The sequence below is a fragment of the Xiphophorus maculatus genome, chromosome 9, assembly GCF_002775205.1.
Source record: "Xiphophorus maculatus strain JP 163 A chromosome 9, X_maculatus-5.0-male, whole genome shotgun sequence".
NCBI classification, from domain to species: Eukaryota; Metazoa; Chordata; class Actinopteri; order Cyprinodontiformes; family Poeciliidae; genus Xiphophorus; species Xiphophorus maculatus.
The window spans coordinates 3324795-3396883 of record NC_036451.1 but is presented as its reverse complement, the minus strand read 5'-3'; the positions used below and the strand labels follow the sequence as shown (position 1 = coordinate 3396883).

General features: G+C 37.3%; 2 protein-coding genes across 5 annotated transcripts; one reads left to right on the top strand and one right to left on the bottom strand.

Annotated features, from left to right (window-relative positions):
- Window positions 1-18353: 18353 nt before the first annotated feature.
- On the top strand, window positions 18354-32502 carry tmem125 (transmembrane protein 125). 4 transcript variants are annotated; one of them, XM_023340135.1, is made up of 4 exons: window positions 18354-18612; window positions 23165-23255; window positions 24229-25473; window positions 30031-32502. In XM_023340135.1, the coding sequence occupies exon 4, from the start codon at window positions 30403-30405 to the stop codon at window positions 31099-31101; it is 699 nt and encodes a 232-aa protein (XP_023195903.1). In that variant the 5' UTR covers window positions 18354-18612; window positions 23165-23255; window positions 24229-25473; window positions 30031-30402; the 3' UTR covers window positions 31102-32502. The 4 variants fall into 4 exon arrangements, with proteins under 4 accessions (XP_023195903.1, XP_023195902.1, XP_023195901.1 ...); XM_023340134.1 differs by having other exon boundaries at window positions 23165-23286; XM_023340133.1 differs by lacking the exon at window positions 23165-23255.
- A 3275-nt stretch (window positions 32503-35777) lies between these two features.
- On the bottom strand, window positions 35778-71362 carry LOC102224842 (AP-1 complex subunit mu-1-like). The gene is made up of 12 exons (XM_023338893.1): window positions 71166-71362; window positions 62593-62749; window positions 61926-61993; window positions 61341-61471; window positions 52545-52692; window positions 51317-51443; window positions 46165-46307; window positions 44400-44471; window positions 43256-43414; window positions 41847-41972; window positions 40463-40538; window positions 35778-37232 (listed from the first exon to the last, which is right to left on the bottom strand). Exons 1-12 carry the CDS (start codon window positions 71205-71207, stop codon window positions 37210-37212), a joined length of 1272 nt encoding a protein of 423 aa, XP_023194661.1. The 5' UTR covers window positions 71208-71362; the 3' UTR covers window positions 35778-37209.
- Between the last annotated feature and the right edge of the window lie 727 nt (window positions 71363-72089).

Here is a 72089-nt window from a genome sequence, read left to right as displayed (position 1 = left end):
ACCAAAACTATATTATTCTAACTTTAAATTACAACGTTATGTTTCCACCAAAGCTTTTATACTTTAAAGCAACAACTGCCATATTATTTTAAGTATGTATCCAGAAGAAATATTTCCAGCAGTTACTTAATGTAATATGTACAGTATGATACAAATAAGATTGACTTTTCTGTTATTTTTTGTTGTTGTTGTTGTTGTGTTTTTTATTGCAGTTCTTGTCCATAATATGAAAACAACAGTGAGGTAAGCACAGAAAACGTAGAGCAGGCAACTATTTGCTATATCACACTAGTATTAAATGAGTTCTGACTGTCAGATTTACTAAAACTGCTGACAACATATGCTGTGATAATTCAGAAATGTAGTTTGGAGTAAAGAAACAATGTGCACTTCTGTGCATTTTAACCAATTACTGGTGTTGTTGCGCAACACCCCCCCCCTCCTTTCTGTCTCTACTGTCTCACTCTCTGCTTCCTCTTCTGAGAGGGGAGATGTGCTACCAGCTCTCCATCTAACGGGTTAATTGAGTTTCCTAAATCTGCCGGGATTTACCCTGTCCAGAACTGAAGTAAACTCTGTTTAAGCTGGTTTCGAGAAACGATTCACCTGATTTTTAACGGCCTACATCCAGGTGTCTCACCCTTCTTCCCTCTGTGAATTAGCCAGACTGAGCAGCCTACAGCCAACTAGTTTCACAGAGCACACCTGTTAACGGTCGCTCGTTCTCTATTTTACAACTTGCATTTGTTATTGAACCAGGTAGGTTTTAGTGACTCGGGCGAGTCCCAAGGATGTTGTTTTAAATTTGGGCTACCAGCAACCTATAAAACATTTTCCACCTCTTCCTCTCCAGAATCAAACATCACAGCTATTTTACAACCATCAAAGAACTTTAAGGTGACTCATTAACTGAATGTCCACAACATCTTTTAGATTTTCTTTATGCTAAATATTTTATTAGTAAGGCATTTTTGCAAGGGTCAGTACAGCTTAATTCAGTAGCAGAAATAATCAAATAAGTAAAATCAATCATCTAGTCTATCTTTCCCTACTGCTGACACTGAGAACTAAAAAAGGAACCTTTGAGAGAGACGGACGGAGCCTGGCGCCTCGAACCCCAGACCTGGCACGATGACGACGAAGAAGGTGCTGCAGCAGGAGGAAGACGCCGATCGATGAAGGCCAGGATCTCCGCAGGTCTGATGATGAAGAAGGTGTTGCAGCAGGAGGAAGACGCCGATCGATGAAGGCCAGGATCTCCGCAGGTCTGATGATGAAGAAGGTGTTGCAGCAGGAGGAAGACGCCGATCGATGAAGGCCAGGATCTCCGCAGGTCTGATGAGCCTCCTCTCCGCATGGATGGCGAGGTCACACAGGACTTGGTGCTGGCAGGAAAAAAGGCACCAGTTCTTCTTCTTTGTCTTTGCCTTTGTCTTCATCTTTGTCTTTGGGGTCTGAACCCAGCCGATGAGAGAAGTGCGATTTGAAGCCACAGGTTGTAGGGCTGACGGGTTGGTCCCCATGGCCGGACAGTCTTCGGCTCCGTGGCCCCGGCTCTTCTTCAGCTGCAGAGTTCTTTGTCCATCTCGATCTTGGCTCGAAGCTGCCCGGAGGATCCAACAAAAGGTTCCTCTTTTGCACCCACCTTATATAGGGTTTATCCACCCTTTCGGTGCGTTTTCATTGGCTGTCTGCTTAGACAGATGATCTCATATCCATCACTGTCTTACAGACATTATGTCCTGATGTCTGTGCTAATGTCTCAGAGTTGCTCAACCTCCTGTCCATTGCCTGCACAACCTTTCACCTACTCTCTAAATAAGGCGTTGATCATCTCTGCTCTCCTGTTAGTTCCTTGCCTTTCACCTTTCACCTACTCTCTACCTCCAACATATCAGTGATGTTTAATTGCAGTTACACCTTTTTACACCATTTCAAGTTCAATGTCAAAATCACATTTATATCACATTTATTTTCTTTAGCTTCTCTGATCTAGCATTCATTTATAATTTTATAACCATAACTTATTAATTATACTTATTATAATCTTAATGTGAGTTATTACAGATGTTTTCTGAAAAGAAACCAAGAATAATCCATGATTCTAATTATTTGATGCCAAAGTTACAGTTACTTGTTTTTCTTGTAAGTGTTCCCACAAATGTAACTGTAAGTATTATTACAAGTAAACCAATATTAATATAAGTATTTTACTTTGAATCTTATCAAATTACTCAAAATGTTTTAGATTTCATTCTTTAAAACTTTCATGCTTTGAAATAAGGAATAGTCTCAGCTATTTTTTATAAATCTGCAGGCTGGAACTTACTTCCTCTTTTTCCAGGAAACCTGCTTTTCTTGCTTCATGACTCTCTCTGACTGACTATGATTTCTTATGATTAAATAGAGAAAAGTAGAATTAAAGCAAAGTTTGCATGAGACAAAAACAACACACACAACTAGATTTATTTTATTGACACTTAAGTCTACTGTTGGGCCTAGATATCACTTGAGTGATTCATTTTAAAGATAACTTTATTTATTATTACTGTTAAACTAACTTTATTGACACTTAAGTCTACTGCTGGGCCCTGATGTCACTTGAGTGATTCATTTTAAAGATAACTTTATTTATTATTACTGTTAAACTAAAATCTCCAGCATGGGGAAGTGGGATGAGCTCGGATTTTCTTGACACTGGAGTAAATAAAATTGTAACAACAAAACTTTGTATCAAGGAAGAGGATGGCAAAGTAGACACTGGCACTGATGTTTTCTCATTGAGATAGAAAGCAATGTCAGATTTCATGTCCCATATAAATTAGATCTATCTGTTGATATAATATATAAAAACTGTGAATGAATATGACATGAATAAAATGTGTCTAAAGGTGACTTTTCCTTATCTGTTTTCATCCTTTGGAGGGAGTTCCCGGTGAATTATCAAAAGGCCCTGATGTGCTCTGTTTATTTCGCTGAACTTTGTATTTTTCTTTTTCTGTGATAAAATAGTGTGCTGACCCAGAAAACAGCTCCACACCCACAGGATGTGTAATGAGAAGGTCAGACCAACCTTAACTATTCATTAAATTTTTCACAACAATCAATAACACTTTATCTGTAACTTCTGTTGATAATTAGTCACAGGTGGTACGCCTATTTTAGTTGAAAGCTTGTTTCTTATTGCTTTCTTATGCTCTTGTCAGTATATATGCAGGAAATTTTTAAGAAGAAAAAAAACTGTCTAAATGTATGTAACATAAAAAAATGCATATATTGTCATGTATGGTTTTCCTCTCTGGAATTAAATGCATGTATGCCCTATAAAATATTTCTGCAGTGTTTATTTTGTCCATACAGCTGCTGATTATGCTCATCTGTAATAAGACTTGTAATATATATATAAAAGCTGGCATGAATCATCAGACTGCTTGGCTTTCTGTCAGGGGAGTGCTCAACCCTCAAACCAATTAGTTTGTGTACTCCCTTATGCTTAGTTATATTGTCTAACTCAGTAACTGCAGCCTATGTCTTTCTTAACTCACCACCTCGTAATCTGCCATATCTTTGTGTAAATAAAATAAAACAAACTTTCTGCTGTTCTGCTAAATAATTAAAATAAAGCTCACTAAAGTTGATATTGTGAGAACGTTATGTTTTCACTCTAAACAACTAAGACTTTTCAACTGAGAGGTAAATCCTTGTAAAAATGATTCTTACCCTTTATTTTTGGCACATTACAACACAAATTTTAATATATTCATTCATTTAATTTATTTCATATAATAGAGCAACATAAATTAATTAATAATTGAAATGTAGAAGAAAAATAGCTTGTTTTTAGCTTTGTTTTTACTAACAAAGAGGCTTACCATTAAACCAAAACGTTACATTTTGGTTTCACTTGAGCAGAACACCTTCTTTCACCTGTTTGCCTTGTCCTGTAAAGGAAAGTGTTTTGATATGTTCAAACCTTGGAATATTTTATAATGGAAATATATAATGTTTCAAACTTTTAATCAACTTTATCTCTGTCCTGCTTGGTTTGTCCCTGGGTGTTTGTTCACTTTCTGAATACAGCTGACCGCATTCAGAAGGCTTTTTTTTATTTAGGAATCTAACAGGAAAGGGGACTAACACTTTTTGCAATTTTATTTTTAGGGAAAATTGTGTTTCCATTTTAGATATTCTCCACCAGATTATTTTGTATTTTCATGCTAAAACTAGGCACAGGGTAACTTCTATGGCGACTTCTCAGATGTGGATTCATTAAAGGTGCAGATCTGGCAGGTTCATACATAAACATGTCCTGAGGTGGTGAGTGAAAAAAAACTGTAGACACTGTTCATTTCTGGTTATTAATACGTAAATTCAATTTCTGGGTTTCATTTCAGTGGTCTGCCAATCGTCTCTAATCAAACACTTAGAGGAACCTTTCTCGCCTTCTTGTTTGCTTTCATTACTTCTAGCCTCCTCCCAGCCGCCCCTTACTCCCTCATTCCTCCACTTCTGGGTTCCTCCTCCATTCTGACACTGATTAGAAGAGAAGAGACAAATTAATCTGGGAGCTCCAGGTTGCCAGTTTTCTCTTACGAAGGACATTCACTGAATTTTTATTGAAGATGCAACGTCAGCTTCTATAACAGCTAAGGGGCTAGATGCGTGTGCGTGTGTGTGTGGGCATGCATGTGCATGTGGGCGTGTGTGTGTGTGCCATACATAATCACCTTATTATATGGCTGTGAATAGAATAGAGAATTGATCTGATTAAAGGTTGAAAAAGAAGAAAATGTGAGGGGAGGGGCCTGCAGTGTGGAGCAGCTCTGAGTTAAACATGATGTCACAAGCAGGAAATTAAAGAAAGAAGAGGGTGATAAAGGATAGGATAGACAGAAGTGGAGAATGGAGGATAAAATGGGTAGAGAACAAATATGAAGTTAGACCAGAAAGAAGAACCTGACAGAAAAGCAGAGATGTAAAGAGAAAAATGTATTTGAGTAAACTTGTTCTGTCAGTGAAGTACTTTTTAAGCAAAATTAAAATGTGTAAAAATTTACAAAACTGTTCTAAAAGTTATATTTTGTCACTTACTTTACATAAATAAATTTTAGCATGTACTTGATATGTATTCCTGTCTTCATAATCAACAGAAGGCAGATGGATGCTTGCACTGAGCCCAGGTCTTGTTCTGTTGGAGGTTCCTGAAAAAAGTCACTCTGTGTCCTGAGGACTTGCATGCCAGTGACTGTGCAGTCAACTGGACTATCTTAACAAGGTAACATCTAACTCTTTTGAAATACAGGGTCAGCCAAATTCAGTTTTTTTTTTTGTTTTTTTTCCATTTTTTTCTCCACAGAGTTTTTGCGGCGCTAGTGGCTCGTATTTTTTTGACAGTAGGCAGACAGGAAGGAGGGTGAGGAGAGGGGGAAGACATGCGGCAAAGGTCGTCGGGACCGGGAGTCGAACCTGCAACGTCCGCGTCGAGGACTAAGGCCTCCAAACTCCCTGCGCCACCACAGCACGCCCCCAAATTCAGTTTTAAAATGGATTTGGATTTGTAATTGGATCAGAATTGGATTGGATATTGGATGTAATGGAATGAATTGGAGCAATATCAGTCTTGTGAAGTATCGTGTGATGGTGTGTGTGTGTGTGTGTGTGGGTGTGTGTGTGTGTGTGTGTGTGTGTGTGTGTGTGTGTGTGGGAGGGGGGGGTCAAGTGAGCCGTTGTACAAGTACCACTGGGGTTCATCAGATATAGTTTAAAAAATGTTTTCTTACTTTATGTAAATTAATAAAGACTATCAGCACAACATTTTGTATTATAATCTTATTCTTACAAGACAACAAAATGTACTTTATGATGAAGTAAGGTAACTAAAGTCCTTTCTCCATTGCCACTCTAGCCAGTTAATGTCTGGATCGGTTCTTTTGGATGTGTCTCCATTGGCAGTGTGTTCCTCACTATGTGGGCATGAACATGGGCAGCAACGTGGCGGGGAATGTGGTCACGTGGGCAGACAGTGAGGACGTAGGAACTGTGGTCGGCGCTCCAAAGATGTCATTTTGTATATGTACCTTGGGCATCCAGTTTCTCCAAAACCTCTCAGTATACTTGTTTGTTGCTGTCCAATTGACAAAAAGGTTTAGATCTGTAGGTTTCACCATCAAATTACTGAAAATGAAAAATGGTCTGGATGTTGTTGATGTAAATCTGCAGGCCAATCAAAGAATGCAGTCTGCTGTCCATCAACCTGGCTAGGTCCGGGTTGTATCACCCTTGAAGTGGTTCCAAAAAGAAGAACCTCTTAGTATCTGTATGTAGAGGAATCTACTGTAGCTGGGGCTGACTGAGGAAGAACAGGTTAAAGCCACACCCACAGAGAAGGGACTAAAGTGATTGCATAATAATATTTCCCAGTATAAAAACAAAGTCACTGCATTATCAGTCTGGAGTGACATTGCTGAGTTACTCCAGATTGATCCACAAAAACAAACTGCTCTTTAGTCGCACAGCTCCTCAATTAAACCATCCCGTTTTCCTACTCAAAAATACTCTGGATTCATCGCACAAATGCTCGAGCTCACAGTCATGCACCACACACATCAGCCAGTCAGCAATTCCCTGGGAGGCTCGGCACTAGATCATAATTAGAGCCAATCAAAAAAGAAGCGTACAGCCTGTTACTTCCTGCCAGCCGGTCAGTTGGTCCATCTGGCCATGCTCAGGCCGTCTGTGCTCCACTAACTCTCTCACAGCAAGCAGATAGATTGTTCTTATTTGGGTGGAATATGTTCAAGTCATGTTCTGACTCAGTTTTAACACACGGTACTACCTGATGCCATTACTAAGCACTTTCAAAATGATTTACAAGTGTGTGTTTGAGCATGTGTTATGTGTCTGAATCTATGTCCCTCTGTCATATCTTTGTGCTCCCAATCTGTACTTTCACTTTACTTCCAACTGTCCTTTTTTCTTTGTTTTAATTTTCTTTTCACCTCTCTTTATCTCTGTCTGTTCGCTTCACTGCCTCCTCTGTCCTGCTTCTCCTCCTTTCAGTATGTTCCTCCCGATACGTAATTGCCTTTCTCACTGACTCATTCTCTCCTCATTTATCTCCTGTCTCCCTGCATCTTTCTGATTACCTCTCTGGAATTCAGGTTTCCTCATCACTTTGCTCCACAAACAACTTTTTGCTCCATCTGTGTTGTGGTTTCATGACCTTCAAGCAGTTTGGCAGATTTATTCTAAAGCTTTTATGTCACAAAATTATTTGTTTTAATGTTCAACAATTGAGTTAGTTATTCCTAATTTATTACTTTGTTGAAGCACCTTTAATTTCATTTCAGTCATTTTTGTTAGGAGTCCAGCAAAAATGACTGACCCCAAGTGAGGATCCCACGTCCTCACTTGCTAATATTTGTCCCATCTGGTTGTCAAAGAATCTATCAGGTTGTCAGGACATCTCTTGTTCAAAGCCCTCTCCAGGAGAATTCACAGATCTTCTTTTGAAAAAAAAAAAAATATATATATATATATATATATATATATATATACAAAACCTTATTTTTTAAATTATGAAGCAAGTCTTTTGTTGATTTGACTGTGTGCTTGGACTCACTTTTATGCTGAAACATAAATTAGTGTTATTCTTCCAGATTCTTCTTGTGAATGTTTAGTCAGTTTTATAGAGAATATAAAAAACATATAGAGAATATAAAAAACCAATGTGACATGAAGCATAGATATGTCATTGTTTAATGTTTCTGCAGCTCTTTCAGTGTCGTTGGCCTACTGGCAGTTTTCCTGAAAAATGTATTTGCTATTCTTCCTATAATTTTGGTGAAACATGTAGTTTGTGTAATGTCCAGGTACCTTTGTTTAACTGATCCTTTAGATTCTCTGCAACCTTCATGCAAACTTATGGCTTTAACTGAAAGCTACAAGTGTGGAACAGTTAAGGAAACCCAACTGGGGCAGCAGAATCTTATTTCAGGCTAATCAGAGTCATAATTAATGGCAGGTGGAAACTCAAGATGACAGAAAGCTGAAAGTCAATCAGAAGGTGCTTCAGCCAAGTGTTTGTTTGCGTAGGCACTTGCATTATAGCAGCTTTCTTAAATATTTTAAATTAAACTTCCAGACAAACATAGTTCAGTTGAATAATGTTTACTTATTACTTATCCAAGTAATTTTTTTTTTGTTTAAAAAATCTGACATTTTTACAGGAATATTTATGGAGCCATGATGAGGGATCTGTGTACGATGGACACCATGGTGGGACTTGCTGGGAGAACCCAGTCAGATGTCTAGCTCATGTCCAGAAAGGCTATGTTTTCATTCTTCCCAGATTCTTTCAAAAAGCAGTTTTGGATTGTGAAAAGTAATTTTAACTACATTATTTGTAAATTTTAACAAATTTATCCTTGCATCCTTTTTTTTCTGAAAAGTGGTGTTTATTTTAGTGTTCAATGAGGCTCCATTTTCAGGCAGCGTGGAGGAGTGATGGTAGGATATACATGCAAGAATGTTGATTACTTGATAAGAACCATGTCATGTTCCGTGTTTTTCTGTGTGTTTATTTTGAGTTTCCTGTGTCTCCGTGTCCCTTTGATTACTCCCAGGTGTTTCTCATTCCCTGATTACCTCCTGTGTATTTAGTGTCACCTGTGTGTCTGTGTCTTTGTCGGGTCCTTGTCTAGCTGTCGTCTCACTTGGCGTCCTGGTCCCTGTCGTCCATGTGCCCAGTCTCTCTCCTATCCTTCGTGTCCCGGTTGCTACCGGCGTCGAGCCCAGGCTTCCACTCGGCCGTGTTGCCCGGCTTTTGGATTTGGTGGACTGAGTACTTGTTGGACATTATTCATTAAAGACATTTATTTCTTCACATCCTGGGTCTCCTGTCTGCTGCCTTCACCAACTCATACTGTTTTATGACAAATCAAGAGTACAAACGTTTAGGACTGTCCATTTTTTTGTCTTTGCTTCTCTTTGCATGACTGTTCTTGTATTAATCTGACCTATAAGTTTGATGTTAATGCTGCAAAAATCCTATTTTTAGTTATAAAACCCTATCCTAAAAGTCGTATTTGCAGAGTTGAAACCTTCTGATATGACTTTAATAGTGAAGACATTGACATACTGGAGGATAATAAGGGTCTGAAGGTTCATTTTAGACCTTTCATCTGTCAGATTATCATTTTCAAAACTCGTGAAATTTACCAATCTGGTTTTGTGTTTTTCTTACTAAAGGAAAGACTTAACATTTTATAGTTATCTTATTTAGTAAAAGACACACATTCACACCTTAGCTGTAATCCTTTATGTAATTAGTTTTCAAGCCCAATGAGGAAGAAACAGATTTGATTGATATTTACTTTGAAAAGTGTCAAAATAAAAAAACTAATTGGATAAGCAAATAAATGTCTCTTTGGCTTTAATGGGAAGATTTAACGTGTGTATTCATATGTGTTTTTTGAGATTCTCCGCCAACTCATGAATAAAGATTTGCTCGGAGTGCAGCAGCTGCTGTTCACGTTGGTCTGCTGTCAGACTGGTTTCCAGCTCTACCTAATTATAATGCGTCTGAAAACAGCTGCTTATATTTTAAGCATCTTTACATAATACAATATCAATGGATTTTTAGCTTTTGTCAGAGGTCTTAATGAGAAATATTAGACAGCAAACATCTCAGCAGAAGCACACATCTGAAAGGAGAGTATCTGTTTAATTTTCTAGGGCTTCGTGTTTGACGGGAGAAAAATGTACTTGAGATTTCAAGGTTTAATGAGAGAACAAAAGGAAGTAAGACCTGAACAAAAAATCTTCTAAAGCCACAAGAGAATCACATTAAAAAAGATCAAACAAGGTACAAATAGAAAATAAAGCCTTTTGGTCTTGCTATTCCTTCTATTCATGGTCATCTAATTCACTTAGCTGAAAGTCAGTTCACTCTCTTACAAACCACATAAAATGAGGTAACAAGGTTATTTTTGATTAATTACCTACTGGCTTTATGCACACAAACCTACATAAATCTTGTTAAGGCTAAAAGCAAAACTCTGATTAACTTGTCAATCCTATTTTCACCCTTTTTTCACCCTAACAGTTTAATTACACTGGAGAAAAGAATGTTTTGTAAAAAATTATTTTCAGCAAAATAAACGTGCTAATTAGTTGATGTGAACCTGAGGAGACTTATTATTGTGTCCTTCTTAGCTAACAGAAAAGATTTGATGGGTTTAAGGATAAACTTTGCCAAAGTTTTGATTTAATGCAGATAAATACTTTATATATTGAGTATCCATATTTACTTTTCACAAACTGAAATCTAAGATTATCAAATGATCAAATTAACTGATTGATTTCTTTAGTTAACCAGACTGTACAGGTTAATGTTTGGGTATATTGTTACTTGTTTTTGAATTTCAGTGTCAATTCATTAGAAAATTAATTAATGTGAAATTCACAAAACTCAAAAAGAAATATTTAAGATATTGATAGTCAACTCAAAGAGGTTATGTAAAGCTTCTAAATTGTTATAATAGTAAGTTCAGCATTATCAAGAACAACAAAGTGTCATACTAAATTATCATCATGTCACATGAACAAAATACATCAGAAAAAAATACATGTGAACAATAAAAAAATAGAATGTTTGTCAAAACATTCAACAGGAATGTCATTATTTGATTACCTCTGAACAGATAAAGCAATTTGGTTGATCACAAGATAGCAACTCCATGCATTTAGACATCTGAAGGCGATGAAGGCAAACTGTTTAAACCAAACATCACAAAAGGGAAGAAAGTGCATTTCAGTGACTTTGTAGTTGACATGGTTGTTGAAGTCAGACAGACAGATCTGAGTATTTCAGAAACTTCTGATCTTCTGTGATTCTTCATGCACAACCATCTGAACATCGCTCAAAAAACAGAAAATATGCAGTGAGCGGTGATTGTGTGGACAAACATGTCTTGCTGATGTCAGAAAAAAATGGGACGACAGATGAGATAATCTTTTGCACCTTAAATTAAGTTTCTGATGTTGTTTTTTGTTGTGAACAAAAACTGTTAATTTAGATGCATGTAAGACAATGTAAAACAGTGGTTGTGCAGAAGTCGGTAAGCTTTTGAAATAACCTATAACCAATTAATGCTTTCCTACTCCTTCAAATTGGGATTAAAGACTTCTTGGGTATTTACTCTTTAAAAGTCTTATACATGAATATGAATCTGCTTTGATTCAACTAGACTAATCATCAAGAGCTATCTATCTATCTATCTATCTATCTATCTATCTATCTATCTATCTATCTATCTATCTATCTATCTATCTATCTATCTATCTATCTATCTATCTATCTATCTATCTATCTATCTATCATAGATAGATAAGTGTTATTGGGTGAATGGACTTTGCAATTTGTACTAAAAGTTCCCCTGTAGTTTATGGTTGACGAGAGTACTTTAGATGTCTTCTTTGTGTCCAATTGTGTTAAAATCTGGTGACCGTGAAGGTGATACAATATGATTCAAACATTAACCTTTATCAAGCAATTCAGTGACCCCCAGTTGTACACAGGAACCAGGCACTGTCATTTTTGGAAAAAAGGACTACCTTCAGACTAAAATGCTTCGTCATGAAGTGCTCCTTATTTCCATAAATGAAAAGTTGACCCAGAACCAGTGAAATGGTTCAGATCATGGGTCTCCTCACATTGGGGACAGCAGCTCGTCTCAAATGTAAACATTTCTCTTGTCCTTGAGTCTGGTTTTTAGATCACCTTATAATCATTTCTAAATATCTTGAACAACAGTGCTGCTTACATTTTCTGTGTAATTAGCATCAAACCAAACCTACTGACCATTTTAGTAATTAGAATTTTACTGTTTCTTTGCTCTGGTGCGTCAGAATCAAGTGTTCACCACAGCCACTGTTTACTGATGACTCTCTCAGCTCTAACTGCAGATGTCACTGTAGTCCCTGTAGTATTAAAGCAGACAGCTGAACAGTCTTGGTGACTACAAATCCTGCCCTCTGTTTCCTAACAATAAACTCTCTTTCAAAGTCACTTAGACCTCTTTCTGTTACTCAGCATTTTTTAAAGACAAAAAGGGAGTCATTGCTGGATATTGATGACCTCATCTCACCGCATATCTCCCTGGTTTGTCTGAATTAGTTGTTTCCCTTCTCATTTATTCACTTGAACTGCTTTTTTAAAATGCCTTCAAACAAAATACAGCATCCTCCTAGCCCACTGGCAGCCCTAGTCAAAAAGCATAAAATACAGATCCTTAGACTACACCATCAGAGTACATTTATATTGTGAGGGATAAAAATCTTCCCTGACAAGAAACAACAACACAGAGTAACTTCTGTGTTGTTTCAGCCATCTGGCTATAATTAATATCCTGCTCACAGGCCCTGAGGCCGTCCAATTTCACTTTTCTGGTAGGTTCCACCAAATTGTTATGTGAAACATCTGGATATTTCATAGATGGATGAACGGATGGGTGGATGTTTTAAAGAGTTCATTTTGCTATGCACTCCACTATATTTTCTTTTGGAAGAGAAAGGCCCACAGCATCACAGATCATGTCCCACATTCGACAGTAGATAAAAAGCATGTTTATAAATATGTATCCTTTGTTTCAGGAAGATTTACCTGAATTGTTTGTTTTCAGAGTGAAATTAGGCTGCTGCAATGAATGACTCATATTTTTCCATATCTTAAGAAGGATTAGCAATAAGTGTCGAGAGCACCACACGTTGCATTTTAAGACAACTTACAAGCTAGACTTGGAAATGAATTTACAGAGTCAGATTTGTGATGCTCATGAGAGTTGAAAGACACAGCCAGATATGAATAATTAGTGCATCCTCATAGTTCTGGTAGAGCTGTGACCCCATAAAAAACAGGAATAAAGGTTACTGTGGGCTTTCTCTCATTATCGGCAGCATGTAGCTATTATCCTACTACTGGTTTGGTGTCTTTAATACATGAGATTAAGATTCATGCCACATGCATTTTAGCTGTTGATTACCCTTATTCGAAGGCCATTTACTTTGATAAGATTAAATCAAAAAAAGACATGAAGAATTTCAGTCTTTATCATAGTAAAATGTAAAGGGATGCAAATGATTGGCCATGTTCAATGGATTGGCAGTAGGTGTTCTAGAAGAAGCAGAATAAACTGAAAGTGGCAGTGATGGTATACACATATTGTGTTCAAAGCCACATTGAAAAGTTACAGGTTTCAGTTGAGAGTCAAAACTGCAGTGCAGAAACATAAAGATGGGGCAACAGCATTTTAACAAACATTGGCCAGATCTATTGCCATTTCTGAATGGATGCAGAAGACAACTGGAGAGGGGCAGATGGAGAAAATCCCAGATTATAAAGCAAAAACTCAAAATCCTAGTGCCAATCCATGTGTCTAAATGCAAAGTCATTAAACAGAATCAAATCCCAAATCAGGTGTAGCTACTGACATCAAGATGAATTAAAAGCAACTTACAGAGGGATCCGACAAAAAGCATGGACAAGAAAACAGGTTTAGGAGAAAATAAAACCACAGGACCAGTTCACTGAACCACTGAGACAAGGACTGCTTCACACAATCTGGCAGAGAGCAGGTGAAACAGAAGGGTAGTTAAGCAGAGTGGAACAGGTGCAGAAATTAAGGCAATTATGAATCTGCAGAGGTGGTGCCTTCATCAGTGAAGACAGGCTCAAACTGTGACAGGTTACTATTCATTGCTGTGGCTTCGCAAATAACTATAATAATGTAGTGGTAATCAGCTTATGAGTGCTGTTTAAGAAAGAATGTCAGGTAGGTTGATTGACGTGTTTGGTCATCCTCTTCTCATTTAGAGTTGTAGTAGACATTTAACAACAATATGGTTCCAATTTTTTTCCCTAAATGTTCTAAAAATGTGCATTTTTAGAATATAACAAAAGCGATCTCATTTGCAAGTAACCTAAATTTTTTTGATATCTTCTTTTAAGTCCATCTTTAGTCACTTTGTTGTTTAAGTATTTAAACTTTTTTTTCCCAGAAGTTGATTAGGGATTTCACTCAAATCATTTAAGTTTGATCAAATGTTTTTTTTCTAGTTTTTCTTTTCTTTTTCTTTTTTTTTTTTTTTTACATCCTCTTTATGCTCTAACTGGGCTGATTTCATTCTAAACGGCATCATCTCAGTTTTTGTCACTAGATTAATCAAAGTCTATATCTTGTATGGATGAGGAGATCATGTTGGAACTTCTTTTGGTAAGAAGCAAAGTTTCTTTTCCCACCATCATTGTTGACAGTTGCAGTATCAGCCTACCAACAAGGTGGCCTTAATTTAAATGGAAATGAGTTATTGGTCCTTTTAGGTCAAGGATCGGGGACCCAATCAGTGCTGGTGTATCTATTGAGCCTTTGCAAAATTCATTCATATGTGTGCATCTTGTGTTGTTCCCTTTTGAGTAGTCACAGTTTGATAGTTCTTAAAATCTTTTCTGAGAATATCCTGGGCATCATGCTGGGTTATTTAATGACCGACTCTAGGTTTCAAAGTTTTGTAAAATTTAAGCAAGGACTGGGTGTGGAAAATTTATCAAATTTAAATAAGAGTTATGTACAAACTCTTTGAGGGGAAACATTAGAAATCAATCTGAAATTAAAATCAGAAAACAAAAGTAGACAAAATGTAGAAATAAAAACAATGTTAATTGATAAACAAGCCAAAAAGTAAAGTTCATAAAAAAGCAGATTTTGAACTTTTAAGTCAGTCAACAAATTATGTTTTATTTTTTATAACATTTGGTATCAGAAATAACTTTCTGATATGTAATTTGTATTAAGAAAATGCTTTTTTCAAATTCAAAAACACCTTAATGATCCCAAAGTGGTGATTTAAGTTTACATATGAATGTGTCTATATTTTAGATATCTCTTTGTTTTGAGTTTAGACAAAATATGGCTAGATTCCAGTAATAGTCATTAGCAAAAATGTGTGTGCAGATGTTATAAATTGCCTAGTGGCTTCCATTAATCATGAACAATGTCCTTCTTTCTTCGCTTGTTACTTCAAATGTTCCTTATATCCTAAGACATTATTTGTCAATATTTTTCAATTTAATGTTGTTTTTCAAAAGTCTTTATTTTTCTACATTACTGTACGGATCTCTGATTTACCTACTCTCAAAATACTGCCAATCTTTTTTGTTAGAAAGGTTGCTGTTTGACTACATAGTCATGCTTCTTCTCGGAGGAAATGTGATGTTTTCTGATGCCAATGTCACTGTTTCTGACAGTCTGTCACAGTTCTGCTCATAAGTCTTCCAGGTGGAGCTCTGCACATGATAGACACAGATGGAGTCTTCCAGCCACGAAGAGCAACTGAAGGAAAACAACTCATTGAGACTCACAGGCTGTCAACCTCTAAGCAGTGAGCAGGCATCAGAGAAAAAGGCCAAATTTGGAGTCAAAATTTGCAACTTGTTTTGCCTTAAAATGTTTATGCGTTCAAATTATTGTAATGTTTTCTACAGAAATAGTGGACTGTGAAGGACTAACTCTTAGGAAGTAATTAAAACCAATTCCAATAAAATATATCAAATTAATCAGTTTTCCATGAAGGAACTTGATTGATAAAATCATTATTTTGTATAAAAAATATCTTGCTGCATTTCAATTGACCATATCATTGCACAATTTGACATTTTGAAAATAAATCCACTAAATGGAAAAACTTGTGTTTTGATAAAAACGTCTGGCGCTAGAATGATTTGGGCTTTTGACTGTATTTAAATGACTTTATTTTACAAAACTGCAATGGAAACACACTAGTCACATGATCAACAACCAGATGTTGGCAATGGCGCAAACCACGAAAAAGAAGACGACAGGAAGTAGTTGAAGGAACGTGGAACGGCATGTTTGTTGATGACTTATCGCATGAACTAACTTATTCACATGTGACTTTGACTGTGTTTCTTATTTAACAGAAACAAGATAATTGCAAATACATCCAGTCCAACACCATAGAGTTAAATCTCCAGGGAATCTGAGAAATGGGAGAGTACACCGGGAAGGATAATGCTAGCAAAATTTATGATAAAAAAGCAAGTGACAATAAATGGGATTAAGTTTAGTAAAGCAGATTTATTCCATCTGGAAATAGTTAGTCTTAGCCATGTTGGTTCACTATACTTTTGTCTTTTTTAAAATGAACTATTATTAAATTTACCCGTAACTCTGAAGAATAGTGTTTTTATATGATTCCAATTATGACACATCTCTGGGCAATACAGCAGCTAAATGGATGTGAGGTAGTCTTGGCCTAACCAAAGAGAATCAATCATTCAGTCTTCGAGTCAGAGACGCTTTGATCAATGTGTTATATCACACACCAAGGTTATTTATCAGCCCAACCAACTGACACAGAAAGTATTTTCTTTCAAATAAAAAAAATGAAACGCTGAGAAGACACAAATTGGTGCTGTGATGCGTGTGATGAACAAACAAAACGGCAAAAGTGTTTCTGCATCCAGATGCAGTCCCACTTTCACACTCCCAGATTCGCTTTCACATTCACAATACTGTAACCAACACAAGTACACTAATCAGCTCCTGCAGCTTTGGTCTATAAATAACATTTTTCTGCCAGCACATGACAATTCTGTGGTAGCACCACAATACGCAAGTGACGAACCATGAATGAGGTACTTGATCTAATTTTGGATCGCAGCCCTGATGAGGATGAAAATATCGAACTTGAAGAACAAGCACTGCAAGAAAGAAACTTGCTGAAATGCTGAATATGATCCACACTGTTACTGCTGTACTGATGAAGAGGCACAAATAATGCCACATATTCAGAGATGAGTTCACACACATGAATGCTTTCTGAACCCTATCTTCTACTTTCCAAAAGCTGTTCTATTATCACATATTATATATGTTGTTTTAATAATTTGAAAAATCCTTCATGTGTGATTATACGCAAATCTTTGAAAGAGACAATAAGTTTGTAATTTTTATTGCCTATGAAAGAGCCTTGCCAAATATCACTTTGTTCCGCAACTTTCAAACTAAACTTTTAGATTATCTGAACTAATAAAAGCTATAAAATCTGAACTAATTAAGGAACACAAACCCAGACCAAACCATGTACTTAAAGAAAATGTCATCTTTGCCCAAATGAAGGTGAACCTGATCAAAAGGGAATATCTTAAATACCAATGAAGATATTAATCAGCACATCTTAATATTAACCATGTGTGAGAAATGATTGTATGCCTTTAATTGGTCATTTCAAGAACTGCTTGGATAAATGCCATTTCGGAATATTCTTTTTATGTAAGAGAAATAGCTTACTTTACTTTCAGACTTACTTTTATATCATATTCACATTGTTAAATGCTTCAGTCCTAAGAAAAAGAAATTTACAATAATTAAAATTTCAGTTAGATTTCAGAGAGAAATTAGCATCTAGATGCTGCCAATTTAATTCACCGAATCACGTGAAAGTGCTACTTCTAAAAAAAAAAAAAAGCAGCTTTTGGCATTTCCTGCTCTGGTGCATGCAGATGTACTAACACAATGCCACTCATTATTGACTTTAGTGAAGCCATTACTGCTGTGCATCAGTGTAGTCTGGTTCATAAGGTTATCTTCAAACAATGATGAAGGCATTATTCTACAATGATAAACTTTATCAGTGTGTAAAATCTCTAAACAACTTCATTCCAAACCACAATGCTAAAAAAACAACAAAAACAAAACAACAAAAAAAAACTAAAGTTAATATTTTAAATGTATAGATAATTTATAGATAACCAAAGCTTTGTCATACAATTTTAATGGCTTGCCCCAAATCATAAGATGTCCGAAATACCTGAAAGCACAACGACTGTAACATATTGATTAATGCAACAACAAAAAATATCTTACTTGCAGTTTTTACTCTTGCACATTATTATATGTCGCCTCTGTATTTGTAATAACGTTTCTAAAAAAAAAAAGGAATACCAGAGCTAATACTAGCTGGAGGTCATGCATATCCAGTCAGTGTCCAGAGATTATTGATTCCACTTTATTATTCCACAGGTGCTGTAACACCTGAGGGGATAATAAAGGATATTTCTATTCCATTCTATTGGCTGACTGATCTATCACAGATGGTCTGGAGTTGTTAAAATGACTTCTGTTCAATAAATCTGTCCCCCCTCGGGGTTTTATATGTTATTGGCTCTCGTCACGTGCGGGGCTCCCCGCTAAGACTCGCGGCGGTGCATCCGTTGATTGGGCGCCTCTTCCTCTCTGTCTCCACCCAGCAGCGTCCCCTGCCGCCGCGCGCTGCCACACCTGCATTAAACGGGGGAAGTCCGTCGATGCGGTGAGCAGGCGAAGGAAAGAAGCTGAGTCTGCGGACGGAGAGCCAACCGAGGCGGCGAGGCGGGCACTACAGCCGCAAGGATCGGAACATCCTGGTCCAAAAGGCTGCAGGTGCTCAGCGAGATACAGCTGTGGGACTTTACGTAGCCCATGGCTGAATATTAAAAAAAGGACCTTCACGGCTCAGAAAGGAAGACATCAGACTGACAAACCAAGTGCGCAGGTAAGACTCGTTTAATAATCCAGCATCCCTAAAGAATGGAGCTGTGCTGTTGGGGTCTAACTTTTTTCCTTTCTAAATCAAACTTATTTAATTTGACTGGTTTAAACTTTAATGTAAGTTTTTTACTATCACATTAGAATGCTTTTTGAATGTTTTAATTTTGCGTGTAGGATTGACTAGTTACCTAATTATTTAGATAATAAACAGCCCTTTCGTCTTTAGTGCGTTTTGTGTATTATCTATCTTTCCTTTTCCCTTTCTTTTTTTTCTTTCTTTTGGAAGGAAATTATTCGTTTCAAATAGAATCTAGTTAGGGCTTATTGTATGATCTTTAAAGTGCTTCAGCGTGCTTAGCTGTGTAAAATAAAACCTCAGCAATAACCATTATGATGTGCCTTCTAATCATGCTTCACAAAACATTAATTTAACATTGTTACATAAAGTTTTTACTTTGTGGGTAATTTTCCTGACAGGAATAAATCTACACAATACAAACTTTTTAGCAATTTCAATAAAAATCTTTCTAATATTTTAGGAATCTGGATGGAGTTCCTCTAAAGCGATATACCTCTGCCTTCTTTTATAAACTGTGCTGTTCTGTTCCATCAAAACAAGGACGTAAAACATGATGTCAGTAATGAAACACACCCTAACCTTTGCACTGGCAAGGCCTGCAGTCTCAAAATGCTTACTGTAACGCTGAAATACACTGTATCTCATCAGTTCATAAGGCTACTGTCATATCAGTTTTGCTGCATTGTGGAAAATCCATAAAAACACACATAAAGGAAGTGTTGTTGAAGCTGTATTCAATATTGCAATTGGAACAGGTCGATACATGGTTGCACGGGCATGACCCCCAATGGGCTGCTATTATAGATCGGTCATAATGTTGATGGGAGATTAATCATGACAGGGCATATGAAGTAGGCTTAACATGCATGCAGTCAACCTCAGCCTTCTGAAAACACTCCTCAGTGCTTCTAAGGTGACGTCTGATGCTTAAAACACAAGTCAGGCCGAAAACAACATGTGATAGTCCTCGTTAAGAAACAGCCTGAAGTCAATAAGAAGAGCAGGATGAAAGAAGCGGAGAAAAAAAACAACAAAGTGAGTCAGTAAATGAGTGTGTGTTGAAGTTACGGGACCAAAATATGTGTATGTGTGTGTAAGAGATGGACATCACATACACTGTGGAAGTAAAGGGTAGATCATAATATGAGATATCCTCCAGGGATTTTTTGCACGTGCACACAGTCTAGCATGTAGGGTGTGGGCAACAGCAGTCGTATTGATTGTGCTCACTTCTGTCCCTGGGCACATTACAAGGCTACTAATAAACATAATCAGTTTCACACAACCCTGCAAAAGACTACAATGACTTCTTTTTTTAAAAGATTTTCTCCTAAATTTGTTCCAACATCACTTAGGTAATGCATTGTTAGCATTTTGTTACCCTTGAATACCCAGAAAATACGTATAGCATAACATTATTTGTTTGGATAAATAAAATAGCTGGCATAGTAATACGACATAGTAGTATTTTAGGCATAGTAAATTATTTCAAAATTGAAGCCTTATCAAGAAAGAACATAAACAACTCACAGTCTGCAATTTGTAAGTTACCCTGCCCCAGGGAAAAGCATGGCCACATGATGAGGATATCACTTTCATTCCAAGGATGGTGTGTTCAGTGTTTTCTTTTATATATATATATATATATATATATATATATATATATATATATACATATATATATATATATATATATATATATATATATATATGTTTTTATTTTTCACTATATACACCATACACTTTGTATTTAAACCACAAAGCTTAACTTTGGTCCCATCTGACAAGAGCCCTTTCTTCCATATGTTTGCACTGCCTCCTGTCTTACTTGTTTCCTTTTCTCAACAATTTTACAAGCTTACAACTTTTCAATAAACATGAGATTTATAAAGTGAATTAATAATAGTTCTGTTATCCAGTTTCTCTCGCCTAGAATTTCACTATTGACTTGGCAATAATGATGACAGAAAGTGATTTCTCTAAAAATAATTCCCATTTTCTCCCTTTTAAAAATCAAAACTGCATGTTAATTAAAGAACATAGTCAGTTTAAATTATATCAGTCCAATTTTGACAGATTTGTATACTGCAGTTATCTTGCTTATATCAGCATAGCTTCATCCAGATGCCAGAAAAAGCTTTAAGTAATCTTTTTGGATTTTAGAACACAAAATGAAATAAGATAAAAGTTCTCAAATTTCAGACTGTGCTGTTTTTGAAGAATATCCGTTAACATTAGAATAATGCAGTTAACAAAGGAGCTCCTGTAGAAGGCTGTATTACAGAGGTATATTAGAAGCCTCTGACTGAAGACACTCAGGTGTTGTATATCATTGTCATGTACAGGCTCATCAGGGTGTTTTGTATTGTTCTTCATTTTATGAAGTAATGTCCAGAGGTTCTACAGCGGTCTCCTGAACAGAAGCAGGATTCTTTATCACCTCATTTACCCTTTTGAAGTCACTGCCTGTGATGCTCTTACACCAACAGATGATGGCAGAAGATTTCACAAGAGAATTATGGAAGATATGCAGCATCTTGCTCTGCGCAAGATCTCTGCGCACTTAAAGATCTAGAAATCTTTAAGCACGCAGTGAATTTTAAAAAGCAATGCTAGGTGAAATTAGGAAAAAAGCAGTCTTTCACCCATAATCAGCAGCAAAGTGGCAGAAGGAGACTTGCATGTTAATTGGTGAATTTATTGCTGTTCTAATATTCACAGCTGTGCATGGCCATAGGGAACAACTGGCTGGCCTGCGTTTTTATCTTTTAGATTTTTCTTTTAAATTGAGAATAACTGAGACATCTATTGGGTCTATGTGCCGCGAGTTATACACATCACTCTGTTTCTTTACTGACGGTTTAAAAAGAGTCTGTTGCGTAATTATATGTCAGTCACATCACCACTGTATCGACCTGCAGCTTCTTCAGTTCAAATATCAAAGACCAACCACTAAATCCAACTTTATGATTATCAGTTGTTTAAGTGTATTTATGGTTAGGGGGATAAAACTCCTGGTCATTTAGTTAATTTGCAAGTTTGTACTTTTACAGTTTTGATCATTTTGTACCCAGAACTGTTCTGGATGCCAAATGAGTTTTTGTACCAGCTGTGCACCAATCTGTACCAGCCTTAAAGATGCTCCATATCAACTTTGATTATCTATAATATAAAGTACTATTTAATAATCTGGTCACATGCTGGTGCTAGGAAATGGGGTTATGTGACCCATATGAATTATATCTGTCTGCAGGAAGTCATCCAAAGTTATTTTGGGTTGATCAGGGCTCCTAATCTCTCATATTTGATAAGAGTCAACTGATCCAAACAGGGATTAAAACCACAGTAAATGGACATTGTGTTTAATATCAAATATTCAGTAAATGATATACAAAAGATTAAATTCTTAACAAGATTAAACCTTTTTAATGATTTTTATAATCTTTTTTTGACACTAGTGTCATTTATTGAATAGTAAATAGAGTGGAGAGAGAGGAGGAACACATGCAGCAAACAGTCTGAGACCAGGAATTGAACTCAGGACATCGACGTCAAGGACTGTAGCCTCTGCACATGGTGCTCATGCTCTACCAACTGAACTGCCCAGTGCCCCTGATTATTTAACTCTTTAATGAATCACCATACCTAACTACCAAGACAAATACCGGTAAACTGATTATGCAATGGTTAAGTACATAGGTACGCATTGACCCAGATACAGGTACAAAATGAAAGGCTGGAAATGTTAATGGATTCATCCACATTGGGTGTATTGTGAAAAGAACAAAAGCACAGTGTTGCTTTTAATTCTTAATAGGCACAATTTGCTGTCATGAGAGCTAAACGTAAAGTTTTGCTTCTGCTATTTTGACAGGAAAATAAAAATGTACATTATGCACTTAACAGCCTCCTGTCTTTGTGCAAAGAAAAATGGGGGAGGATGGTTACCAGGGTGTATCTACACAGATTTCCTCCCTTTGCCTCAAAACATATTTGGCCAGTTTATTGTGAAGTGAGGGTGAGCCTATGAGTGTCTGCCCCTGTGAAAACCTTGTGATTGACTGATCCTTGCTGTACTTTACCTTGTGCCTGATGGCAGCATCTTTGGCCTTGAAAACAATAATATATGTACACAGAATGTATCACATGACCTCCAACCAAAACTGTATTGAATCAGATAGTGTTGGGCTTTATCTTTATCAACAGAAACTGACAGTCTTCTTATGTTAAACTGATAAAAATTTATATAAGCAGTCTTACTTTTTTTAAGACCTAGGCTTTTACTGGTGACATGCATTTCTGTAAGACCTTACTGAGGTGGAATAGATAATGTTGACACAGGAAAACAGTTGTTTATGTTAGCATATATTATTCCACAAGGGCATTTGAGTCAGACAATCTCTTACTTGGATCCAGATGAGGATCTGTGGCAGTGGCAGGCAATCTTACCTCCTCCATCTACTCACCTTGTCTGCAGCACCAAAACTCCAACAGGCAGCACAAACGAGAAACACAGAGTGGCCACTGAGAGGAGGTCTGGTGGTGAGGCAGAGGAGCATAGGAGCAAGGTGCCTAAAGCTGCAGCTTTATGCCAGATAAGTAGGTGTAGGAGGGAAAAAGATGGAGATAAATGTGTGTGTGTGTGTGTGTGGGGGGGGGGGGGGGGGGGGGGGGGGGGGGGGGGGGGGGGAGGGGGGGTGCATGTGATTAGTGTGTCAGTGGGGAAAAGTTGGTAGTTTTCTGGGCTGCCCAGAGGCTGTTTTCAAATGTTTCAAATCTGATTTGATAAAAACATTGTCTTTATGGCCAACTATTTAAATGTAGAAACATAGAATCTAGCTAGAGACATGACATTGCCAGCTGGCAGAATGAGAAATCTTAGTCTAAACAACAGGACAGGTGAAAAACAACATCCATTTGTACTTCAAAATAAGCCTTAAGCCTAGCCACATCAGGATTTCATGGGTAACACATTTCCATGTTCATAGTGAAACCTTAAACCACTAAAGGGACTGGAAGGCACTTTGCTAGACAGACCTGACTTTGTTCAAAAGTATTATATTTTAATAGCCATAGATCTCATGACAAAAAATCCTGTTACATCCCAAATACTCTACTATATATCTTGTATAATATACAATTATTGTCTTGCAAGTTTACAAACATACTTTTAAAGTTTTAATGACCAGTAGTTGTCAAACCTTTTAAGGGTTTTTCCAAGTTTTCTGCAGACTATGCTGAGTTGTCTCCCATGTTCAAACTTTTGTTGGTTCTTTATCAAAGTAGTAGTTTAAGGGCGTTCACACTTATGCAACCAGGTTTTTGAATTCCCAGATGAAGAACTCATGATAGATGTGACATTTAAGACAGAAAACTTTCTAAAATGTTTTGTGTAACACTCAAATACAAAACCCTGTTTGTATCATGTGAGTGTGTACACTTTCTACTGCAGATAAGATGTTAGCGAGAACCTCGGAGACAGTTACAGAACAGAAGGTGCTGTTTTGGTAAAAAGTATTTCTGTCTTTCTGCCTCTCTTAGGTTTTCCTTTGTGATCCCTAACAGAGAGGACAGTGACACTGACTCGGCCATTGTCTCTGCACCGTTTCCGGATAGAGTGAGGCTCCCCAAGGTCCTTGCCTGTCCATTGTATCAGGAGAGAGAGAGAGAGAAAAAAAAGAAAAATCCAGCTTGTCTACATAAAGACCTATTCAGCATCATTCCTCTTGGCTGACAGTAACAGAATCCACCAAGAAAAGCAGTGTCCTTAGCCCCGAGCAATTCCCTTCATCCTTAGCCCCTTCTTCTCAAACCGCTTTACACCTATTCCTCCTCCTCAGCCTCAATCCACTTCCCAGCCTTATCCCCTATTTGAAGTCCCACATGACAGCTCAAAAACATCCGTTACCCTACCAATCCACACGAGCCTGCTCTCCTCTCCCTCCAGCCCCTGTGGCGCTTGGCACCAGTGCCCATCACATAGACAGATGGAGCCAACCCTGACCCCTCTCTTCGCCCATGGGGACGCCAAGATATTCAACGCCTGAGTAAAGGAGAGGGGCGGGGGTTGGAGTGAGAGTGAGCGTGAAGAAAAGGAACAGGAAGAGCAGAAGGAGAGCATCACACTGTCACCACGGCAACACATCACACAATCTCCTGTGGACTCCCCATCAGCTGTAGTCGATGCTCTCGGATAAAATCACGCCCAACGGGAAGTTCAGCACATGTTTTCCCATTGGCATGTTTTTACTTTGGGTGTTTGACAGAACAATCTTCCTCTAGCTTCTTTTTGTCTGGGCAAGGTGTCATTAAAAGGAAACCAAAGATATAGGAGGAAAACCATTTTTCTATGACATACAGACTCTGAACACTAATTTCAGATAGAAGCGAGCACCAAATGGAAACAGACTGAGAAAACTGAGTCAATAATTTGTTTCACCTGAGGAAACCAGAAGAAACAAATCTTGTGGGACTTCCCACACTGCGGGTGTGCTTTTCCTTCCTGTTACCTGTGACATTCATATATGCAATACATTAATTGCATGGGTATTAACTTTGCGCAGGAGCATTATCAGGTTCACTTTCCTGATGCCAAACTTTTCCTGTTTGGATCCTGTTTTATACATTTCTCTGCAGCTGATCAGGACTCAGATGAGCATACAATGCCAGGCAACCAATTTTAAGAGAGCCACGTTCCACAATAAATGAAGTGCTAATAGCCAGTGAAATGAATCCAGCTGGCCAACATAACAGAGAGGGGAATACCGGCATCCCAAAGCTTCCCAGGTAATTGGAGTGGAGTATACAGTGTTTTACTCTGAGGCACAGCTCCTCTCATGACCTAGTAGGCTGGAAACATGGAGGGGATGCAGAGAAAAGGAGACCGAATGATACTCTGTGTCCAGGGTTTACAGTTACAATGTCTTTTGAGAGTTGTCATCTTCACTCTCTGTGAATTAGCATAACAAAGACTGTTAGGACTATTAATGTCTATCTGACTTTTTTCACTTCAGTTTATACTGAAGCATCTGGAACACATTTACTATTCCTGTCATCTAAGAGACAAACATTTTTAAAAATGGTATCTTTTAGCATCAGTCATTTAATCACAAGTTTTGAAGTGTGCAGTTTTCTACTGGTTTTTAATGGTACTTCAGAGAGTAAAAGACATTGATATGATCCGCAATTAGTAATAGTTTAAGTGCAGAATAATTGGAGTACAAGGCAACTGAGCATGGAGCCAAAGCTGCCAAAAACGATGACATTACATTGAAAATACTGATGTTGAGCAAAAATGCTTAACACAAAATACTAAAGCCCACATTTCTATAGAGAAACATTTGAATGGCACTTTGTTGAGTGAAGGGAAGGAGGCCATTAGAAATCTTGTCTAAGAGTACTATCTTGAAGACCTAATAGTTACCCATAAGATAGATGTCATTTCTTCTCCCATTCTGACTAGTATTCTTACTTTATCTTGACAATATATACTTACAGTTATCACTATCTGTCTTCGCTGTGACATCATTATTCCTGAAGGGAGTTGTAGATTTTTTCTTCAAGCCTAAGCTCTCCTGATTCTGTGTAAGACACCATAATTGTTATTCAGCAACAAATGTCTCATAACCAAAATCAGCAACGGTGTCCCTCAGGGATGTGTTCTCTCCCCAAACACCTCCTTTCTTTACACAAATGGTCGCTTCTCATTGGAACGATCTGTGAAACTTCCAGATGTCACCACTGCTAATGGTCTGATCCAGGACAGTGATGAGTCTGCATACAGACCGGAGGTGGATCGGCTTATCCAGGGGGAGACACATTTCAAATAGACTATTTGGTTTTTCTTTTTGGAAGGATGAGGAAAAGTCCAGTCTCTTTCCCCATTTACTTTTAATAATTTCACTTACTTTTCTGGCACAACCTTTAGAAAGTAGAAGAGCTCATTTCTACTTACTCAGCACATTTCCATTGGGAAGCTAATATTTTGTAGGGGAAATAATTTAATTTAATTTTTATAAGTATTGGTTGCACACATGCAATATGTGTGCTCATCCTCCACACATGATTTAAATCCAAAGTCCAAACTATGATAGCATTTTCTCTTTAGTCATATCGTTTGAGTTGTTAGTTCATTGTTAGCATCAACAAAACAAATAAATAGCTGAAATGCTGTGGATTAAAAGAGACAAACAAATAACTATTAAGTTGTGAAGTTCTCACTTTAAGCATTAAGGTATCTTTTAGCATCAGTCATTTTGTGAAGTGCATTTAAAAGAATCTACATTTATCTGTGTCATTATAGTCACAATGTTAGGTAAAATCTTTGCAATATAAGAAATGTCAAACAGATCAAGTGTATCTCTAAGAATCTGGCCACATCCGTTTTATTATATCTGATGGTGATAAAACAATCATATACCTGTACGTCTGTGAAGATATTCTGTAAGACGTTGTTTGGCAAAATATAATAATACACTTATCATACAGTTTGACATACATAGTCGGACTGCTTGTTAGTCGTTGTTTTACAGGTTATTTTGGTTCACAGGAGATTTCTTACTGCTTTCCTCACCATATTATAAGTTTTTATCAAATGTGTCAAACAGGAATGCCTATTACTCTTCTGGAACCTAGAATGAACTAAACAAAAAACCTTTACTCCTTGTAGCAATGCTCAAATTAGTCCAGCACAGACATGTTTGGTCCCATAGTTTGTTAATTTTTGCTTCCATGTATCATCTTTCTGCTTCTTTAAAGTAGGCCAGTGAAGCAGTGAGTCAGTGCTTTTCTACTGATATTTATGACACCAATCTGACACAGCTGATATAACAGAGTTTAGAGGTCACATAATGGATAAAAGTAGAAAAGCAGACAGAGGACAGCGGTTGTGCCTCTCTGTGTGTCTGTGGTGATGAAACTGTGGCCAACACAACACAAGTAAGATATAGTTGTGTCATTAAGGCTTCGATTTTATCTTATGATCTTTGTTGCATACCATTGCCTCTGGTTCAGTCATCCGGTGGCCTCTCTGCTTCATGTTTCTCGGGGCTGTTGAAGGAAATAAAAACAATATTTCATGAAACGGTGCAGCATAAATCAAGGAGGCTCAGTAAAAGTTAGCTGTAGTATAAAGGACGGTTCTTCTCAGCTTTACAGCTTGGGTGGCTCAACCTTTCAGACACTAAAAAAAACACACACATAATACAACTCAATTATGGTGCTATTTCTGTGGCCTTACCTGTCACTGACACTGAGCTGAAACCAGCTGGGATTAATTAGTGACTCACAAACACACTCACACACATGACTTGCACGCCAAATGTATCTTCATTTATGTCTTTCTTTGACAAACACAATGCAGTCACACCATAAAAGTGATAAAGCGACGCTACATTCATATTGTTACCTATCGCTATTCATTTACAACTGTTGGCAGCTATAAACACACACAAGGCATGCGTGTGTTTTTAGCCTAATTATTCATCAGGCACAGGATGTGAAGAGCTTCCAGGACAGCTTGTTGCCAATAAACACCTCCCACCCCCCTGCTCTGCTGTAATTACCTCACTCTTCATTTCACACCTTGGTTATGCACCCTACATCTCCCCGTGTCAGGTTGCTATTGCTCTGCATCAGCGCAATGCAACACCTGTCCGATCTCGCATTTAGCATTTTGGGTGTTTTTTGTAAATAATTCTCCCCCCAAAAAGTCAGAAAAGAAACATGTTTGGTTCCAATATGGCTCCCAAAGATGGAGTGAGTAAAAAAAAAAAACTCCAGTCTTAAAACTGAATGCAAGATCATGTTTTGTTTACTCAGACTGTAATAGATTTTTGTTTGCCGGAGCGGTATTTGTGTTTGTGAGATCAACAACAGGCGAGGACAAGCTGTAACTCCTGTCAGCTTACGTCGGCGCGCACAGACCCATGCTGCGCACTAGTGACTTTGATGGAAACAGAGCCACTGACAGGTTTTTAAAGGCAAGCTGTTGACTGCCATAACCTTGTGGCTGTTTAGTCTTCCAGTGTGTACTGTTTGTGTTAACATGATTTTGATAAGGGGCTTGGATAAGGTTACAAACAACGTCGCAGAGGCAGAATTTGCTGAGCATCAGGGAAATTACTAAAGAAGGAGAGAAGATGGAATTGAATGTATTGGGCCATATATAAGGATGATAATCTAATCCCTCATAAGACATTGGAAATGCACATAAGATATTAGGACTCAGCTGATATTCTTGCATGAGTTTGTGTTTGGGAAAAAAAAAAGTTTATATATTCGCTCCAGAATTTCATCTGTGTCTTTAAACACAAATTGTTTATTCCATAGGAAGCTGATCCTTCTTTTTACTGAGCTGCCGCCATGGTGGCAGCTCATTACCATAGTGATAATGAGAAATAGAAAAGGTTGCTGGAGTCAGCACAAGTTTGTTTTTCCTTTTTTTTTTACACAGTCTGAACAGGAAGTTTGAGTGTTCAGAAAACTGTTCAAGAATCCTGTCATAATGTTATGTGACAAACATGATGATCTACGTTTGTCCTAACACCTTGTACATTGAGCAGGATAATGATATCCAAATCTCCAATAATTACTAATAAAAATCCTTACCAAAGACTGGCATTCTGGGATCTATAGATGCAAACTCTATGTTGAATTCTTCAGTAGGATGCCATGAGAAAGCTCTTTCTGTCTAACAACCATAATCCCTCAATAAAACAAAATTCAAATAATAAATATGAGATGAGCCTTATGTCCACTGTAATGTATGGTGGAAGATTTGTGATGGAGAATCTGGAGAAAACTTTTACTAATCTTTTACTCAGAGGTGCCAGTGTGTTGGGAGAACAACTGACCACATGTCAGATATTACTCATGCAGTGTGCAAAATATTTTATTTAATTTAAATACTGTTGATCTGTTTCGTTTGTTTCATTTAAAAAATCCATAATTTTACAATTTGCAAAGAATGAGGCTGAAAGTTTTTCCTTTGCTCAGCATAAAAAGATAAAGATTCTATATCATGTGCCGACCAGACACTTTTACTAACTGTTGTTTTTTCAGTGGAGCTTTAATACTTCAAAATTGAACCTGATTTAAGATTTTGTGCATATTTAGGCATTTTAGTAAAGTGCCTCTCTGCATGGGCTTGGTGGGGAAGAAAGATGGAGGAGCACTGGATCTATTTCTGTGCAGTGATTTATTGTCTGGTTAGGAACAGAATAAATGTACCCAGTCAGTCATTGCAGCGTGCTTGCCACAGATCTCAGAATCAGTGGCAGAGAGGGCACCCATGAGAAAATAAACCCCACACACTACTGAATATATGTCTGTCTTATCTTCCAGGTGACTGCTGCCGCCGTGGAGGGACAAGCTAAAAATTCTGCTGCTGCTGCCCGGATTCTTTGCTTTGAATATTGATGCAGTAAAGGACAATTTGTATCCACTGGCTGTGGGCTATAAAGATTTTCATTCACACAGAGGCAAGCAACCTAAGATGACTTTCTGGAAACTTTTTCTACACACCGGTGCTGATAAGATCTAAATACACTGGGCTTAGAGGAGGCTTACAAATCCTGTAGAGTTTTAGATTTCCACAGTTAGAATTATGAATATTTTATTTAATTCATCTGGAATCTTCTTTTGTTTTTGTCACCGAGAAATCTGACAAAAGACTAAGGTCATTGGTGGATTCTGCTGTTGTCCATATTCAGCAGGATGCCAGAGTTGGACAACTTCCCCCCACTGAATGAAGACAGAAGCCCAGATCTGGGCCTTAACGGTCCGGCGGACCCGGCCCAAATTCAGCACAGCATCCTTGAGGAGCAGGTGGAGCTGTGGTGGTTCAGAAACCCCGGGCGGTCTTTACTTTGCTACAGTGTCTCGGTGCTCCTAATCCTGGGCTGCGGACTCGGAGGCGTCGGCCTTCTCTCCACCACCACCAGCGTATCGAGCGAATGGCGGCTCGGCGCAGGAACGGCCCTGTGCCTGTTGGCCCTGGGGGTCCTGCTCAAGCAGCTGCTCAGCTCGGCCGTGCAGGACATGAACTGCGTCCGGAGTCGACAACAGATAGAAATGCTGAAAAGCGGCGGCTTGTCTGACATCTTGGTGGTTCTGATCACAGGGATGTCGCTGTTGATTTGTGGAGGGGTTCTCCTGCATTTGGCGCTGGTTTACCATATGCCGAAGCCGGGCCAAGCCCTCAATGACATGTACATCTCTGGAGTGGTTTTGCTGACGGGTGGAGGAGTCGCCGTCGTGGGCGTTGGGATATACACTGTGGTGGCTGTCCTGCTGGGGAGGACAAGGCACGGACGGAGACTTGTAGACCGAGTTCTGAATGTGTTTACCGTGTCAGGACACATGGACCGCCACGCTCGCAGAGAGACCGCCTCCAGCTTGGCCAACCTCATATGAGGTCCGACTGCAATGAAGCCGTGTTGGATGGTTCCTGTTTCAAGTTTATTGGAGGAAATTTAACCCGAATTATCAAAAGATTTTAAAACAGGATCCATTATTTTCTTCATTCAAATGTGCATGAAAGAAAAATGAAACAAATTTGGAAGATTTTTATGAAGCTGATCAAACACAGAGCAAAAATAAAATATTTTATAATAGTGAAGCACAATAATGACAATAATACAAATAATACAGTTGAAATTAGTTATTTACATACACTGTATAAAAAGACATAACTATTTTGTGCCATCATAAGTCAACTAAGATAACATTAATTATGTTTTGCTTGTTGCTTTTATCAAAGTCAGAAGTTCACATAGAATATTGCGCCTTTAAGCAATTTGAGAAATCATGTCATGGCTTTGGAAGAATCGTAAGATTGAGACACGTATTTTAGGACAACAGCTAAAACCTGGTGTGACATTGTGGACAAATGAAAGTAAATTTGTCAAAACACCAGGAAGAGAATGGCCTCCCCTGTCTGGTTTACACATTTGGTGTCATTTACAAGACTAGTTATAAAGTGACCATGTCAATATTCTGAAGCGGCCAGCTTACACCCTGATTTTAATCCTGTTATAAGTCACCCAGAATGTTTGAGACAACATATTTGTGGTAAAAGAAAATTGTACCAAATACCATGGACATCTACATAAACCTCTGATTTGAACAAAGTAAAAACAAAAAACAACAGAAAAAACACTGTTTCAATAATCTGGAAATTAGCAAAACAAAATTATTTCAGTTATTCTAATTTGGAAGCTATTGATTTGCTTTAATGTCAGTGAGAAAAAAAAATGGTTATGCATCTTTTTTATACAGAGTAGCTACATTTCTGGTTGGGACTGTATATTCTTGTATATTAATATTGTTTAAAAACATTTAAAGTGTATGAAATCGGGCCTATGATTACGTTTATTTATGTATAGAATCTCTGGTAACATTGGTACAACCGATGAGAAGTTAGTGTTATGAAGAGCATCAACTTAAAGTATAAAAAGGACATTTTTTAATAAGAGGATGAATGTTGTTTTAAGTGATTCTGAATATTCAGAGACAATACGAACATTTTACAGTTCAGCACGTTGCAAATGTGGCAGCAGCTGTTGCTATGAGCAGCAGCTAAATGCATTGTAATAAATGTCATAAAAGTAACATCTGCTTGTTTAAAGGGTCCGCTTTATTTTGCAGGTATTGCATTCAAAATTATGCTAATTCACATCAAAAATTATTCATCTGACCCCTGGACAAAACCTTTGACTAATATTAGTACAATAATAGATAATTGTTCAGGATAAAAGCACAATCTGGAATACAAATGGGAGAATAAAGGATGGAAAGATTTCCAATGAAAAGTGATGTTTATGAACTGTTTTTTCAAGCTCTTGTTTATTCAGAACCACACTTAGTGACATGAATGTGAAAGAGTTTAGTTCTTCTTATATTAGTGTGGTTGCGTAGTTCTTCTTCCGGGGTGAAATGTTGACACAGCATGCAAGTTTATTTTTCAAGATGCATTTGCTTCAAAAAAACAAAAAGTGGATCATGTCAGAAAGTGATCTGTCTAGAGAAATCCCTCAAAACTTTGTTTTAGGCCCTAGTTCTTTGTTGTTGTTGCTTTCTTTATGTTTTTCCAGTAGGAATGATTGCAAGCCATAGGAATATATGTTATCATCTCTGTACTGATGACACCTACAGTACATTAGCTGGGGCATTATTTTAGGATGCTTGGATTTCACATTTATTTATTTTTTCTATTAGCTGAGAGAAAATAAGTAATGGTTATATGGTCATTCTTCCCAGCTGACAGATGAAACTGAAATGATCACTCCCACTGCCACAACATCCCTGGTTCATCTCAGAAATCTGTGGCTTTTGACAGCGTAATGTCACATCATTCAAAACACCTTATTTAAGGCATCATTGGAAAATCCTCCTAACACTGGTAATCTCTCTATGCTGTACAGAAGGTTAGATGGTTGATACTTTGAGTCTCATCAGGACAATGATCCCCAACACACATCAAAACTGGTTTTGGAAAAACTAAAACAGGCAAACAGCAAGTTTCTGGGAAAGGTTCAACATCAACCCTATTGAAAATGTTCTTAAATGCCAGACTTGTGCCAGAAAACTAACCAGCAATGGTCAAATATCCAGCCAGAACAGTACCAGAAGCCTTGGGGACGGCTACAAACACAAAAATGTCAGAAAGCCTCTGAGGCTGTTGGGTCAACAACATCACACTTTGAAAGTCAGAGCTTGAATGCATCATTAAAAGTCAAAAATAATATGGTGTGCTTGTAAACATCTGACCAGAATTTTTTACTTCAGTGAAACATCCTTCCAAATGAACTTTCAGAACTGATTTGGATAGACAGATTGGGGCCTCATCTGCAGTAATGAGGTCTGTTTAGTTAAAGAAAAGAGCTGAAAAGCAAAGATGCTTTGATAAACAGGAAGTTTTTTTTCTTGCAGCTGGCATAACATTTTGAATGAATAAAAACTATTTTACTTTTGTTAAAAGTTTGACAAGCCGTTCAGTTTAATTTCATCTCAGATAAACAACAAATTTCCATTGTTTTTCATCCGAGTGTTCATGCAGATCATGCCGCTTTGTTGTCTGAACACAAACGCACATCTTGCTGCCTTGAGACAAACAGGGTCAAACAGTTCGCCATTGTTAGTGAGATGACAGACAGCAGACTGAAAGAACAATGCACAAGGCCATGATCTTTAGGGGCTGGTGTAGGCTAGTACCACTTTTTCCTCCTGAACACAACAAACAAAATAAAAGCTGTTGTGATTTTTGCTTGTATAAAACGTGTCCAGCAAAGGCAATCAGCCCCAGATGAGATGAAGAAACTGAGAGATAAATTTCTTTTTCCAAAAAAACCCCCAAAAACAAATACCGTATTTTCCGGACTATAGTGCACACTTCACTATAAGCCGCACCCACAAAGTTTTTTTTTTTAAAACTGGAAACTTACAGATATAAGCTGTACCGGGCTATAAGCCGCATGGTTCAAAGCGTGGGGAAAAAGTAGCGGCTTATAGTCCGAAAAATACCATACTCAAATATAATATTCCGAAAATTAGGACATTGTTAGCCTAAAGTGTTAGTCAGTTGCATAGTTTTTGCTTTAAAATCTACTTCTATATGAACTTGGATGAAATTTTGGGGGAACACACACTTGTGTTTGTAAGACCCAATAACTCAATGCATTTAAGGATAGAAAGTAAGCTATAAAGCCCAAGAAGGCCCCAGCAGACCCGACTGATAAAACGGTGGTAAAGTATAGACCCTGTCAAGAGCAAAAGAGAATTTAAAAAGCTTCTGGCAATCCCTGGAGCTCAGTGGCCTCAATAATTGTTAATTGGAAAAAGTGCAGAGGCACCTGCATTCATCGGAGATTCAAATGTATGGCTCGACTGAGCAACCAACCAGAAAAGGACTTAAAGCAAGAAGAAAAAGTCTGTCTGTTCTGATTAGTCACAACCAGTAGACAACAGAGCTCCAAGGACAACACACACAAATCCAACACTGACCCTGTTTCTTGCATTTCTGTGACTTTAATGACTCAGAGACAAAGAAATAAAACCCTCTAAGATATTTATGGACAAGCTGATAGCAAACTGATAGTGGGTGAAACAAAAACTACAAAGTCAAACTCAGGGCCTTTTCAAACTGGTTGTGATAACATGGTGTACCTATAAAACTGCCACTGCAGTAGCTAACTCACTCAGATCGGAGTCCGCCAGCCCCACATCGGTGTGTGATTACACAGGAGCACAAGCTGACAGACAATAGCATCATTAGTAAGAGGTGTGTGTTGCCTGCACACCCTCCCACACCACACATACAAACCAATACCTGCATTTCAGAGGCCTCTGTGTTGTTAGCATGATTCGGATGCACAAAGACAGATTTGGTCTTTTTAGGTTCTTTTACAGAGTTTCCGAATGCATAAATAACCACTGTCCAAAATGTTTAAATGTTATCTGAAGCAAAATCCATGGAAAGGAGAGCTGGTTGAAGACTTTTGCACATTACGGTTGGACTGACAAATGCCCAGCACTTCGCCAAAACATCCCTAATGTGCAGGATGGTGGTGCTACAGCGAGTCTAGGACACTTGTATTTTTCAGGGCTGACAGGGATAAATGCACACATATACTGAGAGGCACTTAAAGAAAATAATCATCTGGCTGTTTTTGAGTGGCCCATCTCTTCAGTTTGACAAAGCTCAAAAGGCTCTGCCAGACAGAAAGAAATAAACTGCCAAATCCAGGTGTGCAAATCTGCTCAGAATAGAAAACATAAATCTGCAGCTGATGGCAAAACAGCGTTCAACAATGTGATGAATGATTAAGAGAGCGGTGAAGACGTCTAAGAAAATATGCTATCACTTTCTGAATTAGAATGAAATAATGTAGTTTTAAAGAACAATCTTTTACTAATGTACAAAAGGTGTAACATAAATACACTGAGTCCCAAATGGTTCAATGGAAGATCATCTCTGCAGAGAAAGGAGAATTAAATGAGTCAATTTCTAACAATGGTATGTAGGTAATTTTATGACATTATTTACAAAGTAGGAGTTGGTCTGGTAAAAAGCAAGGAAGCAAACTTTCAAGACTGGTTACAAAAAATTGTTTATTTCCAAATATATCCCTTTGTTTCCTATGGACAAGCAGTTGATAAATAAATCAGACAATATCGCACACTTAAAAAAAGGCCCACTTATGTTTGTTCTGATCCAAGATGAAGGATTGATTGCAATAGAGACCCTTAAAAATATTCTAAAACCAACTGTTTAAAGCAGTGAAGTAACATGATGTAAAATCTCTAAAAGAGAGTGGGTTTTAAGTATCACAAATGGGTCCAAAAAATTGTAAAAGCCAGATGTCAAAAGCCAGCAAAAGAAAACAGTACTGGTAAGAGTTATAAGTTTACAAAATCAAAATTTTGTGAAGCAAAAAACAAAAACAACCTATTCTACCTTAGCCCTTCCCATCACACTGTTAAGACTTCTTAACCCATTTGTTCTTTGATGCTTGAATCCAAACTGGATAAAATAATGCTGCATAAACAAAAGATAAGATCAAGATTGTTTTTCTCATACTTCTTCCTGGAGAGTTTCAAAGCTGTAAAGCAGATTTCAACAACAGGGACAAGGTTATAACCTCAGTCACTGGGTTTTATCTTACAGTCGATGCCTCTGACAATATTGTGCCTTATTAATCATTGACCTGGTTGCTGGTGTTGGTTTCAGTGCACTGAGGATTATGTTCACAGTGCCTGTGGTGATGGTAGACATTTTCAGGGCCCTGAACTTGTATTGCATTTCAGGCAGAATATATATCAGAGATAAAACTGTATCACAGTGATGTTTCAAAGTGATCGAAATATTAATGACAACAAATATGGGGAATGGGAACTTTGACAGTTTAATGAGCCGACTGATTTAAAGCTGTGGTTATGATCCGTCATAAAGCAACAAGGTAATGTTCTCCATTGACAAAGAGAAATTGGAAGCACATGGCACATTTTAAATTTATCATATCACAAATCTCCATTATCGATGTCCCTCTTAGAAATAAAAACCTGCTTTAGCTCAGAGCTGCTCCTGCTCCATGTAATCAGTTAATTTACATGTTATACATACAAAACATCACATCAAGAGTAACACTTAAAATGTCAAGTTCTTACTAAAATTGTGTGCTAAATCAACAGAAATATGACATTAAATTTGGAGCAGCAGAAGTCTGAACCAAAGTTGTTAATTTATTATTCATGTAATAAAAACGTTTCACTAGAGTCCTGGAAAACCCTTCGATGAAATGTAGGTCAGAGGTGATGAAACACTTCTTCCATCTTTGAAGATTGTAAATGCGGAAGACATGACTTCCAGTTACCATTTACAGTGGGGGGAAATGTTCAGATGTCCTCCTGCTCTTGTCCTCAGCTGTCGTCTCCTGACTCCAAGCTGGAGAAATGGAGACAGAGGAGACGGAGACAGGCAGAAGGAGGAACTACCCATTCGTCTAGCAGCAGCAGCTGTGCCCTTTAGTTCGTCCGGAGCTGGTAATCTGCCAAGAAATGTAACAGCGGAGCATTAACGCCGTTCCCGCAACACCCCAAAAAGTGCCATCAGAAGTGCTATCAAAGTAGGTGCATTCCAATAAATCATATTTTAAATATTTGATCAAGTTTAAATGAAGTGAAGTGAAGGTTGTTTCCCAAACAAAATCTAAATATCACATTAAGTCATATTTATTGTGAAAGGTAAGATCATCAAAATATCCAGTAAATAATTTTTCAGCATCAGAATTGCAGTGAGTAAAATCCACCTGTTCGAGTCAAACATGGAGAAATATGAACAAGATCTACTTTTGTTTCAAGAGGCAAATACATGATGGACAAATCTATGGATCAATGTTTAATTACCATTATTTACCTACTCACTTTGGAATATATAGCATCCTCCAAATCAGTGGAACCCCAGAAATGTATATGTAAGAATCCAAAAAAGCCCCAATTTCTTAAAATCATAGCACTATTTCACACAAACTTTTGTCAGAGCAAAAATGGAAAAACATCTAGAAGTCTGATTATGGCTTCCAATTATCTAAATGCATCATCCTACCATGCAATTTTGGTTAGAAAACAAACAAAATAAAAAATAAAAATAATAACTATTCCGTTTGAGATGTCCAGCAAGTTTCATGGACTCTTTGATTAAATTAGTTTTAAATTGCTTTTCTGTAAAGGGTATTTTAAGCTCAAATTGTAAAATGTTAAAGTTTATCTCAGTAATGCTGCCAACAGAAGCACTAAAATCATACACTACATTGTTATTGTTAAATATACGGTGTGTGTCTGTGCCTCATAATTACATCTGAGCATTTATAGGTCCTATATGTGATGCAAGATGAAGCTTCAGGCTGTACTTATGGTTAGATTGAATAATACCACTCAATCATGTCAAAAGATGGTATTTAAGAACTGAGTTAGAAACTGTGTTCATGGATTCAGAAATATTCACTTTATATTATATTCTGGCACTGTTAAGGAAATAACCAGACATTTGCCAAAAGTCACAGAATGGAGTCTCTAGGAAATCCAGAAGAGCATTTAAAGCCCATTTATGATTACAAATATAATAGAAATACGACAAAAATAGTTATTATCATTCATTGTTCATTAACTTAATAACAAGACTGCATGAAGAGTCTAAACTATTTTCTCTATAACATGGTCATAAACCAGGTGCAGCTTTGAACACAGAACTATTTTTCTGTACAGATAGATCATGTAAACTCAGCCCTTATTTAATGTTGGTTCTGATGATCTCTGAGCCAAGCCAGAACCAACATCAACAGCTGATGGGATGTGGCAAATACTGCTTGTCAAATATATGCTCACGTCTCACACCATCCTTTGGTGCTTCAATAAAAAAGCTCAACAAAACACACAACACTTTGGCATGTGCCTCTTCCCATATGGAACGACTGAGCATGTTAACCATCCAGCTCAAAATGCCATAATTAAAAAAAAAATTGGAAATATATATTTTTGTTTCAACTCATCAAAATTGGATATATGTAATAAACGGATGAGAGAAAACTTGTTTAAAACTTTTTTTGTTTGTTTTTAATGAAGTGTCATAATCTCAAGCTTTTCTAAAGACACAACTTTGTTTTATTAACCCCCACCCCCAGGAGAGGGGAAAAAAAGCATCAATAAAAAAAATCAGTTAATATAAAGTTCTTAGTACAATACCATTACAAACTACTTATGGTGTTTACATTATCCTCATCCCCTCTTAAAAGTCAGAAGAAAACCACTCAAAATATTAGAAAAGGCATCAACATGTTTTATACCTGCCATTGCTTCATGCTACTTTACTGCTGTAAAGTACAACTGGGTGTGTGTTCAGTCATTAATAACTCAGTACCTTCAGTCTACAGTATCAGGGCATTATTTAATCAGCATGAAAGTAGTGGTGAGTGAAATTAGATCTTGTCCTTCTCTCCCCCGGTGCTGTCGAAGCAACAGTGAGAAAGGCGATAGCATTCCCTTCAGTCACCATATTTCTCATCACTCTTCTTACTTTCATCTTTACTCATGGCCGCCCTCCTGCCCCTTCCTCTTTCTCCTTTGCCTCCTTGCTGATGAAGCAGCAGGCAGAGTGAGGGGCAGTGGCATTTGCAGAGTGCCACCCTGGGAGATCTTTGGCGCTCTTTGGCATCATTCAACCTCTTCACTTCCTGACAAAGCCAGGTAATGAATATGACAGATGCAATAAAGATGACTTTTGTCCCTGTGGATAGCAGGTTTGGCACTTAAGGATTTCTGGCAGTGGGCCAGCATGGGGATTTGGTCTCCATCTCCATATCATTTCTGTTTGTGCCCTTCATGAACCCAGTGGGGAGGTACAGAGGATTATACTGAAGAGTATTACTTTAATGTGACTCTAATCCTGTCATATGAATTGCTTTGTAATATTCTCAAAAACCCAATGTGTTTAGAGGAAAGGTTTTACTACATGTTAAAGGAAGGGTATAGCAGTATGAGCAGATTATCAGACTTTCTATATCTTGTCCTTAGTGCCACCCAAGGACAAAGGTGGCACCAAACAGAAGGTTATGTTTGATTAAATTTTTGTTCAGACATAAACATAAGTGAAGCATTTGATTTTGATCATGTTTCTTGCACTTTCCTTCACAATTCCATCACATTACATTTCTCTTTTCATCTCAGCCCCATTTTTTTCCTCCAATCAATCAAATTTTATTTATTGAGAGGACATGTTGTGAATGTTATGAATTGCAGATATAGACAGATGGATGGACAAGTGGATGAACAAACAGACAAAAGAGTAAAGGAATGGATAAACAAATGTGTAAATCGATGGTCAAACAAATGGCCGATGGATAAATACACCCCTTTACACCAATTTTTTTTCCCCATTCTCCATTTTTTCTTGCAATACTTATCCACAACTCAAAAATCATATTGCACACACTTCCACACTGAGTAGGCACCCTGTTGGTTATAAGACCTTTCAGCCTTTATTGAGCATAAATCTAATATTCAAAAAGCCCATAACAAGGATTGACTGGGGTCTGAATCACTGCTCACTAGGTTTTAACTTTCTTTTTTGAACTGATTTTTTGGAGAAAAACCCTTTGCTTAAAAAATCCCTTCAAAAAACCCCACACTTTATCTTAACCAATGCATGTTAACTCATGAATCCAGGTCCGAGGGTTGTGTGTGTGTATTTCATTGTTAGCTTTAACAATATTTATTCTCTCACCTCCACTTTGTGTGATGTAGCGCACCCACGGCAATGCCTGGTAGCCACTCTTCTCTATGATCTTTAGGTAGCGCACCTGAATAAATATACATATTATTTATAGGTATTTCACTCATTTACACATAAGCGGACACACAGTCTGTAAGATATTCATTCTGAAGCTTGTAATTCAGCCATTAACTTCACATAATGTCTGCAGCAGCGTGTTTCTAGCTGATGTGAAATTTGTGCATCGCTAAATCCAATAACTATCACTTTTATGATGCACTGAAGTGTCTACAGAGTGCCCACAATTATTAGGCAAGTTGATTTTATTACCGAATAAAGACAGTGCTCTTAGCCAGTCTAAAATTGTTCATTAACATCAGACCTGAATATTTAAAGTGAGATTCTGGATTCCTTAGGAGAATATCTATGTATCAACAATTATTTGGTAGATATTAATGTGCAGAATTATTATGTAGATAAATGAAAAAACTTATTTTTTTCATCTTATTACTTTGTTAAAGTAAGAATAGTAAACTAAACTGTTTACATTTCTGTTAAAAAAAAAATCAGTGGCCTGGACAGCCACCATTTCCCCCCTCAGCAACAGAAACTCCAATGGAGTCTCAGTTTCTTGATCTGTTGACCATCAACTATTTATGTAGCAGCAACCACAGCCTCCGTTACACTGTTCAAAGTGGTTGACTGTTTTCCTCCATGACTCTCCTGTTTCAGAGAAACCCACAAGTTCTTAATAGTACCGTTATTGATCCACCCATGGCCCCATTCATTTGATCCGTCAAGAGTCACTTATATCTCATCGATGTAAAAAACTTTGACAACTGCATATTCAGATATTTTTGATATTGATATTTCATGTTTGGTGTAGACCAGTAATTAGCCTTCTTCCCCTTGGTCATATCACTAAGTATTGAACATCTTCTATTTTTGGTAGGTTGCAGTTCTGAAATATAATCTGTGGAGCAGAATAGGTCACACGTTTGACAGATAATTTGTCGTTTCTTTTCCACAATACATTTCTCACAATTCTATTGACTATTTGCAACAAATAGTTACTTAGTTAATTATAGTTTTCCTCCCCAAAATCTTGGAAATCCGAATAGTGCGACCTCAGTTAAATCAATTTTATAGCCTATTTTACCTGAGGAATAGAGGCTGCCTAATAATTATGCACATCCTGTTACAGGTGTTGATGTACTGAGGCCACACAAATAAATCCAAACATTCAAGTGATGCTCACTTTTCTAATGATTGTGGACACAGTGTATTTTTCTAGTGTGATGTGAACTAACCAAAAAAAGACCAAGTAGATTCAAACATTTTACTTCACCCATAAAGTCTTGTTCAAAATAAGAAACTTGTTCCTGAGGAGCTCTACCTGAATCCCAGAGACTGTGAAATAAGGGATCTCAAAATCAACTGTGATTGGTCTCTTTGCTTCCAACTCGTCGCTCTCTACACTGGGCAGCCCAAAGTGGGCCCGCATCACATACTCCTTCCCACCCTGAAACAGAAACAAAATCAAGGCAACACATTGGTTACTGACATTCAGATGAAACAGAGTCTTGTAAACTTCAGATATTTTACACAAGGAAAAAAAACAAACATTTATGGTAAGTCAAGACAACTTCCTCAGTCATAACAAGGTGAATCATTTTATAGAACTTCTGGCAAATAATGCTCCACAAGAGACACATAAAAACTGTTAATCATTCTTCAGAACATTATCCCAACACTGACTTTATCACGCTGTACTTTGGTTTTATTGCCTGGACATCAATTATTGTCAGTTCTGACTTTAAAACCTTTCAAATGAAGTACTTCTCTTTGGACGTTTAATATTCATCCCATGTAGAGAGGAAATAATGACTTCAAATCTGGCAGGAAAATTGTGCAGTCATGCAGTCCCCCAACTGTCACAGCAGACTGATTAATAGTTAGATAATACGATTGCAGATTTTTATAACCTTGCGCTTTTACACAAAATAAAGAAAAACACAATTTAAAGATATCCTTAGATATCTTTAAATTATTGATGAAAATTACATTTAAACTGTAGATGCATATATTTTTAGTAGATTTTTTAGGTAAAATGGTATTTTTAGAGCAGGTTTATACAGGGTTGTAACATTTACAGACTGATGCTGCTTGCAAGTGAATGTAGCCACTGGCTTGTGATTTCAACCAGCCGCTGCTTTGTTTGTTTCCTCAACCTCCTTCATTAATTTCTTGTTAACTGAGGCTGTCTGGGAGAATATGCAATTTTACAGCGTTCAAAGGTGAATAATAGCATGGCAGTTACACATGAGCTGGATAACAAAACCACATTGGTAATTCCTAGCCCTTCCTGACAGGCTGAAGGTTTAATGAAGTACAGAGAAGATATCACAAGTTGACAGATGAAAGGAGTCTCAGCTGAATTAATAGGCATTAAGTTGTTTTGTTTTTTTAAAAGTTTTTTAAAGAAATTAATTTAAACAGGTTTTAAAGCAAAAAATGCCAGTAAAATGCAGATTACCAGTAAAACAGAGAGGAAGAAGATAAAATGCATGTGAAGAGATCAGGCAATGCATCCTGTGTATCTAAACACAACAGCTTCACTTTGTCACAAGCCTAAATAGTGTGTAAATATAATTGTCTTCAGTATTTTAAAAAATATAAAGAAAGATAACAGCGCAACAAAAAAAGCAGACTTTGCACCACCTGCAGTGAACATTGTGTAAATACATTTTGTTATGTTTACATGTGTATTTAAGTGACTTAGGAAAATGAGTATTTCACACTAACAGGGAAGGATTTGATGTTCCACTGCACTGCGCTCTTCTCAGGGACCCACTTGGCGCTGCCGGTGCTGGTCTTGAACTTGGGTGAGTCAGCGTCACTGGGCACTGGCACCATAATGGACACATTGTTGGCAGTGGAGCGACTTTTAAATTGACTACGGGCCTATAGAGGGTGACAGAGGACAGAGTTCAAAGGTCATTCAAGAGATTTTGAATGAATTACATCCTAAAGATTGTGCAGTGTGTGTGGCTTTGAGGGCATCAAACAGATGGTGAATGAAAATCCATTTGTCTCAAACATACTAGAAAGAGAGAGAAAGAAATTAAACTAAGGGGAAGGTGTTTATTATTTTTATTTATTTTATTAAGTATAAATAAAATGTTCCACTTTTTGTAAATTAAAAAAAAATGTGCAAAAATGTCATGAGTTACTGTTTTACAGTCCAAGCCTTATTGAACCATTTCTCAGTGGGAATTACGGCTGCAAGTCTTTTGGAAACTTTCTCATCTTTACAATGTAGCCTACAGAAATTAATTATTTTCTGCAAAGTAGCTCCAGCTCAGACTGATTGAGAGTTTTTGCCCAGCAATTCAAGTCTCACCACAGATTTTAACTTGCATTTGTGTCAGGACTTTGACTGGGCTGTTGTCCTGCTGCCCTAGTCTCAAATCGTTTTCAGCCTCTAACAAGTTTACTCCTAGGATTTCCATTTATCTTTTCATCTTTTTGGTTGGCTTGCCGTTTTGTCTTACTTATTATTTTTATTTTATTTTATTTATTTGTTTCAAGGATAACCCCTTAAGATGTAGCACCTCATTTTCAAGGGGCTCCTTATACTTTTTGCATTATTCATGATTGGACAGTCTTCTGTAAGACATTTAAAGCTTGGGATATTGTTATTCACCCTAAACATAATTGCTTCAAAATATTATTCCTAAAACCCGTCGGGCGCCGTTTGCTTACTAATATTCTGGATATCAGAGCAAAGGGATCTAAATAAACCCATGATCCACTGTTTAAATAAAAAGAAATGTTGGAATATTGTTTCAATGATACATTGCTACACTTCTTTGTGTTGATCTCACATAAAATCCTGAAAAAAATACATTGTGGTCAGGCACTGTTTATTTTTGTCACTTGTCCTTACCTTCACTTTGATCTCCACACGGCTGTGAGAAAACTTTTCAATAACACTTTCGATCCATATAAGAGGCTTCACCTGTCGGGAACACACCAAGAGACACGGTGAGCAAGGTCACAAGAGCAAGAGTGCATTGCGCTGAAAACATCACATTACTAACAGAGTGGACAAGAGAGGAACCATGCTGTGCTTGTAAAAATGGAATAAATTAAAAGCAGTAAACATTTTAGTCAGGATTATAGCACAGGAGACCTTTTAGCAAATGTCTGACAGAGCACAACAAACCCAGGTCAATACACACTGGCTTTTTATTATTGCTATTTTTCCAATTGGTCATTGCAGCTCAGTATGGCTTAACTAGTTAAGTGCATGCTCAAAAACAAGTCCAAATAAAAGATTTATCAAAAACAACACAGAAAAATATTTGGTCTGCAGCTGGAAAAGGGGCAATTTATATATTTTTGCATGAAAGTCTCCACATTTACTTTCATTCACACAGCAGCAGTTTACAAAGATATTACACCATTAAATGTGGAAAAGGGCTCGGCCTGTGCTTTTTATACCAGCGATTCATCATTCATTTAATGATGCTCACATAATGAAGGCGCCTATTGTGCATATTAAACAGCAGCTAAATAAAATAAATGAAGAATACAAGGGAACAGGGACCAAACCTTTTCAATGATCCAATAAAAGATTGGGAAAAGAACTTAATAAATAAAAGGGTCAAAAAAATATGCTTGCTGCATTAAGTTTGAACAGGGAAGAAGGTTCTGTTCCTTTACAGAAATGAATGTGAAATCTACTTCTCCCTGATGACTTTGAATTACTGCAGTCTGAAGCCTGCAGTTTTCCCCTTTAAGTTTCATTTAAACTATTCTAGTATAGCATATAATTATAAATCTTATGAAAGCTGTTCATGGTTTTTTCACCTTTTTGCCAAATGTAGTTGTGGAACTTCTCATTGACAGCGTGCGAACATTTGCAGCATCAAAATCTCACATTGTCCTTTGATCTCTCAGAATTTCGTCTGTTTCTGCATCCCTCCAGTCAGAGACACTACTCCATGCTCCTACACCATTAGACACCAGACACCATTTTTCATGTGACACTAGTCACATGAAAAAGTTTCACAGTAATTGGATTTTCAAATTTATTACTATTTATTGATGCTTTCCTTAAACAAACAGTGTAGAAAATAGTAAAACTACCAATCCTGACAATACAAGCAGTTTTAATTAAACACAATTAATTGGAATTATTGTGACGATGATAAATCAAAATTCTTATGATACAAAATGTATCATGATAAATGATAAAATGATACAACAGTTGGGAGCTCTCATATTCTACAAGATTTTCACAAGACGAAAAAAACCACACCACTTAATTCTTATTTAGGTGATAGCTTTTTGACTTGTCCTTGTAAATTGCGTAAGCTTGTAGATATTGTCTGTGCTGAAACATCAGTCACACAAAAATAACTTATGACTTATATAAGTAAATCCTAAAAACCAAAACAACAGAAAACCTGCTTAAAAAGTGGTTAGGATTTGCACACTTTCTCTTATTATTACCACTACAAATGTAAGCAGAAGTAGAGGAAGGAAAATATTTTCTGGATAAACACAGAAGCGGCTGTGATGCAGGTGTCCGAGGCTCGGCACTGAATGAGGTGAATAATTCATGTGTTCTTGGCTCTGGTAATCTGCAGGTGGTTGATGGTACGTGTGCTCTTTATGAGGACAGATTTGTTTGTGGGTCCGCTCACCGTTGTGTTGAGGCGGTACGACATGAGCTCGCTCTCGCCATCGGGGGGGATGAAAGAGATGGTCCGGTCGTTCTCGAAGCGCGACAGACGGACGCACTGATGAAACTTCACATCTTCCAGCTCAACCGTCTTGCTCTTCTCTCCTGCCACAACACACAAACAGGAAGATGTAACGCAGTCCTGGGGGAGTGAATCAAGGTCAAGGTAATGACCAACCAACATGCACTCCATCTAACATGCACTGTAAGAGTATTATTCTTCCATATCTACTTGCACCCCCATTTCCTTCCCGACTATATAAATAGTTTGCAGCCCTAAAAATGGAGACATCTCGCCCTTGACCCTATCTGCTATCTTTTCCCCACCCCCACTGAAAAATATAGCTACACCCACAAAATGAAATCAATTTCAACCTCAATTTTTAAAACTTAAAGTATCTTCAAGGTACGTTGTTAAGCTTCAGCAGCACCACACTTAGATAAAATCAATACAAATGAACTAAAGAGAGTTTCAAATCACTGCTATATGATCGTTAATAACTGCTTTAGTCATGTCTTTTGTATTCTACAGGGACAAAATACATTAAAATATAACAAAATTCTAGGTTTTGAAATATCTCTCTCACACACCCATCTGACTGGTCAGAAAACAAAATAATTCAAAAAAAAAAATCTCCCAATTTCAATAACATCGTTTAATGCTTAATTCAGTAACACAGATCAACAAGTCATTGAGTCATTTGGAATAATAAATATTCAAAAATAAAATTAAAAATGTCCTTGCTATGTTTTCTGGCATTTAGCAAATATGAATAATTTTGGTAAATCCAACAAACCTAAAACAAGCAAAGTTCAGAGAGTGAGAAAGAAAATATGTTATTAGGTGAATGAAAATATCTGTTAAAATGTAAACATTTTCCAAATTCAGATTTTGTATCAAATGTTAGATTGTACTTTATTACAAAACCTCTGCAAATAGAATACCAATCACTTCCAAGGTCTTTATACAAAAATCAAACACATTATACTTAAAAACACCTAACTGAGGATTTCCAACATGATTTCTAGCACCTGTACATACCATGTAAATAAATTTAAGCAGAAGACAATTGTCTATAGCTGATTAATTATTTGCATTATCTTCCCATATTATGAGTTTTAAAATGTTTAAAACTTTGTGGCAAAACTTTGATGTGATTCAACTAAAAAAATTCCACTAAATATTTTTCCTACAGGCAGTGGAAAAGTGTGAGTCTGTAAAATGTAACACTCAACCTCTGGAAAGTCTGTATCTGTAGTGTGAAGCAGAAAGCCTAGCGCTCCCATCCACTGTGGTTAATAGAGGCTGCTGAGTTGTGGAAAAAGGCTGTAATGACTGTGGGTCTGTGGGCCCTTGGCTAAATCCTTCCATTGAACAGTCAGCCAAAACCTGCCTTACCTGCTCTGAATGCAACCCTGGACCAGCACTTAGGGCTGTCTGAGAGAAAGCGTATGAGCATGTGTGCATATTTTCGTATGCAGCTACCTTCTTCATTGTCCTCTTGAGTCAGCGTACGTGCAAAGGTTTATGCATCGCCTGTCTCAGCAGATGTGAGAAAATTGCCTGTTTCTCTATTGATTTCGGTTTGTGTGGGTGTGTGTGCGCTTGTATGTGTGTGACATTCCCTGAAGTCGGGACTGGATGAGGTCAGGTCTAAACTGACTACAGCTCTTTTAGTTAGCAGGGAAATGCAGGGAAGCCCTTTGAAAATGCTTCTGTCCTTGTTTTTTTTATAAGTAAGCAACACACAGACCATACCTTCCATGCATCATCAGCACAAGAGAGAAAGGAAAGGTCATATGGAACGCTCTTCATTGCTTGTCATTGCTCGTATGTTAGGGGCCAGGGGACAAGATAAATGTGTGTTTTTGTGTCAGCGGGGGATCGGCGAAGCAGCCAAGTCCCTTGTGGTCCACCTTAAGGCCACGCACACCTGTTTCCATGCTCTTAGTGCACAGAAGTAGACAGTTGGAACATAATCAGGTCTGCCTTTCACAGGAAACCTGTTTGCATTGACATTTGGTCGATCTTCCATCCATCTTGCATTTGTCTGAGCTGTGGAAGTGACCATTTTCACGACAAGAATATGAATTTTCTTCTGCAGATCTTGTTCTTATTGATTGTGAACAATGTGTTTTCACTTTTCATTTATAAAATTATTTAAACAAGTCATTTTTAAAATGTCATCTAGGCATAGCTTAGAATTCCCCTGTAGCCATCAGTATGTTTTTCACCAACGTTGGGATAATCTTGAGACAGCTCATTGGTTTTGCCAACATGACATGTTTCTTGTGAGACACCTTTATAATGAGACTCCTTTTTATAGTCAATCAGTTGAGATTGAAGCAGAAGATATTAACTTGCACTCAGTGGCCAAATTACTTTTTAATTACTGAGAGATTTTGCAAGCCTCTTTGCACCCCTTTCTTCATTTGCTCAATACCTTTTCCCCTTTGCCATTCCATTTTATGACAAATAACTTAATTTATGGACATCAAAGGTTTGATTTCTTTCCATGTGTGGATTGGATGGTTTGTTACAGACACCTGGTAAAAATGTAATCTCAATTACACCTTAAGAATTGCATTTGCTTACAAGACTGGGGAATGGTGCAGTACTTCTTTAATTTTCTGTATGTTATTGCACTCAAGGAGATTTAATGTAATGGAAGGCCCCTTGATGCAGCCGACCCTGGAGCTGATACATTCATGTTGTCTTTCTATGTCAGATGTTCTAATATGTTGGTAAAAAGACTGAACTACTGGCATATCTGCATTTATAAAACTATACTAGACCTTCTTCTTTCATATTAAAAATTCAACATCCTCAACAAAGTGTTTGAGCCAACAATGTTCATTAACAAATCATGCTAATCTCAAAGGTAACAAATGATTTTGCTAACTTTTGTTAGAAAGTTGTCAAGTATTCTGTCACTCACGTTTTTTAAGATGTTTTATTGGCTCTAGTGGCCTTTTGATAGTGAATTGGCAGGGAAGTGGGTAATGAGAGAAGTGAAAAAACATACGGCAAGGGTCGCCAGGCCGGGAATTGAACCTGCTACAGCAGCATATGGAGGGCGAAGGCCTCCATATGTGGGTTGTGCTTAACCCCTGCGCCACCACAGCACCCCTGTCACTCACTTTTTACCGAGTGGATTTAAGCTACATTTGGAAATCTGTAAATACCCTAATATCTAATTTTTGCTTCATTATGCTGTTTCAGTAGTAAATCTCAACCAGGTCTTTGCTGGAAAAATGAATTAAAGAATTAGACTTAATTAATATATGACTTAAACAATGAATGTTGAAGTGAAATGGAACATTGTCAATTAAAAAAAAATTATTTCCTTATCCAAGTTCTGTGTTGTAGCATTTCTGGGCTTTGGCCAGTAGAGGGCAGCAATAAATGATTTATACACTCACTCCCATGTCTAACGAGACAGGATGCAAAAAAGTACAGATAATTTAAGAATATTTAGAAATGGCTATATATATATATATATATATATATATATATATATATATATATATATATATATATAAATTATAAAACAAAAACACGTCTGAGTGCAAACGATAAGTGAGACTGATGTTTCTATTAATATTCACGGAGAGTCTGCATGGATATCTCCCAGAGTGTTTGATCATTATTCCTGATCAGCATTTCTAAGGCATTATGTTATTTGCTACATTGCAACACGCAGCAGGGGGTGGAGGGAGCGGTGGATGTTGTGGACTGCAGACATTCCAGAGAGACGTCAGATAGCCACAAACCCTCACCTTTCATCTGCAGGGCTGCCGCCCGAGGTGAGGATTAACTCTGTGGCAAAGAGGCTAGACAGAGATGGAGCCTTCCCTCCTCTGTGAGAAGCAGAAGGGCGTGCTGAAGAAATGTAGGCTACGGAGGGGAGGAAGAGGAGGATGCTCAGGGAATTGGGAAGGAAAGATGTAGCTGTGGGAAACAATGAAGGTAGAAATTTCTTGGCAGAGACGAGGGGGGTAGATGGAAAAGAAAAGCAACGCACAGGAGTACGACAGAAAAAGGAGGCTGGGAGTGAAGGTGGGTTCAAGGTGAGTGCGAGTTGGTTTCTATCATTATTAACTTGCATATATTTTGCATTCCAAAATACACCTACAAAGCAATTATGTAAGGAATTACATATTTTAGTAAATTCCTTCCTGTCACTAACACAAACTGGCAGTGTTTATTCAGTGTCAAACATCTTATGAATTTTTAGATGTCGAGAAGCAGTATTAAAAATTATGTGTAACTTTACTAAGCAATTCTTGCTTAGTACTCCATATGAATCTTTTATAACCAAATTATAAAAATGATCATTTGATAATGATGATAATTTATAACTAAATTATAAAAAGGATATGACACCAAATGGGAGATATTTGTTTTAGTAATAGCTGATTTAAGGAAAATAAATACTATATTCTACATACCATATTCAGTCTTAACATTTGGTTAAAGACAAGAGCTACTGCTCAAACTGCTATAATGATATAAGAATCAGGTGTGGTACAAAATTTTAAGCCTAACAGATCAGCTTGTTTCAATTGTACACAGAAGTTTCTTTTTGGTTTGTTTTAAAGAGTTCCAAACTGAAGATGATCTTCTGGCCCAAATTCTGACTGACTCCTGAATGCAGATTGAAAATAAGTTCTTAATGGGATTCGAAACAGAGGAACTTCCTCACCATCCTGTCAATGTGAAAAAAATGTATATAAAGAAAATGTTCATCATCAAAGTGTCCGATCATTCAAGAAATGGCTTCTGAGAAATGTGTTGATCCCGTTATTTGCTCATGACTGTTTTTAGTAATTTTTTTCTTCATATCTATTCTGAATGTTTTTCTTGGAGAGAAATGATTTTCTTGCTACTGTTTGACACCTGGCTAGCCTCCAGAAGTGTTGCTCACTGTACATGAACAGTCACACAATCCATCACTACACAACTATTCCAAAGCACAAAACTGCTTCCACTGTCAAAGCACATGAAGTTCCTACTTTCATTTTGACCGAATATTAAAACGAGGTGCCACTCTTGTTATAAATGTTTTTAGAGACACAAAGGGCTCTGAGTACTTAACCTTAATGGTACTTACTGCCGGTGAGCTCAAACAACACTTTGTCATTGAGTCCCAGTCTGAGTTCAGGCATTCCGGAAAGGACGACTTTTAGCTTGATGCTGCCCACTATTTCACTGCGCAGGACACTGCCATTGGCGCTCACCTACAAACAGCACAAAAAATCATTTTACATCAATAAATGTTACTTTTATCCCCACAGTATGCACATTTTATTTATTTATTGAGGACATAAATGGTGTGCAAAATTAAACGTTTTGTAGGCAAAAGGTTAAAAAAAGAATTAAGGAAAGACATTTAGATGTTAGATCATGATAATCTATTTTTATGTTCATGTAGTTCCTGCTCATATAGGAGACAGTATCAAAGATACTTCATTAGTTTAATCTCAACTAGTACAAAAATGATACTAGTTTTTGTAGTATACACACAAAAAGCAGAATCTCAACAGAACGCGGCTGTTGTTTCTGCAATACATGAAATATGGCATTTGACTGCAGTTGAGTTTATCCAAGTTTTGGAAAGATAACATGTATATGTATGTACATCTGATCCATTTCTTTGGAGGTTGTTGTAAGTCATGAAGTAAACAAAATAGTCCTCTACAGCCTCTGCTGTGCATCGCAACACCAGATTTTAGACTGTTTTAATGGCAACAGAAAAAAAAAACTGCGGGAAAAAATTGAAATATGTAATTCAAAACCTGCTTTTATTTTATTACAATTACTGTTAAGCTTTAGTTTTTGGTCCTATGATTACTGTTTATTACAAAAGGCTTGTAATTTAAGAAATTTTTTCTGAAGTTAAACAAAAAAAGATTAAAAATTCAACATGTTTTCTGTATTTCAAGGGTCCTTTTGAACCCTGTTGGGTCTTAAGTTGTTCAAACTTTGGTTTAACATGATCAAAATGGGGGTGGGTTTAAAGACTGCAGTATTGAAATACAGTCAGAACAATAATAAAGACAACATTGCAATTAAACATGGTGAATAAATTGGTGAATATTTGAAAAACAGATAAACTAACAAGCCAGAGATTTGACAGATTTCAACTCTAATCCGCACAATAACGGCCCTTTTTTATTTTAATAAAACCATTCAGGAAATGAATGGAAAAAACATAAAAATCAAACAAATAGCTTCTTTTTACACTGTTAGAATGCATAAAATATGCAAATAAATATTTATATTAAAAGTAGAGACTTTTTCACATTAAGGATTTCTAGCAAAGTAAGAAATAGTCTCACCAGAAGATTTACAGACTCTATAACATCCATGAAGACTTCATTCTTCCTGTACTTGATGCCCTCTGACCGCCATGACACAGCATTGGTGACAGTGGCAGGTGGTCGAGGTGCCCCAACCTCCAGCTTATGCCCCTGCTGGGTAATGTACCTGATAGAGACAAAAAACAGAGAAAAGATATTAAAAGAGCTCCTGCTGTGGCCAATGTCACTCAGTAATCCTGCAGAGCCTGACACCTGAAAAGCTGTGAAAGAAAATTTATTACAGCAAAAAATAATGCTGAAAGTCCTCATTAAGAGGGTTTAGGCAGAATAAGATATTATATCTTTGAGAACAAAGACAAATGATTCAGTCATGAATTATTATTTATTAAAGACTTCAATCTCCAGGAAAAAAAAAATAACAAAATGGTGAGCTTAAATGGTAGGCACTCTGTCTTGTAAGGAATGTTTTTCTAGGTGATAATAAATGAGCTACTGTGGAGCAAACAAATTAAAGGAGATTTGTATTTATTTAGTAGGAACTCTATTCATGCTCGTAATTGGAAAAGAGAGATTTACATAATCCATTTTAATGGTGCACTTGTGTTTGTTTGACTATAAACTATTGCCAAAGTAAACGAGCTGAACTAAAGATGTGTCATGAGTACTAAGGCATAAAAACATGCTTGAACACTTTGTATATGACGACATGTACAGATTAAATCCTCAAATATAATAAACAAAAGGAAAACCTCATTTGGCACATTTTTAAAGGTAAGTCAATTAGCTGTAACTCAACAGACTGGTGTCAAATGATCAGGGGATTGATACAACTCGATCTGGTACCGACTGATTCTGATTGCGTCACCAAAAGGTCTTGTTCAAATTTTCACCCACGCTAACCGTCAGCTTTATTAGCATATTTTGCCAACAGGGGTTTCCTTGTTGCCAAGCACAACTATCAGCATATCTGGGTTTCTGATGTGAAACTAAAAACTCGGTTAAGCTGGGTTTCATGTCATTACCAGATCCACATTGTAACGTCAGAGGTAAATGTTTAGCCACCAGCGTTGGCCTTCAGTTCCCCATTTTGTTTTGCTTCTCACTCATCGGTTGAAACTTTGAGTTCCTGAAATATTCTAACCTGGGGTTTTCTTTTAAGCAGTAGGCTAATTGTTGTATCGTATTTTATTTTAGTCCTGTTTCAGTTTCAAAAGCACAGACAAGGAAGTCCCTCAAAACCCCAGTTGTCTCTGTACTATATTCACCACAAAAAGACACCATCATAAGGGCTAAGTTTAACAGGTATAAAGACATGTTTAATCAGAAAGAAATCACAGAATATTTCTCAGTTTTAACTCTGGGACAAAAAACTTATTTACTGTATACCATCAACAGATCTTTCACATAGTTTTTAATACTTAGGTACTCTCAATAATGATTTAGAATTTTTAAAGTCTTCATAAAGTTCAGTATCAAGTGGATGTGCAGAATGTTCTGTTCAAATTCTTTATTGACTGCAACAAAAGGTAAATAAATTATTCATTAGAAATAAAAGATTAGAAACATTAGAAACTTTTTTAAGAAGGATCCAGTAATCTATAGGCAAAACAGCTGCACAAGGGATTACGTCATCCCTAAGTGAGCTAATTTGTTTTAGAGGTCCTTTGTTACTCCAGAGACAAATAATGACATGTCATGAGAATAAAAAAGCAGCTGCAGTTAGATAAACAACATGTGACCAGACCTGTTGTAACAGTAACACCTGCGCACCACTCTGTACTTCTTACTGGCCTCATTTCCTCTGCAGAGCAGAGTTTGTCATTTTCTATTTCTAGAATATGATGCACTGCAAGGTGAGGGTCAAACACATTAAAATGTTAGTTCTAAACTGTGAAATATATTTATCAGCTTGTGAAACTTCTGATTATTCCACAGAGTGCAGTAAGAAATGTCTTCAAGTTTTCCACACAAAATGTTTTACATACAAATATCAGACAAAGATAAATTGTGTAAATGCAGATCAAGCAGGTGTGTTGTGAGAGGGGGAGACCTATACAAACCAATCTGATCCTATGTGAAAAAAGACAGTAACCTGGTAAACTTAATAACTACATGTTTGTTGCATCTATGTCCAGTATTGATTAGACCATTTAAACCCCCCTTTTTGGTTTTTTGAGTTATTCAGAAATGGACTCGCAGGTGTGCTTCACCAAGTCTGCATAAGCTTACGGACAGAAACTAATGCACAACCAATTCCATTCTGCATTTTCTGGTTTGAGAGCAAAGTTGATTGTTCCATCAATTACAACAGGTTGTCAAGGTCTTAAAGCAGTAAAGCAGCCCCAGACCATCATACAATCACCATTATGGCTGTGAGTATGGTGTTCTTTTTCTGAAAGGTTTGTTTTATGGCAGGTGCAATGGGATGTCAAATTTCCAAAAAGTGTGACCCACTCATCGGTCAACAGAATATTTTCCGAAGTTTTGACAATCAAAAGGTTATTGATTGTTATTGTTAGCAGCGGTTGTTGGTTTAAAAGTCTCCCATACAGGCTATTGTTGCCAAGTCTCTTTCTTCACTGTTGAATCATAAGCACTACATTTAACCATGACAAGCACGGCATGCAATGTTTAAGATGTTCTGGCTTCTTTTGACCTCAAAAATTAGTCAAAAATTAGCGATTTCAGTAATTGCAATCGGCAGGCAGCTCCTGGGGAGGTACTCCACTGCTGCATGTTTTCTCCACTTGTGGATCATGGATGAAGTCCCAAAGCATTAGTACCAGAACATTAAGGACTCAATTTGACTCCTGATGCAATTTCAATGCTCTAATGATGTCAAATTAAACACACAGTGGCAGCATGCAACTCAAAAAGAAATGAGCAAGAAAGAGTAAACACTGGAAGAAAACAAGCCATAAATGCACTACATGGGCAATTGTGCAATAATTGACGTGAACATTGTTTTTAAATCCAACACTATATTGGATAGTGCCCTTTTTTATTTATTTATACAAGTGTTGTGTCTGTAAAATAACTAGTCCCATAAGAAACACCTGTTCAGTTTTATCCGTTATTGCTGGTGTTGTCTGATCTCAGATAAATCAGTCAAAATTTGACACAAGGGCTGCACAAAGGAAAGCATCATCTCTGCAGACCCCACACATTCTGGTCACAAACTGTTGAAGCTGTTACTTTCTGGGCAGGGCTACAGAATGCCCTTTTCAAAACCCAGCCGTCACAGAAACAGTTTCTTTGATGATTATTTTGACCAGAATAATCAGCTACTCATCTTTGAAACCAAAAAATATATATATATATATGCACAATGTTACACCAATCATGGTCTTTTTATCTTCACAAAGAAATGACTGCAAATACATCTGCATATCATTCCTTTATCTTTATTTCATTTCCCCTTTAATATATGTATGTCATTTCTGTAGCGTGTAAGTAAGCGCCTGGAAACAAAAGTTACTTTCCTTGTTTGTGCTCACAATCTTGGCCAATAAAGCTGATGTTGTTTCCACTGCTTTATTTTAATTTAAATGCTCTGCTAAAATAGATTAATAATAATATTTAAGTGTAAGAAAAACCGAACGTAGAAGAAATTAGATACTCAAAAGAAGGGCCTGAGTCATAAATCGTTGCATTTACACTTAATGGCACTTTATACAAACAGCATGTCTTTACTGAAGCATGAGAGACAGTTCTATAAAACAAACGGTACTTCAGTTGCTCATTAGAACCATTCTGAACTGGTGCTGCTGACCTGCACTTGAACTTACATAGAGTACTTGGCTAATATTCACAAAACGATTTGATTCAGATGTTGTGCAGCCTCATGCTTTGATCTCCTTTAAATAAACTCCATTAATTTCAAACACCAAGACAGAAAGTGATCCAAAATGGCAGCTGCTGCAGCAGTCTTCTATCCTCTCCCTCTGTGATCAGCCATAAGGCACGCACTACAAAGCAAGATTAGCAGCTTAGAGAGGTATCTCCAAGTTCAACTCTGGGTTTTTAGTGTCACAAAACTCTGACTGGTTCACTTATTTCTGAGATGAATCACCATGGTAACTTTTGCTGGATACTGAATCTGCTTCAGGAGCAGATCAGGTAAAAAAAAAAAAAGGAAAGAAATAAATCCCAGTAATATCAAGTCTTCCTGAGCAACATTTTGTATGTATATGTTACCTACACATGTTCAGTGATCAGTTGGAGATCCCATATTAAGAAACAATTACATTTGGGCACTGTAGATATAATTTCCAAACTTTTATTTTTCAGTTTCACCTTTCCTTTGTTGACTGAAATGTTTTTCTTGTGACTTCTCTTGAGAATCAGATTATAACTTTTTCTTCGTATTTACCAGTTGACATCTAAATAAGGTGTTAAAGCAAATTAAATAGCAAGCAAGCTTGTTCTTGGTTACTTGTAAAGGTTTAAATTCAATAGAGCTTTGCATATTCAGCAGATACAAAGCCAATTTTTATGCATAAATCCTCTCTTTGGCAACCTTTATCCCTTTAGCTGATTTTAAGTCCTAAAGGAAGCACTCATCTACTTTCATTATGAATTGATCAACATTAAGATTTTTTTTATTTGAATGTACTTAGAGTAAGTACAGGTACAGGGTTGAAGAAAAGTTCTTTATGCGTTTCATTTATGTAGTTTCAGGACTGTGTTTATAGCTCTGTTTTGATTTCCACTAAGGCTTGAAGGAAACATCTGTTTGGCTGTGCCTTTCGTCTACACAATGCTGCTCAGAACAGTGAGAGAATAACAAAACAATAAAGCTGCAGCCGGACAGGCTGAACAATGAGCAGCAACTAGTTGAAGAAGCATGTGAAGCCAAATTCAAGAGCAAATTTTCATTTTCGTGTTTTAAAACTACAGATAGAATAAAATCAACTGGAGCTGCTCTAAATCGACAAATCTTTTTAGCATGCTACCAGTGTCAACTATGAAGACAAATTCTGTAGATTAAGGAGGAAATACAAATGCTAAGTGAAAGGCCTTGTTTTCACTTCAAATGTGCAGTTCTGTTTAAATGCCAACAGTAAAAATGACAAAAAACAAACAAGTTTAGGATTGATTGACAGATTAAGGCAGGAGATTTTCCCTTGTTTTCTGTCCCAATTCCTCACACTTCAGGGTCTTGAAAAGCCTGCTGAAATGCAAAAAAGTCTGATAGAGATGAAAGACTTTGACATATGAGAGTTTGGGTCGATGTTGAATTGTTTTGATGTTTTTCTATTTTGCCCTGATTCTCCTCGGAAATGCTAATGAAGGGATCTTGAAGAGCGTCTGGCACTAAGCTGACAGATTAGCATAACAATAGGAGAAACATGCAAACAAAGCCAAGGTTTTACTATATTAATGCAGATATTTGACCTTTCAAGGTAAAATAGGCATAAAATACACAAATAAAACTAAATTTCTTACATGCAGTGTCTCATTAAAGCATCAATACCCCGTGACTTAGAGAACAAACAGCATCATTAAGACCAACAAGCCAAGCAGACATATTAGGGTCTGTCTGTGTTCTGTTTTAATGAGAATCTTAAAGCAGATGTTTGAAACAACCCAAATTTTGAAAATAATCTAAGTTTTGCCAAAAAAAAATAAAAAATTGGCACAAATGCCCACCCTCCACAACATGGCCACTTAAACTGATTGGCCAGCAAGTTTTCTAAAAAACTAAAATCTTCTGGCAAATCTGCTATGTTTGCAGGTATAAGTTTTGCAAGCATAAGTTTCACAATCTTTTAATATGTTATTTATGCAAGAATCACAATAACATTTATTTTAAAAAAGTTTTAAGACTTTTTCTAGTTTGTCACAAGCCAAGCAGGAGACACAGCAAGCGTGAAGGAAGATGACGACGAGACTAAAACTGAACTTTTTGTCCTACATGAAGGCTTCAGTGTGAGGTAGGAAACTAATGCTGCACATCAACCTGAACATGACAACTCCACTGTGAAATATGGTGATGGCATCAGAAAGCTGGTCAGAGTTGATGGGATAATGGGCTGAACTAAATACAAACCAGTCCAAAAAAGAAACATCTTAAAGGATGCAAAAAAAAACATGCGATTGGTGCAAAGGTTCACCTTCCAATAGTGAGAACTGTCTCCCCTCAGACCTGCTGCAGGCCTTCTATCACTGCTCCATAGAGAGTGTGCTCACGTACAGTCTGTGTGTCTGGTATGGCAGTAGCACATCCACGGACAAGAAGGTGCTCCAGAGGGTTGTTAGGGCAGCAAAGAGAACCATAGGCTGTCCCCTCCCCACTATGGAACAGATTTACACTTCCAGGCTCCCCAAGAAATCTTTGGACATTTTAAATGACTCTTCACACCCTGGCCATGGTCTCTTCCAGCTGCTGCCATCAGGCAAGAGATACAGAGCAATAAAAACCAGGACAAATCGCCTAAAACACAGTTTTTACCCGATGGCAATCGTGGCACTAAATTCAAAGGCATAAGAACTTCTGCTCTTGACATCACTTTGTTAAAAAATGTAAATTCTGTTGCGACACCTCCAGGCGCTGCAATCATCTTCTGATGTGTATTTATTTCTCATTTTGTACTATTTATTTCTTTATCTTTTTCATGTATGTATGTATATGTATATTGTATATTATGTATATACACATAACCTGCATTTTAACTTGAGTGGAGCAAATCTCAATCTTGTTGTAATCTGTTGATGACAATGACAAATAAATCTTATCTTATCTTAAAAATGCTATTTGTCCAATCCGATTGAGTTTAAGCTATTTTGCAAAGAAGACTGGACAAAGTTGAGACATTTCTCTTAAAACTCACTGCAGAACTAATTCCAGAAAAAGAAGTCTACCAAGTATGGACTCAGTGAGGTATAAATTTAATGTATACTAGATTGGTCAGATTGTATTTATAAAAATATGAAATCCATTTATCAATGTCATTCTCTTTCACAATTATGAACAATGGTGTTTTTGTCCATCACATCGCCCCAGTTAAATAAATTGACTCTTATAACTAACAAAAAATGTGAAAATAATTTCAGTATGACTACTTTACAAGCCACTCGAGATTCATAGGTATATTTTTATGCATGAGCACCTTATTCTTTTTCCCCCACCCACACAATAACTCTTGCCAAGTATGCAGTGTAATATTGTAAGCGTTCTTATTGCTGCTGGGTCATTAAAAGGTTAAAGAACTGAAGTAACAACCAGAGACAAAGACAATCGGAGTGTGTGTGTCTATGTCTGGGTGTGCGTGTGTGTGTGTGTGTGTGTCTACTGTCTGCAGGGATGAGAGCGTGTTTGTCTCCATGGAGGGTAGGGAGCTGAGCTTTTCTGACTGAGAGTCTTAAGTGTGTTCAGCTGAAGGTACCATTGTGTAAGTGCCAATTGGAGACGAGTGATTCTCAGCATCATTCAGTCAACACACACACAGTACACAAGAGACTTAACATCAAGCTACATGCAAAACTAGTTACACATAAGCAGCTAAGTTATACAATTGTACTCTTTAATGAAAATCAAAGAAGATAATGTGCAAACTGAGGCAATGTCAGAGAGTTGCTGCATGTTACAGAAAGTTGGGTCTTATCCTGGAGACAAATGCCTTTTTGAGAAGGGAGTAGAAGAAGACAAAGCAACCCTGTCTAAAACCAAAAGCACAGGAACAAAGTGTAAGCATTTCTCACCTTCCTCACTGGTTACGTTCTGCGTTTTATTTTGACCACAGTTTAGGCCAATGGCTCTCAAAGCCTACTCATTAGGTACACTAATTCCCTCTCTGCTGCTTCCTGACATTATACCACAAAGTAGTTATCTCAAAGTCTCTTTATCCCTGATGGAAAATACAAGTGTCACTTGAACATGTGTAATTGGATCGGAAATTAGAACAAAGTGTTGCAGTTACTGCTTTCACGGGGCTTAAAAAATATAACCTTATTCACTTATCAGCCCTATGTTTAAATTATCATTTCTATGGAAACATTTGTTAGATATAATTGCCAAATCCTTGTTATAAAGGCTGGTAATTATGTTACCCTTCCCTTTTGTTTCCTGCTGTGAATTGCTGTTGGGTTAGTCTGAAAATTTGGTTCCAGAATGTATTGGTGTGTTATCTTATGCAAAAACTGGAGCACCACAATAATTTCAACACAAAATGATTTTGACACGAAACCAGAAAACCACTCCATTTTCCACAAAAACCCTATTGGTTAAGAAATTTTTGATCACTAAACCACTTTTAATGCCAACTTAAACTGGGAGAAAGAAGAGCCAATTAATTTTGAAAAAATTTCAAAACAGCAACACAGGCGTTGGCAGTTCAACCCTACGTGAAGCATTCTGGGTTTGGGTAAAAAAATAAAAAAACCAATCACCCTTTGTTCCCTGCAATTTTGGCTTATGCTAAGGGATAAGCAACTGCTAGGAAAATCCTACAGCTAAATTGTATAATTGACAGCAGGTCTAAAAATAACATCTGTTTTCAGTTGAATTGTAGAGAGGATCTGTCATATTAAAGATAAAAATAATTAATCATAGTGGCTTTTTGACATCTGCTTTATGCTCAGTAAATATAATGTCAAATTAGTGATCTCAAAGGTTGACTACTGAAAGCGTCAGCGGAAGCCCAGTGGACTGATTTTGTGGGGAAGCCCATCGGTGAAAGACTTAGAATCCCTCCAAACACAATCCAAAGCAGCTTTGGCCTGTCATTATATTTAAAATATCACCTCGGTTAAAAGGAACAGGTTAATCCAAGGACTTTAGTGGAGTCACAGATTGTGCATCACTTTTCTTACTCTTGTAGGATCTTGCTCTCAGTTGTCTGGGGGAATCCAAAGTCCATCACTTCATCCATCAGTTCATATACTGTCACAAAGTTGTCACGAATACTTTCCTCCTCCAGCTCTTTAAAATACTCCTTAAATACCTGCAGAAAGAAAAACGAGTTGGAGTTTTTTACATCAGCTCAGATAAAAAAAATACATGGTGTGACAGTTTGTCATGCTGTGTAGGAGCAGATTCTCCCTACAACAGGGTAGCAAATTACCCCTATTGCATAACTGAATTTACAAGAGCAAGCTGTAACAATTATAAAAAAGATAAAGATAATGAGAGAGAGAGAGTAATAATAGGGAGTACTTTTGGGCAGGGAGATGGAGATAACAAATGTAAAGACAAAGATGGCACACTTAAAACAAAACATACAACCACAATGCATTGTGGGATGTATGCACAGACATGGAGGCAGAATATGGAGTTGGCTGCCAAAGGGGGAGGAGCCTCCAAGTCCCGAAAGACCACCCCCAACCCAGCAGATGACACAGCACTAAAGGGATTTCCCTGGTATTAAAGAAAAGTTAAAGAGCTGAAGTATGACTCACCTGAACTATTCTATAAAGAAAGGAGTACACCAGAGCAGCGTTGGCATTCTTCTTTGTCATTGCTACCACTTATGAAGAAACTGTTAAGAAAAAACACTTTTCATCCAAAAGTTGCACCCAAAATAATTATTTTCACTTATCCTTTGCAGAAGAACAGAAGTTAAAAAATTGCACATGCAACAGTATATAAAGTTACCAGAATGCATCTGATTCAAAAGCAATTAAGAACATAACCCAGGGTTGAAGAACAGCTAGGATGTAATTCAATGCATTGGGAATAGCAGTTACTCCCAACTGCAATATGATGCTGAATTAATAATGTTCTAGGAAGACTGACTGTATAATCTCACAGTAGAAAAGGGGAGGATATTCTGCACAGTAAATCATACATTGCTCACTCTGATTCATGATATGCAAAGGCAGACAGTGAGAAGCTCAGGAGCTGATGGCTACACAAACCTGGAGCACAGGGCCTCCTGTGGTTCTGTTCTGGGAAGATAAAATTTTCCCGCATCATAAATAGAAATGACTGACAGGGAGGGGCTGACACTTTGAGGTGGGATTGTCAGTCTTCATGAGAAACTACACCCATTGGTGAATTGAGACATCCACAGTGAAGACACCTTTTACACAAAACATCACACAGAAATAAACTCGCATTGGATACAGTAAAGGTTGCTGTGTTTGATCCAGAGGAAGTGTGAGGAGCCATGGCTGACCAGCGGTGTCATCTCAGCATCTTCCTCCCTCTTCATCAATATGGGCATGAAGTGGTCAATTTCATTCATGTCCATGTTTCCCATGTAGTTACGGCAAATCAAAACCTGGACAGATAACACAGAGCAGAGAGGGAGAGGAAATATTATGCAGCAACCATTCAGTCATTAAAGATTCATAGCTTTGGCTGAGATACCAAACCTGCACTCTAGTCTGAAGATGCTTCAGGAACCTTTGGCTGACAGTTGAAAGAAAAGACAAAAAAGAAAAGAAAAAAAACTCATCCTTTCTCAGTTTCTCTCGCAACAAAATGTGCAAACAGTGTTTCATGCCTGAACGTTTTCCTTGAAGCTATAATGGACTGATGGATATCTCAGCATGAATGATGAATGGCTTTCTTAAAATAAGAATCAGAGTAGATCCCAGCAAAGTTCACAAGATGATTGGGGTCAAAATTCAAAGAAACCATGCTGTGTACATTTCTATGGGAAAATACAGGGTAAAAGTTCAGGCATGCAACATCTCAGTATATCGAAGGTGTGTGGCTGTTGGGTCTTTTCCCTCAAGATCAACAATTAAAAAAAGAAAAACCCCAACAACGTTCACATACCTTTAAGTTATTTACTTAATGAAAATCAAACCAAAAGCTGTTGGAGCCTTTTCCATGCCTGAGCTCCAACAGACAGGATTCAAAGGAAAATCTTGATATGAAAAGAATACAGAATCTTGCCATGCACAGCATGCATCAGACGTTTAAGTTAAAAAGTATATTTACCAAAGAAATGACATCTCAATGACTAAATTTCAGCACAGCTGGATTTTCAGCAGCTCTACAAGTAGTATCCTGATTTAAACAAATTAAGTTTAAGATTAAGACTGATTTGTCACGCTGCAGTATGAGCACAAAAACAACCGCCCATTATTCTAGTTAGGAAAACATGTTTTTTTGCCCATGCTACATTATTTTCAAACCACAGTTGACTAGCTCAAGGCAGCAGACAGCATGCTGGCTAAAAGGTCAGAAATCCTGGCTAATTAGATAATATCAGCTTTTTAAGTGTTATGGTACTTTAAGAGCAAAATGGTACAATAACATGAGGAATAAGCACTTAAAAACAGCTACTTGGTTTAGCAGGCGCTTCCCATTTTTGTCACAGTATATGTATCAAATAAAATGACCAATAAATTGTCATTATATTTAACCAGTTACACTGTGAAAATCTCATAAAGGTCCATGTTTAAAGGAGATAGGCCAGGACAGTTTAAAAATATATTTATAGCAAAACCATAATAATAACAAGAATGCAAATTCATGGTACCTTGTTAGAACATTAGTAACAATATAATTGTCAGTGGTACATAATCAGTAACAAATGAACTGAATTAAAATTTGGGGTCGTAAATCATTTACACAAATGTCTGATTGAGGTCATATTTAATTAGTAGTATGAACGACTATGCAAAACAACATAAACAGCAAAATCTGAGAATCAAAATTGAAACTGAGTATCAAGACCTGTTGTGTGGACGTAGCGTAAGAAAATAACTTTCCAGATTAATGTTTCCTAACCCTGGTCCTCAGGGCACACCGGCCTGGATGTTTTAGGTGTTTCCCTGCATCAGCACACCTGATTTCAATTGAGAGTTGATTAACGGGCTTTTCCTGAACTGCAGTCCTTAGAATCAGGTGTGTTAAAGCAGGGAAGCATCCAAAACATGCAGGGCAGTGAGCCTCCAGGACCAGGGTTGGGAAACACTGTTGTGGACCATGGAAGGAGATTAAGAAATAAAAATTCCTCTGCTTTGGGGGTCTGTATCTTTCTCTCACACACATGCACACACCAACACGCACAAAGACAGACACACAACTCTCCTCTGTCTTTAATAGAAACTTTGTTGTGGAGAGGTCACACATGGCCAGGTACAAAGGGAGAAGGAAATAAGATATAAAAAGGAAATTCCAGCCAAGTAATCCGAGGCTGTGGATAGGCCGATGCTCAGGTACTGTGAAGAAAGATGGAAACCGCAGAGTGAGCAGTTCAAAGGTCAGAGGAGAAAAAGAATGACATATGGACAGGTTGTTGCATCAAAAAACTGCAATGCTGAATACTGCCAGTGTGTAGAGATTCACTTTGAAGTTCTGAAACCAAACTAATAGAAAACAACAAGACATTCTTTCTCTAAAGTATTCAGCTTCAGTCGTTCTGGAGTCACTGCTATCACAGATCATTCTACTACAAAGAGATTTTGGATAGAGTTACTATTTTAAAGCAGTTGACATGCATTGCAATGGGATAAAAAAATAAATACTGGAACATTACATACTGGAAATATTGGCTCCATGCTACATTGTCTAGTTAATCTGCGTTTTAAAAACTGGGAGATTGATTAATAATGTATATAAAGCTCTCAGGGCTCATAATGAGCTTTGACAAGTTTCCCTTATCACCCATTTCCCTGCTGTACATTGAAAAGTACACAACTGTCATTTACCAAACAACTTCATACTCTGGAGAGGTATTAATCATTTGATTCTACAGTGACAGAAAATGAAAGTGTCAGGCTTCTTTCTTGTTAGCTGTGCAGAGAAGAATGTAACCTGGTGCAAAATATCCTAAATGTGACTTTAAGATGAGGAAGACGTCACCGTTGTGTGTTAGTTTGTATGAGTGTCTAATTAAAAAGGACAATATCATGCAGTTTTGAGTATTATTTATTTATACCTGGGTTTACATTCCTCAAATGGAAAAACAATCCTAAACTAAACAAGTCTAAGGTGTACTCAAAACTGCATTTTTATTAAATCACGTGTATCTAAAACTGTAGATAACCTAAAAGAGAGGGAAGGGAGGGAAAAATAGCATTTAGAGGAAATTTGGGGCAGGGACACACACAACAATGGGTGGCTGTGTCCAGAATGTGAAATCAATACAATCCACTCACTACTGACCTCAAAGACAAATAGGGACCAGAAAACCCTCACTGGAGTGTTTGACCCAAAGGCAAACTAGACAAAAAAAAAATCTCAGCAAATCTAATGTCAGTTTGGATCACCCATCAACACTTTGCAACATAAATCACAGTATAAATCTCACTGAGTCACTCCAATACCAGGGTGATTATGAGATAAGCTAAAGAGCTGTTGACAGAAAATGTAGTTTGCTTATGAAAGGGCTACTAGACCCCTAAGAAATTCAGATATAATGCCACACAGTTCCTTGGTCAATAGAAACTATTTAACAACAGAAATGGTCATAATGCCTCATTTTTATCCCAATCTGAGATTCCAGCTCAAAGTGACACTGACAGCTCCATTGTTTAGCAATTGGGAGTATGTTAACATGCAAACTACTATCATTGTTGTCTGGAAACAAATTTTACTACTTTTTGTCCTACTTTAAGTATTCTGACCAAAACTGCTTCTTTGTGGTTTTACTATACCAATATTTGGAAATAATTACGTTAAAGTGATGCATTTTTGGAAAAAGCCAACATTAAGTTTGGAGCAGCCAGTAGTTGTCCAGAGGAATTACAGTGGAGCACCTACTCATGATTTGCAGATTTTTCTGTGGATTGCAGCTCCAATTTATTAGCAGAAAATTCACCCACTATTGCAGGTTTTTGAAAATATTAAATCAAATGCTGCTTTGGAAGCTGAAATAGCAATAAGCAATGCTACTTGAATGCTATGGGCTCTTTGCACCTCAGCTTCCGCGTTCGGGGAAAAGCGGCTCAATCTTTTCCGATCTATTGAAAAAGGCATTTTACACTGGGTGTTTGCAGGGCTTGTCCAAGGTAACAATTAATGATGTACATCGATCCGAAGCCCCGACAAGTAAGCTGGAGAACGGTTTTAAGATGTACGCCTTGTTATACACAGATATGAAGGTGAGTTTTACTTTCTTTAAACTTTGTGGCTAACATTAGCTTTAGCTTATGCTAGACATTTTTCTTGTAAAAATGTGCTATTTAAGTATCTAAACATTTTTCATCATTCATTAACGGACAATGTTTTTACCTTGTTTTCAAGTATATTACGTGTGTTTATTGTCGTCAGTGTCAGAGACCAAGTAACGGGGATTTTACGGTTCGGGTTTTTTGCTTCTGAAGCACAACAAGCCCAGCTTAACAGCTTAACTAGCTTAACAGTAGAGCAGCTCTAGTGTCGAAGTTCTAGTTCAGCTGACGGTTCAGAGTTGTTGCTTTTAGAAAAATATGGCCGTGTTCCTTAAGGTCTCCGTGTTACTTCGCTTTATTAGTTTTGCATGTTTCTTGTGAAGCAGGACGGTGTTTACAGCAGTGTGTACAGGCGGGTCAGTTGCTCTGCTGTCTGGCTCTGGTCTGCTCTCTAGTTCCCATAAACTCTCTTTCAGGCTAAATACAGAAGTGATTCCATGGAAATAACACAGGGGGCTCCTTTACCTTCTTCTTTAGGCTGAAGAAGTTGATCCGGAGTGAAGTGAAGGCTGTAAACTTTGCTGTGCGGCGTTAGCTTTAACTGGTAGCCACGATTATTTACAAGCCATCATCTTTTTAATTCAGGACTGTTTGGAAATCCATGAAACCTTAAAAGCCCATCTGAAATAAGACTTTGTCTTTTCTAGCTGTCATGGTAACTCAAAGTGGAAAAAAGAGAGCCGCATTTGCGCATGCGGTTGTGACGTCAGCGCGGCAGGTGCAAAGAGCCCATTGGCTGGGATTTGCAAAGCAGTCAATACAGAAACTCCATTCATTTTCCTTATTTCTGCTTATTTAAGAGCAGAAATAATTAAATCTGTAGATTATATCTTCTGTAGTATTGCTAAAACTGTGCCCATTAAAATATCTTTGGTGTTTGAACTGATAAAATAGACAGTTTTAAGCGTGTTTAGAAGAAGTCTCAAATATTTGTGAATTTTAGCTGCCCATTGATGGATGTAGTTCCTAATCCCTGTGAATTTACTAAATGTTATAACCTTTGAAACTGATTCATGTGACCAGATGAATCAGGCTACACAAAATGTGGGATGTCTGAAGGGCTGAGTCTGGGTTTAATTTAGCATTTGACAGAAAAATGAAAGGATGGAAAAATGTCAAGACATCTCTGTAGTAATAAAGGCATATCCTGTGAGCCCTATGGCAATAACCAATTTTGAAATCACCCCAGGATCCATTTGGGATTTTTAGTTGGAATCGACCAGCAGCTTGGCATTTCCATCCAAAAAAACCACAAAAAAAAACAAGCATTGTGACTAAAAACGAAAGCATCACAAATTTGAAACATCATATATTGAGGAATCAATAAACTTAAACTTCTCAGCTTGCATTTTTGAATCCAAGTATCTAACTCCTTTAGTTATTTTACACTTACTATATGACCACGTTTGTCTGCTGGAGACATCTAAATGCTCACAATAACCCTAAACTTGAGCTCAAGTGAATTACTGTATAGAAAAATTCTATTGTGAAGCTCTAGGAACAGTTGATGCTGTGATGATTGTAATAGCTTGACATTTTGGTACATCAGTGAGTCCCAGAAGCTATCCATGTTCAGGCTGGTGCCCAGGAGGTTAGGGTGGAAAGGGGATGGCGTTATGGTGGAGGGATAAAGGGCAGATGTGGAGATTGGCTTCTGCCTTCTTGTGCATTTTAAGGAATGTCTGAAAGCTGAAATGGGCAGGTTGTGCTTGACTGTTTTTTTGTAATGTCTTGTAAACTATGTAAATAGTTTACTCATTTAGAATTCAACCTTTTACTCTAGCTAATTACACTTTTAATTACAACTACAATGCACATTTGCTCTATGAGCACTAAAATTTAGAAACTTGTCTGATCAGGACATTGCCAGAGGCACAGTGAGGATGGAAGGTGAAGCACTGCTAAGTAGCCTGGGGGCAGAGATAAGTAGATTGCAAGAGGGAAAAAGAAACCTTTAATCTGTACAATCAGGCACCCAGGCTATGAAGGATGGATCTTTCTCCCTGATGGGCATTGTTGTCAAGCAGAAAAGGCTATTCAGCAATTCCTTTTGTTGCCCTTGTAGTGACTCCAGGACTGATTAATCATCAATCAAATTGACATGCAGATTTTGGATCAATCATTAGGTCTGTAAATGTCAGATATGTCAGGATCCCACAGGTTAGTTTGTAATATTTGTATTTGCTTATTTGTAATGGGTCTTTTGAGATTTACAATCTCATTTACAAGGATGTCCTGGACAAAACCAACACTAATATAATCAGATGCTTTGGTCCAATCAAAACCTGAAAATATATACACCCAATGCAGTTTTTTTTTCATTTTCTTTCACTGACCATAAAAATTTCTGGGATATTGGTAAAACAAAAAATATAAAGAAAAACAGTGAGTTTCTAGGCTATCAACATCTGACTTTAATTGCAAAGTTCACCAATCAATGTCTGATGTTACAGTGTAGAGGTGTCCAAAGTCAGTCCTCAAAGTCTGGCATCCTGCATGTTTTACTTCTCTCTCTTTGTTACTACCTCCTCAGCATGTGAATGGCATATGTCAAAGAAATGAATTCACATAAAATCAAGGAAAAAAGCCACAAATATGAACATTATTGCTCTCAAAGTTAAGCTCCGCAGGTTTTCTTTGGGCAGTGTGACTTTAAGACACAGTGCCGGGTTTACAGTGCTGACCAAACAATCCCAGCATGCTGCAGACATTTTTGTTCCTATTCTTAGACATTTTTTTGTAAGTTAGTTCAAATTAAAAGGAAATATGAAATACGGGTCTAAAATATGCATAGAAGTCAAAACAATTAAAAACAAATACATAGCTTAGACTAAATACTACGTAGATTACACTAAAAGTAAGTAAGAGATTTCAGAGCATTAAAGTGAACAAAACTTAAAATATTTAAAATACTTAAAATATACTTAAAAAAACAAAAAAATATATATTCTAACAAAATAAACAGCAGCAGACAAAAATCAATATAACATTTTAGGGCTTGACACATCTCTCCATATCCAGGTGGACCTCGGCCAATGACGTGCTCTTATTCCTCCTGTGTTTACAGCTTGAACAACCACCCTACACACAGAGATTTATGGTATGAGGGCGTTTATAAAGGTTTTAGAAAGGTTTATAAGGACACAATCGAAAAGAGAAAAAAACTGTTCTCACAGGAAATCCAGGAAGTTTTCGTTTCCTTGTCACAGAGACTAAATATCCACACTGCAAACCGAAATTCTCTCCTCACTGACTTTCTTTGAAGCTATAGCTTTTTTGGGGGGGGGGGGGTTCAGCTCATGATTTGACCCGTTGAGTGTTTGGCACTAACCTTTGACTCTTTTTTTGTCCCTGTCAGTTCATAGACATGAATTAGACCTAATTACCCTGTATTCTACTGATTAAAGAAAGAATAGCTAAACAATGGACCCTAAATAAGAAATTATTATTATAAAAAAGGAGAACATTGCTTTCCTCTATGTCCTTATTGCTTACCAAAGTACAGAGTACAAGTAGAAATCTAGGACAAATAGCGTAGAGCTGATGCTAACTGATCAGTTTTCTGCTTAAATTGTACAAACTTTGTTTAGATCAGCAATCACCAAATCCTGCAAAAGTCACTGTAGCAACTTTTACATGGATCCCTGCTCCAACTGACCTGAATCTAATGGGCTAATTTCTGCAGAGGCTATTTCAGTCATTCATGTGATTGAAGTGTGTTGGAACGCAGACGGATCTAAACGTTTCAAGGCAGTGGCTCCCAAGTTGTGTTAAATCTCATTGGCATGTTGAGAGTCAAAATTAAGTGAGTCTAGGATTAAGTTTGCGTAAACAACCTGAGACATAAAATTTTATTAATTTTGCAAACCTACTGATCAAACCAGAGTAGGGTGGAGTTCAGTACACTATGCACACCCTCAGCCTATCTGCTGCAAAAATAAGCAAATCACATTTTATAAATGTTTTGAAGTTCTTGTTAACTATCAAACAAGAAAACATGTGCAAAACATCAATGGGAACAAAAATTAGACAATTAAATAGGACTTTTAGAGACAAGGAAAGCAATACAAAAGAAAACGAGAGATTAAATCCTTGATCCAGTGGAAAGATATTTTCTAATGACTAAATTATGTGTAAAAGCCTAAATTCTATATTTTCATGCACGTTGAAACACTTTTCAAAGGGATCAGTTGCAATTAAAAGAAACAATAGCTCCAAGAGATAAGTTCCAAACTTTGAAATAGGACACATCACATATAATAAGGGCTGCATCGCTGCACAAGAACAAGCTCTCTGTGTACACTCAGCATCGATAAACGAGTTTGGCGAGTTGGCTTTCTCTTCCTGTTTTATGTCAGTGTTACAACCCATTTAACCTTAATTCACTAACTTACTCTCTTGAAACACAACTATGCCGGAAATTTTCTAAATGCAGTAGAAACAAGCACGGTGAAATAAAAATATATACTTCAGCAAAGGCGCTTCCTTTAGTTTAAATAGTCCTCGTATTGCAGGTGCCGCGCTGTTAATGTCAACTTCCCCACCAACAAGTCGCCCAAAACTTACCTTTCCCTTCAGGTCGAGGATGAATATCGCCGAGGCGGACATCTTGACGGAGAAAAAAAAAACCTCGAGAACAAGAATGAGGCAGGATGATTCCTAGGTCTACTGTAGGATATGGGTCATATAAATGGAAGAAAAAGTCGCTCCCATCATTCTCCTCCTCCCCCCTCTGAGCTGCGCTCTGTTCAGTCGAAGCGTTTCGCTGCAGCGCCGCTTTTCCGGAGCGTCAAACTCACTGTGTTTACAGAAGCACAATTTCCGGCCGCAAAATGAGCTCAACCAATCTATTTCCATCCTCAAATTTTGTTAATTTCAACCTCAGCACGATGTTGCAGAACGCTTAAATCAGTTTTGTTTGCCTGGCTTAGCTCTTAGTGTTGCTTTTTCAGGGCAAAGGAGCCGTTTTACACCCAAGGCTTGGAAATAAAAGACTGAAGAGGTTGTGAATTTTGAAATGATTGACAAGACAAGACACCTCAGATCCAACAGAGATGTAAAGATGTAGAACTTATGATAAACATTTAATAAAATGTGTGTCCTTGAGAAATTGCTCGTAAAAAAAGTGAATATCGAAACAAGGCTTAATAATAATACCCAACGACTGAAAAAGAAATATCTAAAATGATTCAGGCAAGGCCAATTAATGTGAAGCTTCCTTTATCCGTAAGAATACATTTTAAGACAATTGAAATAGCTTCAAAAGTCATAATTCGTCGTTTCTCTGGAAATACCTATAAGTAATAATATACACTTCACATTTTTAATGCTTTTATGGGCCGCCATAATATTATCTGTTTATGCCTACGTTATAAACTAGAGTTTGCACAGATTTGAAGTTAAAACATTCAATACTTTGGGCATTATTATTATTATTATTATTATTATTATTATTATTATTATTATTATTATTATTATTATTATATTATT

Bases quoted from the DNA above. Each gene is read 5' to 3' on its own strand.
- LOC102224842 (XM_023338893.1), bottom strand. From the start codon at position 71,207: ATGTCCGCCTCGGCGATATTCATCCTCGACCTGAAGGGAAAG. The intron at 61,472-61,925 runs GTGAGTCATACT...TTCTTTCTGCAG, and splicing joins TTCTTTATAGAATAGTTCAG to GTATTTAAGGAGTATTTTAA. The intron at 52,693-61,340 runs GTAAGAAAAGTG...TGTCTCTATCAG, and splicing joins GAGAGCAAGATCCTACAAGA to GTACATTACCCAGCAGGGGC.
- tmem125 (XM_023340136.1), top strand. From the start codon at position 30,403: ATGCCAGAGTTGGACAACTTCCCCCCACTGAATGAAGACAGAAGCCCA.